At 46.9% G+C, this 72,089-nt stretch overlaps 1 protein-coding gene across 1 annotated transcript; it reads right to left on the reverse strand.

The window, feature by feature from the left end:
• Positions 1-3,260: 3,260 nt before the first annotated feature.
• Positions 3,261-27,080, reverse strand: LOC115328089. Its single transcript, XM_040214678.1, has 6 exons — positions 26,888-27,080; positions 22,321-22,397; positions 21,529-21,658; positions 13,869-13,978; positions 12,325-12,544; positions 3,261-3,430 (listed from the first exon to the last, which is right to left on the reverse strand). Exons 1-6 carry the CDS (start codon positions 27,078-27,080, stop codon positions 3,261-3,263), a joined length of 900 nt encoding a protein of 299 aa, XP_040070612.1.
• Between the last annotated feature and the right edge of the window lie 45,009 nt (positions 27,081-72,089).

Below are 72,089 nucleotides of genomic sequence, written 5' to 3' on the forward strand. Positions count from 1 at the left end.
TTATCCTGTGTATTCATTTAAACTGGTCCAAATGGTGGGGAAGCACACCAGCCTAACCAGCATGGGCAGTTCACCCAGCATGACCCAGCATTTGCCCAGCATTCACCCAGAACAACCCAGCATCCAACCAGCACAGCAAGCTGGGCATGCTGGAGCAATAACCCAGCATGAAGCTGGGATGCTGGGACGAGTTTGTGCTGGTTCTTTCAATAGGGATGGTACCTACTTAAATAAATTAACAAAGAATAATCCCAGGATAAGAGGAACAATAGGGACAAAGAACAAAGACAAAACTCCGAACGCAGTTAGGTGACTGGCGCGAGACCAAAAAAATCTGCCTGCTCCTGGTATCGAGCCATGGACCTCTCCATTAACAGTGGAGAACTCTACCAACTAAGCTAACCAGTAGTTAGACGTCTGTATAGCTCTACCGACGTCTAACTCCTGGTTAGCTCTGTTGGTAGAGCGCTCCACTGGAGGTGGAGAGGTCCCTGGTTCGTTACCAGGACCAGGGAGATTTTTTCTGTCACGCACCAATCACCTAGGTAGGGTTATAGTTTTGTGTTTGACCTTTGTCCCCTTTGTTTGCTTTTCCAAGGGAAGCCATGTCACCGTTATCGACTTCCGTCGTTGACGAGCTACCGAGTTTTGTATTTGTTTCTATGTGAGCAGGCCAGATACACATGGAACGTTGACTCGCCGCCTACGTTCAAAAACTGGAAAAAACGTCGACGGAAGTCTGCAATGATCTGCAGTCGTTTGGGCAAGAGTAGAAGATTAATTAAAACATAATTTTTATTAAATTACTTGAAGCGAATGCAAACGCGCTTCAGTCAATACATCCACGTAAATTCCAGAACAAACTGTTCAGTATACAGCGCCGAAGACCTTAGCCATTCCGCTTATATGCTGTGTTTAAGAAAACAATTCACTTGTAAGTACACTGTTTCAACACGAACATTTGTTTGTGAAACCCAGCCTTTTCAATATATTCCCCTATTCGAGTACTCTGGCGTAGATTTGAGGTGTGATTTGTGCTGTGCCTGAAATATTGCAAACATAATTCTCGCCGCTTCAAAAACTTTAGGCTACGTTAGAAGTAGCTTAGATAATGCTCTAGCGAATCTTATGTAGACTATAAAATGCTTTCCCTAAAAAGTTGAATATGTTCCCGCCACCAGTCTGGAAACCTATTGTTTCAGAGCCATGAGTAGAGAACGATAAAAACACATACTTTTTAGATTGGGAGAACGTTTAAAAATATCGACATATATACTTCATCAATGAATTGAACATAAATTGCAAAGATCCTTCAAATAAAAAATAAACAAGAGCAGCATGAGTGGTTAAGTCGCAGACCCAACATTTGCACCGCGAACACGTGCCTCAGCAAAGCCACCACCTGTATTTACGTGGCATTCGTCTAAGGACCACTTTGAAATGTGTAGTTACAGTGTCAGTTATAGTGTCGTTTCCGTAAGATTAGGGTAGGTTCGAAAAGGTTGGCATCTGGTTCTTGAAGATAGCGTTAGATTTGAGCGCAGAGTGAGCGTTCAGCGAAATGTTTATATTTACGTTAAAAAACATTACATGCGTTGCCTTTTGTTTTCTTTTTTTCTTCTTTTTTTTGGGGGGGGGGATGAGTGTGGTTGGTGCGTTTATATATCAACTGACGCATTCGAATTACTTCACGTAATAATTACTAAATAAAATTTGCTTCAAAACACGCTATCACAAATATCTAGTGGATGCATGCTAATATTTTATTTATCGCGTACTTGCATTTTCTTGTCGCGTCAATACCAGAATTCAAGATACAAGAACGAAAGACCTTTACAGTTCTCTGTCATGCCGGATTAGAGCGCAGCTGTTCAGGAGGAGGAGGGCGAGGGTTTGGAGGGGAGGGTCACTTCTGACGTCAGACGTGACGTCACATGTTATGCCACGAGGATAAACTTTTCTCTCTAAATTTGGCGCAAAATTTTGCCCTCGTGACGTGACAGGTGCCGGTACCGGTGATGTCATATGGGAAACGTCCCATAATGCAACGTGCGGTTACGGCGACTGCGACGCCGACGACGACGCCAACATCGACGGCGACGGCGACGCCGCTCATGCAGAAAACAAACGCCTAAAAGCTGCGCTCTAAAAGATAATGTCTTCCGTAAGATGTGGCAGTTTTTATCGCGCACCCAGCGGAGTGCAAATTCGACTCCTTCGTTCAGACGGGTTGCATGATGTCAGAGCGCCGAGCATTTATTAGCTGATTGAAAACAAAATAGTGGATATACCTTAAGGCATCGAGCATTGAGGTCTACCCGTTATCCTTCCAGTCAAAGCCAATCACAACTCGCTGTTTTTTTACCATCATCGAAACCCCTGCCCGAGAAGCAGACGACTTACTCTCCGCTTTGGTAGTACAGTGTGAACGAAAGATATCCCTAATGGGAGTTTTAAAGGTTAAGATGCCGATTAAACTCTGAAGCCTAAAGAATTGAGTCCCGCACATGAGTGTAAATAAGACGATAAACTACCATTTCACTCCTGTCTCTAAGGGGCGGAGTATAGAAGCGGCATCACCTGATTTTATTCTTGTTTTAAACTGGAGTTATCGTACGACTACACGCCGCTCCCTTAAAAAAATCTGTAGTTAAATTCTTTTGAATTTCTGTAGAAAATTTTCTGGAATCTTACTGAATTTATTTTTAAACTTTTTTAATTTTTTCAGAGTTTGACATCTTATTGAATTCCTAGTTAAAATTGGCCACTTACATTTTTTTAGAATTCCTTCTTACATAAATTTTATTGAATTCCTTTTGACTGAACATCATTTGAATTATTTTAACAGAATTTCTCTTGAATTCGTTTTGACGGATTTTCTGTTGAATTCCTTTTCACGGAATTTCTGTTGAATTCTTTTTGACAGAACTTCTGTTGATTTTTTTTTGACGGAACTTCTGTTGAAATATTTTAACAAAATTTCTGTTGAATTCTTTTTTAACATAATTTTTGTTTAGTTTGCAGTCTAAACTTCTCTTGAATTATTTTATGAATTTAAAAAAAAATTTTAAAAGATTTTAGAACTCTTTTAGACATATATTTTGATAATCTGGAACAAACTATTTTATGTTGCAAATTAATTAGGCTTTAGACAGTTGAAAAGCTAGCTAGCTAAAACCATCTTGCTTTACGCAGCATTGGGGTTGGTAAGGCACTAAACAGTAAATTAAATGCTCCAAATGACTTTATTTCACTTGCTTTCACACGCCCCGCGCCAGCATTGAGGAGAGGCTGTTATAGGTGAAAAAGCCTCGGTTAAATATTGTCCAACCGTTCAACTGCAGACGACACCAATGAGCAAAATCGAGCCCCAGATGAGTTTTGACATGCGGAGATAACAGCATCAATGCACAAGATGTGTCTGCTGCCCCTTCAGGAACACAAAGGCAGACTACTAGAGTGAACAATCCATACAGAACTGAAAGAACAGAGAGGAAATAGGGTGCAGTCCGAGGAGAGAAATGCTAAGATAGAGGTATACTGCGGCCACGTCGTCTGCTTCTCGCAGAGAGGGTACAGGAGATGTCAACAATGATTTCACGCCGCCGCGCTGATATGAGGATGCTAACCTGGGGAAACATAGCTCTGTTGTCTGCTGGCAGTAGTAGTGGCTGCCATGCCTTGGCTGTCCAAGATCCACCTATTCTGTATGAGCTAGGATTCATCCTTAGTAAAATGGGAGAGGAAATAGCTCCAAAGTTACTTTGGTCCAACCAAAGGGAATTGCCCTTTACACGCCCTCGCAGGGGGTTCCAAGTCGGGTCTTCGGCACAGCTGAGTCAACAACACCCAAAGTGGGGCAGGCTACGGCAGCTCTCTCCCTCGGTGGGTAAGCTGTCCCTATGTTTTCATCTGCATATTGTCACGAATTAAGGCGACGAGAAGACGAAGAGTGAACTGGGGCCCTAATCTGGACACTTGGCGGAAAAGTCGGCGAGAAATTCGGCGGCTATGATTGGCCGGCGCCAAGGTCAAGTGTGGCATTGGCCAATCGCGGCCGCCAGATTTCTAGCCGTCGTTTTCGCCAAGCGTCCAGCTTAGGGCCCCTGAAAGATAAAGGTTTAATTGGCGAACTTGTGCCAAACAAAAATAAGTAACGGAAGAGTGTTGAGGCAGCAGAAAAGCGAGCGGCGATTCGGCGGCACTACAGAGCGCTAGCGAGACTGAGACTGACTCGACAAGGTCGCGGGTAGCTGCTTATCTGCCGCGCGTCACTATCTCGAAAGTTCGGCAAAGAAAGTTCGAGCGTCGCGCGCTCGGAGCAAGGATGAACTGGAACTTTCGAGAATAACAAAGCAGAGGGAAAGTTACATCTGGTGAGAGAATGAACGGAAATCTTCTAGAAGACCGTGACCAAGCGTTGCTTTCTCGGCTCTGCAGGCGGCATTATCCCCCCCTTTTAAAAGTGCATCGCCCCGATGCAAAGCGAAAGGAAAACGGAAATGGCTAAAACATTTCCGGTGAAACAAATAAACATGCAGTGTCACAATCCCAACGCGCGTAGAACGGCTTGAGTCGAACTACGTGGACGACTTTGGGTCGTGGCTGGCGGCGTCCTGATGGTCGAGTTCCGTCGGGGAGCACCTCGTAGTTCAAGTGCCCAAGGCGGCGGATGACCATGTACGGTCCCAAGTAGCGCTTTAACAGTTTCTCGCCGAGGTCACGGCGGCGAATGGGCGTCCACACCCATACCCTCCCTCCGGGCTGGAACTCCACGTCGCGGCGGCGGAGGTTGTAGCGGCCTGCGTCGACACGTTGCTGCTTCTTTATTCGAAGACGGGCTAGCTGTCGTACTTCTGCTCGTTGGGTGACGAGCTGGGCGTCCTCGGTGCCGTCGTTCGTTGGATCGTGGGGCAGCATGGCGTCGAGCATCGTCGTCACCTTTCTGCCGCGCACCAGCTGAAAGGGTGTAACGCCGGTAGTTTCCTGAATCGCCGTGTTGTAAGGAAACGTGACGTAGGGCCGCACCAAGCACTTCATCCCACGTCTTGTGTTTCACGTCCACGTACATCGAAATCATGTCGGCGATGGTCTTGTTTAGTCGCTCCGTCAGCCCGTTGGTCTGCGGGTGGTATGCCGTGGTCCGGCGGTGGTCGGTGTGGCTCAGGCGGAGTATCTCTTGTGTCAGTTGCGACATGAACGAGTATCCTCGGTCCGTAATCAGGACTTGGGGAGCGCCGTGTTGAAGGACGATAGACTCCACGAAAAACTTGGCTACTTCCACGGCGGTCCCCGAAGGGGGTGCTTTTGTCGCGGCGTACCTGGTGAGATAATCAGTTGCCCCGATTATCCACCGGTTTCCCTGCGCCGACGGTGGGAAAGGTCCGAGAAGATCCATTCCAACCTGCTGGAATTGTGCACCCGGGGCCGCGATCGGTTGCAGGAGACCTGCCGGCTTCGTCGGTGGTTTCTTGCGTCGTTGGCATTCGTGGTACGAACGGACGTAGAGGTGGACAGTCTTCGGAAGCTTGGGCCAGTAGTATTTTTCTCGGATCCGTGCAAGAGTCCTACTGTAGCCAAGGTGACCAGATGTTGGGCCGTCGTGGCAGGCTTGGAAGATCTCTTCGCGAAGACTAGCAAGAATCACCAGCAGCCACGTCGAGTTGTTGTCCCCGAAGTTTTCTTTATAGAGAATACCTCTCCGGACGGCGAATCTTGGCAGGTCACATGAGAAGGCTCGGGTAATCGTACCCCCTCGTCCCTCCAAGTCGTCAATCAATGCCAAGAAAGTGGTCGTCGTCGTCGTCGTCTTGGGCACATCCGGTAGCTGACTCGACAGGGGCTCTGGACAGGCAGTCGGCGTCGTTGTGTTTTCGGCCTGACTTGTAGACCACGGTTACATCGTACTCTTGCAGTCGTAGGCTCCATCGAGCGAGGCGTCCCGATGGGTCCTTCAGCCTCGCTAACCAACACAGCGAATGGTGGTCGGTGACCACCCGAAAAGGAGTCCCGTACAAGTATGGGCGGAATTTCGTGATGGGCCCAGACGACGGCCAGGCATTCCTTCTCGGTCGCCGAGTAATTGCGTTCCGCGTTCGACAGCGTCCGGCTAGCGTATGCGATCACGCGCTCCGCACCGTCTTGTCGTTGGACCGATACCGCTCCGAGTCCTGTATTACTGGCGTCCGTGTAGACCTCCGCTTCGGCTGATTGGTCGAAGTGGCCGAGAATCGGTGGTGACTGGAGCTGTCGCTTTAGTTCGTCGAATGCTTGTTGTTGTTCTCCACCCCAGTCGAAGTTCACGGCGTCTTTCGTAAGGTGCGTTAGCGGCGCAGAAAGCTTGGCGAAATCCTGAACGAATCGCCGGTAGTATGCGCAAAGTCCAAGGAATCTTCGGACGGCCGTTTTGTCGGTGGGCGGTGGAAAGGCCGCTACGGCGCGAGTCTTCTAAGGGTCAGGACTTACACCTTCGTTGCTCACTACGTGGCCCAGGAAGTTCAGTTCGCCGTAGGCAAACCGGCACTTCGTCTGCTTGAGGGTGAGTCCTGCGTTCTTGATTGCCTCTAAAACGGCCCGAAGGCGTCGCAAATGCTCGTCGAAGTTGGCCGAGAATACCACGACGTCATCGAGGTAAACGAGGGAGCTCTGCCACTTGAGGCCTGCCAGGACGGTGTCGTGACACGTTGGAACGTTGCCGGCGCCATGCACTGTCCGAAGGGCATCACCTTGAACTCAAACAGTCCGTCGGGCGTGACGAAGGCAGTCTTTTCTCGGTCCCGTTCGTCGACTTCGATCTGCCAGTAGCCACTCTTAAGGTCCATCGACGAAAAGTATCGGGAGTGGCGCAGCCGGTCCAGTGTGTCGTCGATGCGGGGGAGCGGATACACGTCTTTCTTGGTGACCGCGTTGAGCCGGCGGTAGCCAACGCAGAATCGAAGCGTTCTGTCTTTCTTCTTTACCAGCACGACTAGAGAGGCCCACGGGCTGCTCGAAGGCTGAATGATGTGGTCGTTGAGCATCTCCTGTACTTGTTCATGAATAGCCTCTCGCTCCTTGGGGGAGACCCGGTACGGCGGCCGATGCACAGGGAGCGCGTCCTCGTTGGTAATGATGCGGTGTTTCGCAACTGTTGTCCGGCGCACCCTCGACGTCGTCGCAAAGCAGTCGCCGAACTCGGCGAGGAGGTCTCCGAGCTGTCGTCGTTCCGTGCCGCTGAGCTTGGGGTTAACGTCGAGCTGTGGCGGCACGGTACTCGACGGCTGACATGGCGAAGGCTCGTCGGAGATCGCGGCGATTTCGGCGTCGGCCCGGAGTTCCTCGACGTGTCCTACAGTAGTACCTTTCGTGAGATGCTGCGAGTCCGGTCGGAAGTTCGTCACGAGGACCACACAAGGTCCATCCTGCAGCTCTGCTACGCCCCTTGCGACGCCTATTCTTTTTTTTTAGAAGCAGTTAGACGTTGCCTTCCAGAAGGACTTTCCCGCTTGCAACTGCATCGGTCACGACGGGCACAAGAACACTCGACCATGGCGGCAGGTTCACGTGGCCCGCAATGACTCGGACGGCGGCTGGCGACGTTTTGGATCCCTCCGGAGGTAGCATGGGCTTTCGCAGCGTCAACTTGTTTGCTCCAAGGTCGATCACCGCACCGTACTCACAGAGGAAGTCCATGCCAAGGATGACGTCTCTCGAACCGTCTTTGAGGACGACGAATTTCATGGGGCAGATCTCTCCGTGGATGTCCACGAGCGCAGTACACCTTCGCACTGGTGTGATGAGATGTCCACCGGCGGTTCGTATTTTCGGGCCATCCCACGGAGTCATCACTTTCCGAAGGCGGCGAGAGAGCTTCCCACTTAAAACCGAATAGTCTGCTCCGGTGTCGATGAGCGTCTTCGCGTCGTGGCCGTCGATGATTACGTCGAGGTTATTGGACACCGTCGCAGAAGCTTCGCTCTGACGAGTCTCGTCGCTAGTGGGGGAGCCCTCCGACGTTTTTGGAGGATAATGGCGTCGTTCGTCCTCGGCAATACCACCTGCCGGCATTGCCGCACTCAGTTTTCCCGACGAGGGGCGAGGGGCGACAGGCTCTCACGGCGGGATCTGCGTAGAGGCGATGCTGGGCGGTGGGGTGACGGCGATCGGAAACCGCGACGGGGAGACGGTCCCGGGGATGGCGACCGGCGAGGTTTTCGTCGATATCCCGAGTTCGCTCGCCGTAGCGTGGTCGTGGGTCGTCGCGGTGGAAGCAGCGTAGCCCCAGCTGCCGGTACGGGCATCGCCGATACACGTGGTCAGCTTCCCCGCAGTAGAAACAAAGCGGGCGTCTGTCGGCTGTTCGCCACACGTCGGTTTTTCTCGGCGAGGGTCTCTCCGGTTGGACGTGCTGGAATTGTTCTTGGCGTCGAGGGTTTTGTGGCGTTGGATGGTCCCGTCGAGATGCCGCCTCGTATTGACGGGCAACAGGCGGTGGTCGGCGGGCTACAGCGGCGTAGCTCAGCGTCGGTTCCTCGGGGGCAGTTACGTCGACTGGTGGTTCAGGCTGCAAGGCCCGCTGTACCACTTCGCGTACAATTTTGGCGACTGACAGCGACGCCGGATGCTCAGCAGCTGGGAGCAGCTTTCGGAGCTCTTCTCGGACGACGTCTCGGATGATGTCGCGAAGCTCGTCGGTACCAGTGCTGAACCCGGAGCGGACCGAGGCCAAAGTTGAGACGTTGCTGAGCCGGTGGTAGTGGCGCGCTCGGGCCGTTAATGCCCGCTTGATGTTTGTTGCTTCGGCTACAATTTCGTCGACGGTCGTCGAGGGGTTGCGAATAAGACCGCCGAAGATTTCGCTTTTCACGCCTCTCATTAGGAAGCGTAACTTCTTCTCGTCGGTGGCTTGCGGGTCGGCGCGGCTGCTCAGGCGGAGGATGTCTTCAACGAAACTGGTGACCGTTTGGTTGGGGCCTTGAGTCCTTGCCTGGAGGTCTTCGGCCCGCTGCCTACGATGCTGATTCATGAACGCGCGCTTCAGCTGGGTGACGCAGGCGTCGCACGACGTGAGCGCAGCCTCGTGGTTCTCGAACCAGTGCCTCGCAGTACCTTCCAACGAAAAGTAGAGGTTCTGCAGGTACTGCTCGGCGGTCCATCCGTTATGACGTGCCACGCGCTCGTAGTGTTGGATCCAGTCCTCGACGTCCTCGTGGATCTCCCCGTGGAAAGGCGTCGGAGTCCGAGGGGCGACGGGCAGGTGAACTACGGGGGGTGCTGCTGTGGTCAGAGCCGTCGAGGAAGCCATCGTCGTTATCGCTTGCCTTGTCCTCGCCGGGAGTGGACCGAGTTCAGGAGCTCGCCCTTGATGACGGCGGCTGGCACGATGCTCCGAGTCTTCAACGGAGGGTCGTCGGGAAATGGAGCTTGCTGAACGAGTTCTTATATGGGTACGTTGCACGGGTTTCATACCCCGCACCTCCAGCAGAAATGTCACGAATTAAGGCGACGAGAAGACGAAGAGTGAACTGAAAGATAAAGGTTTAATTGGCGGACATGTGCCAAACAAAAATAAGTAACGGAGGAGCGTTGAGGCAGCAGAAAAGCGACCGGCGATTCGGCGGCGCTACGGAGCGCTAGCGAGACTGAGACTGACTCGACAAGGTCGCGGGTAGCTGCTTATCTGCCGCGCGTCACTATCTCGAAAGTTCGGCAAAGAAAGTTCGAGCGTCGCGCGCTCGGAACGAGGATGAACTGGCACTTTCGAGAATAACAAAGCAGAGGGAAAGTTACATCTGGTGCGAGAATGAACGGGAATCTTCTAGAAGACCGTGACCAAGCGTTGCTTTCTTGGCTCTGCGGGCGGCAGGGGGTTCCAAGACGGGTCTTCGGCACAGCTGAGTCAACAACACTCAAAGTGGGGCAGGCTACGGCAGCTCTCTCCCTCGGTGGGTAAGCTGTCCCTATGTTTTCATCTGCATATTAGCTTCGTGAATCCCATCACATTAAGTGAGCTGTGCAAAGAGAAGCAGCAAACGGCGGACAACTGGAGGTGTGGCGTCTGGAAACAACATGGCAGTGTGAATATTGCAGCTTGTGTTGCAGGTCGAAGCGAGGCCTACACTCAGTCGCCTCTTGTTCAATCATGTTTCTCTATCCGGCTAAGAGACAGTCGGAAAAACAGTTAGCGTGCTCAATGTGTACATGCAGTGCAAACGTATGAGGAAGCAGCGACAGAGCAGTAGGAGCATTGATCTGCACAGAAAAGTGGCACCGATCAAAGGATTCAATTGTTTCCAGCCGCCATATCTCCAGTCCCAGTCATTTACTGCTTCTCTTTGAGCTACTCATTTGACGTGAGGGGATTCCCGAAGTAATATGCAGCTAAAAACAAAGGAGTGACAACTTACCCGTGCTTAACTTAACCTTCGAGCTATTTCTTCTGTTTGATGAAGGGCGAGTCCTGGTTCATACAGAATCGGTGGACCTCTTACAGCAAGGCAGGGCAGCCACTGCTACGACCAGCAGACAACAGAGCGATGTTAACCCATGTTAGCATCCTCATATCAGTTGTAGCGTCGTGATGTCACTCTTGACACCTCTACCCTCTCCGCGAAAAGCAGACGACTTCCTCGCCGTATACAGCTCCTCTACTAATGACAAGCAAATGTAGTAGCGTCCCCTGTGCCAGGGGCTGAGGCTTTGCCGCACCGTACTTGTGCGCCCTGAGTAGTCACTGGCAGTGCGGAAATATCAGAATTAGTTCAATGAGCTCAGAAATTTGACATACCATTCAAGTTCAATCCCTAATTTCACTGTCAGAAGTTGATCGCACCAGTAGAGACCACTAGCAGGCATTATGAGGTTGCTTCCTCATAGCTGAAGTTATGCTCTGTTGCACAATATTAAAAGACATGAAGTAATCATTGATATATACATACCATATTTATTTGAACATACAGGGTGAATCAAGGAGACGCCAGGCTCTTAAAATTCACCGCACAGTTCGGTTTCTTAACCTATCGCGCTACGACTTTGTGCAGCGTTGCCCACAGACGGTGCGTTTTTTTGGGGGGGAAATTTGCAAAGAGCGAACTTATCTGAGGAAAGAGTAAATAAAGAAAAAGGGTTAGCTCCTATGGAAACGCAGCGACGCCACCGGTCTTCAAACAACACGGCACCGTTTCGCACGAGAGACAAGAGATGACGCAAGCGGTCCGACGCCAACGAACGAGCATACGACGCCGAGAGCCGGCGTCTTCGCCAGACAAGGAACTGCAGTTACTTGTTGTTACCGCGCTTGTTTTTGTTTCTGCAACTGTCGCCGCCTGCGGAACGGGCGCCGCTTTTGAGTCGAAAAGATTGTCTGCTAAAGACGCCGGCTCTCGGCGCCGTATGCTTGTTCGTTGCGCCATCTCTTGGCTCCCGTGTAAAACGGCGCCATGTTGTTTGGAGACCGGTGGCGTTGCTGCGTTTCCAAAGGAGCTAAGCCTTTTTCTTTCTTTACTTTTTCCTCAGGTAAGTTTGTTCTTTGCAAATTTTACAAAAAAAGCACCATTTGTGGGCAACGCTGCACAAAGTCGTAGCGCGATAGGTTAATAAACCAAATTTTGCGGTCGATTTAAAGAGCCTGGCGTCTCCTTAAATCACCCTGTGGGTAGACATTTTTTTTCCGGGAAATGCTACCCAAAAATACGGGTCGACTTATAATCACGGTCCGGAGCGGCTCGACTAGGTGCTTTGGGAGCGTCAATGCGATGCAGAGTAGTGCCACCTCTCCGCTAGGAAGAGAGGTCACATACAAAACTATCTGCTGCCGCACCATTTCATTCATTTGTTTTGCTTCCGTCTTCGGCAGCTGGCGCTATTTCTCAGCGGCGTTTTGCATTTGCTGTCGAGTTACGACGACGCTGGACTGGATGAGTTAGACTGTAGACATTGAGAGTCGCGTGATAGTGTTTGCTGGGGGTTTGACAACAATAAGAAGCTGAGTAGAGCATGGCAGAACCAGCGGGACGCACTTTTTACCTATTGTGAACCCCGACCCAAACACACCAGTGAACCATTGAAGGAAGAGTAATTTTCAGAATGTTCCGATTATGATGGAGCTTATGGCACAGAGTATTGAGGTTTAGCCGAGCATGCGGCTAATAATGGTGTGCCGTGTTCAATGTTTCCTCTGCTCTTCTCTTAAAAGTTTGTTTGTTATTCTCGTCAAATTCAATTTTTAGGAGTTTGTCCTTCATTCATGCTCGATCTATTTTCGAGTAAATACGGTACATATACTAGCAGGTTAGCAGACAATCCTCATAAAATAAAAATTCACGACAAGATCGAAACAGAACATACCTAGTATGGCTTTTACGATGGTCGGGTCCAGGGCTTCTTTTGCACCGATGTCCTTGTGTGCATTACTTTTACGCCCATGGAGGGCCTTTTCCTTCCATGAGTCATTAAGGAAAAGTACCTTTAAAAGGCTTCGAGCGAATTTACAGCCAGAAGACTTGGCGGCCTTGCGGAGCACTTGGAGAGTCGACGACTCCACCAGTACACCACATCCGATGTCGGTCTGGTGAAGAAGAGAGAAAGGAAATTATTAAAGTAACACATCAGCCTAGGATGACAGAGGTGCGCAAGCTTTTTACGCACATGACCCATAACAATTCTGAATGCCATCTGACATACTTTAATAGTGTCAACAAATGTCGACGCTTCATTTGTCTATTTCATTTCGGACACTGTCTTGCGTGTTTTCTACTATATTATTCTTTTGAAAAACGGGTAAGGTCAGCAGAACAGACTCTACTGACCCGCATAAATGAACTACACACTGCAGAAAGCTAAAACCCTGTGTGAATGTCACGCTAGTGCTGGTGATAGATTGCGAAAGGTTAAAGCAGCACACTACCTGGAACAAGTTAAAAAAAAGAGACAAGGCTTTCAGTTACATTTGAATATTTGGAAACTAGCGGAAGGGCATTGTGGGCTTTGCCCTTTACGACATCAGAAAATAAAATATATTAGAGTAAGAACAATCTTTGGGAAAATAGGTTATTAGAGTCTATGATTAATACTAGATACTCGAAAGAGAATATGCGTATATTAAGTCCTCTAGTTTTCACAACTTATTAAATCGATCACACGATTCCTCTGGAAGCTTCTTAAAATTATTCTGAATTAACCATGTTGAGTTTCAAAAGTCAGCCATTGCGAACCGTAATGTGCAAATATGGCTTGTATCTGTCGCAAATTCTCTATTTTGTAACCTGCTGCAAAAGTCACGCTGAACTCTGCGACTATACTTAGTGTCATGAAGCGTAGAGATTTTCCGGAGCTTTGTTCATGCACTCAAAACACGGTTTTCTTTTTGTGAACAAGCTAGTGATATAAGCTTGTTCCCAACCCCACACGTTACCTGTGGAATTGGCCAGTAAAATGCGCAATAGTGCAAGCAAATTGAAGCTAGCGCAAGAGTGACACAGCATAACACGGAGCGGAGATATTTGCTACTCAGCCACAATTTGTTTTAACGGACGGGCGTATAGTTCAATCTCCTCACCAATAGGTTGTAACTTGGGACCCTTTCTGTTTTAGCCTTTACTGTATTAGTTCTACAAACAGGAAAGGAGCATTGGCCAGGAGACGAGCGTAGCTCCCACTGCATAAATGGGAGGCTTTCGACACCACCATGTTAGACAGAAGGGTGCTGTGTGTAAGCCACATATAAGCACAACTGCACCGGCTCCAATTGCAGGGGAATTTTCGTTCGGTGGAGCCCTTTACACCAACAAGACAAGTATGAAGAGGGAACAAACATGATGTCCTGGCATGAAGAACGTGGGAACGCAGTATTTAACACTCATACTGCAAAGTTACGAGAGACTAAAGCTTACCATGGCTGCTGATACTAGAGCTGCTGAAGCTGCCTGACCAGCTTGCCGCACCTGGTCGGCTTCCTGAGCCCGCAGCATGCGATGAAGCCGCTTTACCATCCCCGTGTCATCTGAAATGATATCAGACACGACTGGAATAGGAACTCTTTAGTTCATAAATCCTAGACATAGTGCACCAATCTTATGGGCCGTGGTGCAGGATTTTGTTACGCGGGTAATGTTTGGAAGAAACACATTTTTTTTCACTTCCATGTCGCCTTTATGATGCCTTCATGTGCAGCAGACTTTGCATGTCTATCCGCATCACATTGTGAATACACTGCAAGACTGTGCAAGTAATACGTATACAGTGTGCAAATGTACCCAAAATGTGTCCTCTTGCGCACAAAAGAATGTCATGAGCACAGAAAAAAAACAAAAAAACGTCAATCAGCAAGCAACATAAAGGATGTGCAGGGAACCCCCGTGATGAAGAGCCAGAAAAGATTTGCTGCCGTCATTAATAGAGACTGTAGGGGGTGTAAGGGGGTAACTAAGAGCATTTCAGCACATTGGGGGTAACGCACAAGGTACAGAAAGAGCTAACCCGTATACAATGTGTGGTATCCTTTACTCCTGGGATTGTGAAGCTTTCAAAACCTAATAAAGATCTAAGAAGAATAAGGTAGTAAGAGCAAAACTTGTTAAAGTATATGTTATCTTCATTTGTTAAAGTGCAATTATTATCACCACCGCATCTTATTTTAAAGAAACAGTAGCAACACTGCAATTACACGAGACCGTGCGATTGAATTTTCCCAGAGGACTACATTCCAAAGCATTCCCTAGAGCTAAAATTTGAGCTCTCTGTACAGCTAACCAAATACACCAACAAAGCAAAAAAAAAGAAAAAAAAAGCATAAGAGCCTTGGGCAGCCAGTGGTCTAGGGCTGGCCAGAAGGTGACAGACGTGTTGATCCTTTTCAGGATTATATTACAGTGAGTAAGTACCCCATAGCCTATCGTTAGTGAAAGGGGAATTTCTACATCCTCCACCTTCCTGGTTTTGTCATGCTACAGACGCTAGGCCTAGAAAAGAAGGCCAAGCCGTGCCTTGGTTCTCCTACAGCAAAGGAAAGCGAACGAGTGAGATCTTGGTCATGCAACCACTCAAAATGAACTTTGATGTGCACAAAGAGCATATTCAAAGCGGTGAGGAATGCCCGTGTAACTAAGTAATTGGTCAATATTGTTTATACAGCGTAAGTTTAGTCTGCCTGGGTTTGGCAACATTGTTGAACACTGTAAATGAGCAATTTAGCCAGTGCGGTACAACTGCTAGCCTAGGGTCTTTAACATGCATCACGCAGTACTGATTACACGAACGCGTGCCGGTACGATACTCATCCAAATCCAAACAGGCAGGAGTGGCGATCGTGTAACTGGCGGAGAAAGAACAAGATGCTGCCGCACGCCAGAGTGCCACGTAAAAGAATTTTTAATGTCGTCGTCTACCACCAGCCGGTAGGCGTGCTGTTCAGTAGGTGGCAGGTCATTTCATACCACATCTCCCTTTCTTAAGGAGAGTACCGCCTAGGTTGTTTTAGACAGCGGCCACTCTTGCTGTGGGCATGCGTGGTATCTTGGCATTCGTGTGACGAGTCAGGCGACGGGTTTTGAGCGGTGTAAAAAACAAGATGGGTCCTGTTCCTCCGAACGGTGCCTTCATCCGTTTCTACGATGAAGGACCTTGGCTCCTGGGCTGGCTGCTGTACAGTACCTCTTCTCTTGAGGTCTACAACCCAAACATCGGTACCATCCACGATGTCCGCCAGGTCTCGAACTCCGTGGCGGCGATTGTATGCCTTTACTTGTTGTTCCCGACTTTCTTTCTCAAACTTCTTTAGTCGATTAATGTCGGGGCTGACGGGAAGTAACATCTTGCTAGCTGTAGGCACGCTTGTTCGAAGCCGCCTTCCCATGAGGAGTTCCGCAGGGCTATATCCGTTCTTTAGAGGTGTCGTTCGGTACGAGAGAAGTGTCTTGTAGGGGTCTCCCGTTTGTGATATCGAAGTTTTGATTATTTTAATTGCAGCCTCCGCTAACCCATTGCTTTGTGGATATCGAGGGCTGGATGTCACATGTTGAAATCCATTTTCCCTTGCAAATGTAGAAAACGCAGACGTCGCTACACGAGAAAACTGGGGTCCGTTGTCGGAAACAACGACCTCTGGTATACCGTGTTGGGAAAATATTGACTTGCAGTGTGTGACAACTGCCTGTGTAGTCAGACTTTGTAGTCGTGCGATTTCTGGGTACCGAGAAAAATAATCGGTCACAATTAAGCACCAGTGACCTTCATGGTAAAAGAGGTCCATTGCCACCCTCTGCCATGGTCTGTCGGGAAATTCAGTCGGAAGCAGAGGCATTTTCCTGTTCTTTGACTTTTCAATGCAGGGATGGCATGTTTTTACTGTCTTTTCCACATCTTTTTGTAGACCTGGCCACCATACAGAGCCTGCCGCTCTGGCTTGAGTCTTTACAATCCCGAAGTGACCTTCATGCAGAAGTCTCAGGAGTTCGGGTCGGCACTTGACTGGGATCACTACCCTTAAGGCGTAGAGAAGTAGATCTTCCTCAACAGTGAATTGATGCCGATATTGATAGTAGGGCTCCACGTCGTTGTCAAGGTCTCGCCGGCTGGGCCAAGTTCGTTGAGAGTATTTCCTCAAGGCTTGGCAGACTAGGTCTGTTTTTTGGTGGTCAATAATCCACTGAAGACATGTGTCTTTGAATTACAATGTGGACCTGATGTGTTGGACAAAAGCGCCAACGTCTCTCTCTAGGTCCAGAGGGAAAGTGTTTTTGAGAGGTGCCCTTGATAGCGTGTCTGCGGTGAGAAGTTCTTTTCCTGGTACGTATGTGATGTTGTAGTTGTACCTCATCATACGCATGCGCAAACGCTGCAGTCTTGGAGTGAGGTCGTCTAGAGCCTTGCTTGAGAAAAGCGGCACCAGAGGCTTGTGGTCGGTCTCGACGTTGAAGAACTTGCCGACTAGGTAATCACTGAACTTCTCACAAGCCCAGACGAGCGCTAGACCCTCCTTTTCGATTTGAGGGTACCTTTTTTCGGTGTCGCTCAGCAGTCTGGAAGCGTACGCGATGACTTTGTATTTGTTTCCTTGCTTTTGTCTCAATACGGCGCCGACTCCGTAAGAAGACGCATTGGCCGTCACTACAGTCTCTTTTCTAGGGTCGTACACTCCAAGGACTGGATGTGACGATAAAATCGCCTTCCACTTGTCAAACGCGTCTTGTTGAGCGGATCCCCAAACAAACTCTTGCTTAGTACTAAGCATAGGGCTGAGTGGTTGAAGGACGGCTGCTAGGTTCGGAACAAATCTAGCCAGGTACGTTGCCATTCCCAGCACCCTCTGCAGCTCTGGCTTAGAGGTAGGCGGGTCCATGGCCTTGACGGCTTCAACCTTGGAATCGTCTGGACAGATGCCATGCTCGTTGATTTTGTGGCCCAGGAATGTTAATTCTTGGACGTTGAAGAAGCAATTGTCCTCGTTGAGTGTCAGACCTGCGTTGCAGAGTCGCTGCAAAACGGTGCGGAGTCTGGTGTTATGCTCTGCGGGAGTGGAGCCCCAGATGAGAATGTCATCCAGATGGCATACGACACCACTTGCTCCCTGTAGGATGCTCGAGAGCTGTTTCTGGAGGTGCTCCGGAGCTGAAGAAATTCCGAAAGGGAGCCGGTTGAAGCAAAACCGTCCAAACGGCGAAATGAAAGTCGTAAGCTGCTTGCTGTCTCCGCTTACTGGAATTTGCCAAAAACCGGAGTTTGCATCGGGTTTTGAGAAGTACTTTGCATTCTGAAGGAGTCCTAAGGTGTGTTCGACGGACGGTATAGGGTGCCATTCTCTGAGTACGTAGTGATTGAGTTCTGTGAAATCAACGCATATTCTCACTTCACCGCTTGGCTTTGGAACAACTTCCATCGGCGCACACCAAGGAGTTGGCTCTTCGATGGGTGGTATTACTCCCATTCTCTCCATTCTTTGAAGCTCTGCTTTCGTCTTTTCGTAGAGCGGGGTCGGCACTCGCCGTGGAGAGCTGAGTGCAAACGGTTTGGCGCCGTCTTGGAGTTGCACGTGGTATGCTTCAGGGAGCTTGCCGAGCCCCTTGAAGAGCGCAGGGAACTCTGTTCTTGCGTCGATTTTAGATCCGTCAAGAATATTGGAGCTTGGGCTGATCTCGTTGACCATCGATACCAATTGCAGAGCTTGTATAGCAGGCTTCCCTAGTAATGGCGTACGGAGGTCTTCCAAGATGTAAACGACTTGCACCGAAGTGCGGTCTCTGTACGTGATGTTGAGGCGAGCTGCCCCCTGTGTTGCCAAAGGGGTTCCGTCCGGTCCGTGAAGCTGACGAGGTGGTGCTACCAGGCGCGGTCGTGGGGATAGCTTCTGGAAGATGGAGGGCGAGATTACTGTTTTGTCGGCGCCCGTGTCCAATTTAAACTTTACGGTTTCCCCTTGAAGCGTCACCGTCACTTCCCACTTGTCAGCTTGAGGATGTGCCACTCCTCCAATAAAGCCAACCTCGTCATCCTCGTCTTGAGATTGTCCAACGAAGCGGACTTTCTTGGAAAGGCAGACTCCGGAGAAATGACCTTTCTTATGGCAACTCTTACAAGTCTCGTGTCGAGCTGGACAGGACTTTCTGGGATGGCGTGCTCGTCCGCACCAAGGACATTCTTGGCTGTTCGTCTTGGACGAACCAGACTCTTTGTGTTCTAGTCTGCCTGGTAATTTGGAGATTGACCCAGAGAGGCGACTAGTTGAAGTTCTCCTTGTGCCAAGCTTGTTGACGCTGCTGCCGGCTTTGATGTCTTGATTCAGCTCGACTTGCTGGTGACGGACGTTTTCAACTTGCCTCGCGGACTCTAGGGCCTTTTGAAGTGTCAAGTCGGCGTCAAGCTGGAGTCTTGCGGAGAGCTTTTTGTCACAGATGCCAACGACTAGCCGATCTCGTACGAACTGGTCTTGCATTGGGCCGTAGTCGCAGTACTTGGACAAGGCGTGCAGTGACGTGGCAAACTCTTCGATGGACTCGCCTTCTTGTTGGGCCCGGGAGTTGAATCGAGCTCGCTCAAAGATGACGTTTCTTCGCGGTATGAAACACGCGTCGAAATGGTCCATGATGGTATCGACCTTCTTGGATTCTGCTTCGGTTAGCTGGAACGTGCTGAAGATGTCCTCGGCTTGGTCCCCCATAATATAAAGAAGAGCGTCGATTTGGTGTTCTTCAGGCTTTGTGCTGAGTCCCGAAGCAGTATGGAAGCGTTGGAAGCGCTTCTTCCATTTCGGCCATTCGTTCGGAGAAGAGAAAGAAAATGGCTCCGGCGGATGTATCACGAACGATGTGCCCGCTGCGGTGGTTGCAATTTCTTCCAGCGGAGGATCGCTTGCTTGGGTGCCTCGGAAGTTAGTGCTGGTAGCGGTTCTTGATTTCCGGCCGTGATCCCACTTCTGACACCATGTTAGGTTGGCGGAGAAAGAACAAGATGCTACCGCACGCCAGAGTGCCACGTATAAGAATCTTTAATGTCGTTTCTACCACCAGCAGGTAAGCGTGCTGCTCAGTAGGTGGCAGGTCATTTCATACCACACATAAGAGCCCTGGACAGCCAGTGGTTTAGAGCTGGCCAGAAGGTGACAGACGTGTTGATCCTTTTCAGGATTATTTTACAGTGAGTAAGTACCCCATAGCCTATCGTTAGTGAAAGGGGAATTTCCACATCCTCCACCTTCCTGGTTTTGTCATGCTTCAGACGCTAGGCCTAGAAAAGAAGACCAAGCCGGGCCTTAGTTGTCCTACAGCCAAGGAAAGCGAACGAGTGAGATCTTGGTCATGCAACCACTCAAAATGAACTTTGATGTGCACAAAGAGCACATTCAAAGCGGTGAGGAATGCCCGTGTAACTAAGTAATTGGTCAATGTTGTTTGTACAGCGTAAGTTTAGTCTGCCTGGGTTTGGCAACATTATTGAACACTGTAAATGGGCGACTTAGCCAGTGCGGTACAACTGCTAGCCTAGGGTCTTTAACATGCATCACGCAGTACTGATTGCACGAACACCTGCCGGTACGATGCTCATCCAGATCCAAACAGGCAGGAGTGGGGATCGAACCCAGGATCCCTGGGTTCTGCATCGCGAGCTTTCGCTCCAGATGCTCCAAACTGAGATGCACTAGCCCTCTCGGCCACTGTTCCCCTGAATGCCTGTGGAGAGCGCGTACAACTCGGATGAAGGACAAATCCAATGTCATCAGAAACACTTCATGTTCAGTTGCAAAGCTTCCACTCTGTAGCTGAGCCAGACAATTTGCGGCATGATTCACGCACAGGTGGCCAATAACTAAAAAAAGTCAAGCAATTGCTTTTTTTCGTATGATTGATTTTTTTGAGTGACTGGTGTGTGAATCATGTTTTACCAACTAGCTTAACCTGCAGTATTAACTAATTTATGCTTGTGGAGGCGTTGTAGGAACTAAGTTGTGATGCGCACCGTCAGCGCAATGTAAGCCCTACAAGCGGTTGGCTGAGCACTGAGTGTGACCAGGCTCTGCCAGGCTCCACCAGATAGTCACTTGAGATACTTCCGCATATAGCCACACGAGACACTTTCGTTACTTTGAGGCTCGTCAAAGGCTCATGCCATAAATTCTGCAGCTCGTGCAACAACTGAGCACGAAGCTCTAGTGACGTTAGAGGGCTCCCATCGCTCGCCGCTCGCACTAGGCCACCATATTGCAGTCACTGAATCCAGTGCCAAGAGAAGGATCTGAAGCGGACTTAGGGATTTTAGTGCACCGAGAACTTTCAGTGGCTATAATTAGATAAAAGAAAATAAAAATGAAAGACAGTTATGCTTCTCGGTAATGCGAAATTAGAGCGAGCTTTTGGGGTCTTTTGATCTTGCAATATACCATGGCAAAGGATTCGAGAGAGAAATATATATGTTTACAAATATAGACCACTCTTTTCTGAGGGTGCACAAGAGAGGAGGTTGAGGGTACGGTGGGGGCGTTATTTGGCGGCGGTAGTGATGCCAGCACCGACACCGCTATATGCGGGAATGGGCACCTGGGAGCTGTGCTATAAAAAATTAAGGAACTGGGTGTTTGGTGCAGAGATAGTGCGTATCAGTCGTCGTATGCTACAGTGCTCCCTACGTGTGCTCAGCTGGATTAGCACAGACGTAGTTAGCGTCAAAGATGCTGTGTGTGGCCCGTTGTCTGCTACTGGAGCTTACAGCACCTGTGCCAAGGTCCCCTCAACCCAGCAAGCATAATGGCGTGAAATGCCTTGTGTCAGTGTTCCCCTTCCCCTCAACAGTGGACAGCACTGTACAGAGCGGCCCACTTTTGGAGGGAACACACGACAGCATGGCTGGCACTCCACGCCATGATGGTTGCTGAGGCGAGGGGCAGCCTGGTGCAGGCACAACAAGCTCCAGTAGCAGGCAACAGGCCGCACGCAGCGCCCCTGGCATTCACTGCGTCTGCGCTGAGGAGCTGTGGGGTCTGGCAGCCGACGCTGCACGGAGTGCTGGCCACACGCTGGCTACTTGTTTGCATGTTCCTTTAACAGTGGTTCGTACTATACATACCAATAACTGCTTCTAGCTCTCGGACAGCATGCTGAAGTCTCTCGTTTTCCATCCGGAGGGCAGCATTTCCCTCCTCGAGGGTTGCGTTTCCCTTCTTGAGGGCAGCGTTGTCTGCCTGGAGCTCCTCCATCTGCACAGTGGCGACGAAGCTATTTCTTTGGGTTTGTATACCTTATTCTAAAACTACCTGCAATGCTGCCTGAATACCTTTTCTGACTGGTGTGTTTACTGTCCTACATTGCCTGCGCATCAAGTGGTCCCGAAGTTGCAACAAATCATGTCACGAGAGACTGCTGGACATTTAGTTGGACATTTCGGCCGTGGCGGTTGGTTGTTGAGATGCTGGTGAGAAAGCGAGCAGACGCCATGATTGCTGGTGCTGCAATATCTCAACTTGTGAGTGCTGTGGGGTCCACTGACTGCAGAGATAGCTACAGTAGAACAAGCGCCTGCCAGCACCACCTCTGCTGCTGCAACACCGCCAGGATTGCGGCTGGCTACTAATGCGCCATTGATAATGTCATTAAGAGGAAAACAGGAGACCACAAATAAGAATGTGGAAAACACACCAGTTGTAGACGTGCACAGACGTAATATTGACACCAAAAGCTGCACCAATGAAGGACTACTGAGGTGCAAATAAACAGTGTAAATGGCAGTAAAGGTTTACGATGATGGTCGCCAACTGCTTACAGGAAATTCAGATATTTTCTAAAACCACCCTGTCGCAACTTCTTATTTAGTCGCCCAACATAAGAAAGCAGGGCATTGCCCCAATAGAATGGAACTCACAGGCGTCCGCTGGGACGATGCAGTGTCCGCCTGGTCAGAAAGCCTGGTCCTCTTCTTTTCAAGAGAACTGTGCTGTCCTACGGGGTAAAAAGGATGACTGAATTAAATCTTGCACCAATTTGGCATGTAAAATGATTACTGCAAGCGACTTTGTTTTCGTGGGCTCAATTTTTGGTGAATCTGGCCGGATCCAGGAATATTTATTGAGCACAAAATTCCACAAATGAGAATGATATGCAATGTACTGGTATCGAAAGGGCGACATATTCCCCTCTCCCATTTGTTGCAATATTGCTCAAGTCATGAAATTGGCAAAAAGTAGGTCCTCACGAAACTTGAGTCGTTTAGAGTATGTATGCACAAAGACATGTCAGTGACCAAAATGCGAATTTTATGCTTGCTATAAAGGAGTTGCCTGCACTGGTACAAATGACTTCCTTTTGTCATTATCCCCAGTTAATAAAGTGGCGGGAAATGGTTTCACCACGAAGCGAGCTTTCACATATCTACTACACATGCTCTACAGGGAACCAACCCTATCCTTGAGGGGCTAGGGCATCCCAGTGCGCTGTTGGTTCAATACTGGGCAGTTTGATAAATGGTGAATTTGTACTTTGTACCAGCACCCGAAGGCAGAAATTTAATCGGCCATCCTGTAGATTCCACTTTAAAAAGCTGGGAGTGCAGATAAAAGCTCTGCTTCCACACCGATTGCAAAACGGGTCGGTTCCAATAGCCCAGCTCCCAAAGCACAACCACGCTTGACGCGCTGCATGCGAGAGTTTTACTGCTCCAGTTGTCATTCTGCTGCTAGAGCTCGTATGGCCGGTGACTGTAGTCATGGCAAAAAGAAATAGGAACGTACAGAGTGTCTGCTGTATGGAACCTCCAGCACCTTCTAGCAGCATTTCTAGCAGCATTTCTAGCAGCTTCAGCAAAACAATCGGTGCTTTGGGCCATGTTATGAACCCCGCCTCTGGTTTAATCTGGGCAATGCTACATTTACCTCCTCGGTAAATGGTGAGACTTCATAATTTTTGTTCCTCATAAACAAAAGCAACCATGTTTCTAATGATTTTGTGGGAAAAGAAGCATAAAATACTATTGTCATTCGCAGTACAGTGTGCCCTATGCTAGCATGTGGTCGCTTTATTAAGATCTGACTGCATAACTGAAGATAGTGTTATTTTGATTCGTACAATACAAGCCGCAGTACCAGCGGATTAATACATGATGATGCCCCTTTCTAGATAGAATTAGGATGAAGTCAATCAAGTGACCTGGCAAAATTTAACAATAAAATTTGCAGCTCCAACAGCTGCAGATGTCGCTTCAAACAAACAACAAACTTTTCGCTTCAAATTAACAATGGCCTCCAATATGAGGGTGGACAAGCTAGCTTCTTTTATATCTAGTACAAGCTTGTACAAGTCACGACAACACAAATAAAGGCCACAACAAGTTTCTTTTCTCTGCGCATGTGCACACTCTCGTCTTCATTCCCATTGGCGCGACTCACGCTCAGGTAATGGCAATCAAAGATTGTAGCCTGTTCACCCCCATATTAAAATAGACTGTAAAGGTAGAACCTTAGGTAGTTCAGTTGCAGCTCCCTTGTCCCTAATTATTTTTACCATGACTGTATCTCTACTTGTTCAAGTTTTACGTGTAGGCTTTTAACAACTATACATGGCTTGCACGCGACGTCAATCCACCCTCCTTTCTGGTGGTGAAATGTGTCTTGTTAGCGCAGAGGAAGCTATGCTCTCAAGCACCCTTCTTCCCCTTCCCTTCCCCTCCCCTCCGCCCCCCCCCTTGAGTACCCCAAGGCCCTCCTTTCTGATGTCAAGATTAACACGGTAGAGGCTATGCTCTCACGAGCCCTTTTCCTCATTGTGTCTGGCCAACTGATGTACATGCAAGCCATGTATAGAAAGGACTGACAGTCAAAACTTAAGAGAATCAAAACATCACAACAAAAAGGCAAAACATATATCATGACTAAACAAAAGAGAAAGGATAGCTCACTTTGTAAGACAAAAGTTTTCCTCGTCCGTTTTTTTTATATTTCCCCATCTCAGGGTCTACAAGGTGTCGATTTATTACCAGCTCGTCTGCAATCTGTCAATGCTAACCAAGATTAAGTTTAAAACCTGCATACCCTTAGGAAGCAGAGTCACTGATCTCTATGACCATTGCTGGATTGTGCTTCCCGCTCCCGCGAGTGAAGCCACCGGACGGCCATTTTGCTCGTAAACAAATTGTGTTGCAAAGCTGGCGGCAGCGTGCTGAAGACACGTTGTCTACTTGTTCATCATGTTTCGCCGAAGAAGGTTTTTAAGACCCTGTGTATGCGTTGAGACTTGCTGTTGAGAACATGTGAAAAATTTTACGAAAGCGCAGTGCCGCAGGAAAACGGCAGAACTTGTAGAAAGCAAGTTTCGCCAGCTTTGCGGCAGGATCAAAGCTTCCTTGGCACGCCCAAACACTGCATCTCTGTGCCTTCACACGCTTGGATACCAATTAAGAATCAGTGCCGCGGCAAAGCTCTGAAAATGTGTCGCACGTAAATGTCTTTGTATCATATATCAGCCGTAGAGTTCTGGATTGCCCAGCTGTTCCGGCGATTTGTTATCAATAAAGGGGGGGAAACAATCTGTATGGTTGCTCTTATGCACTATTAACCATGGCTATGTTCCAAATCTACTCTAATGGATCACATGGCGGCACAAATAGAGCAGTGCTGTAGAGCAAGGATGGTTTTTGGTGGCAAGAGTACAAGACGACGAGACTGAAAATCTTTGAGGCGAGGTAATCGGTTAACCAATCAAATTTAGGTGAGCCGTGCTCAAACTTGATGTCCCAAGCAATTGTTGATAATAAGCCAGACCACTGATCAGTGATGAGGAGCTGTGTGCGCGGTATTCTGTAAACCGTCTCACGACCTAAAGAAAGACGTACTATGCCCCACCTCGCCCCCTTTTCCGTCGCCACTAGACACTAGATCAAGCTCATTTCTCGACCGCGAGTGCCGTAAGCTAGAAATACAGTTGCCAGAGTAAAGTAAAACGCTGCTTCAGAGGCACATACAGCTCCACCCACATTGAACTCACAAAACACATCCACACGGCGTCGATTCTTGATTGGTATCCAAGCGAGCGAAGGCGCAGAGACGCAGCACTTCTGCGTGCAAAGGAAGCTTTGATGACGCTGCGAGACCGGCAAAACTTGCTTACGGCGAGTTGAGCCTCTTTCCTGCGGCACTGCGCTTTTGTAAATATTTCCACGTGTCCTCAACTCCAAGTCTCAACGCTTACACAGGGCCTTAAAAAGTTCTTCAGTGAATGACGACGAACGAGTAGAAAACGTGTCTTTAGCACGCTGCTGCCAGCCTCTGCAACGCTTGCAAAACCGCAATTTGCCTATGAGCAAGATGGTGGTCCAGTGGCTTCACTCGCGCTGCAGCGACCAAGTGGGGCAGAGGCGTATATGCAGAAAGTTTGGCCATTCGTTGAGAAGTGTAAGAGACAATCGAGCAGGTGCCATTGGCCGAAAGAGGGCTGGGCGTGTTCCAGGACGTCTTCACAAAGTCGATTGTGGCCATCCAGAAGCCAGAAAAAAAAAATCTGGCGGTGGTAGCAAGAAACTAACTTAATAAGTGCATCGGAGTAACTCTTGGCGACTGAAAATATGGCACATGTGGTGTTTCAATTACGGTCTTCAAAAATTATGGTGGAAGAGCGTGACTAGCGGAACGATCGACATAATCCGTACGTCAGGCGCCGAGGGCCGGGAATCCGCCATCCGAGTGGACACACTGTCCCAGCAAAACAGAGTTGAGCGGCACATTTATTTCTTACATCTTTCTGCATGATCATGATCGAAACATCACGTGCACCCTATTTTCAACCATGAAGAGTTACTAAATTTCACACTTAAGCGCTTATTAAAACTATATGAACCTTTGATTAAAACAGTTTCTCGCTACCACCGCCAGCCAGGGGATTCTTTTAGGCTTCTGGTTGGCCAAGAGAGCACGTCAAGCCCACTTGCTACGTCTGGCACACGCCCTGACTGCCCGCGCCTCCCATTGACGAAACTCTCTATACAGTGCTCTGAAGCGGGGAAGCGCGATCCAGCAATTGTCATAGATATCACTGGGCAGCATGGACAAAGGACTTCTACCAAGTCATCCAAATTAGGGTACAGAAACACCACATGACTCTGAAGAAGCAAGGTCAGCGGAGCCCAGAGTAGCCACGCACCGAAACCTGCGGCGCCAGAAAGACAGCGTACCGAAACGTCCGGTTCCCGTCACTTGTATGATTTGAAAGCAGGAAATGAGAACGCGATCTTGGAGAAATGTTATTGATGGCGAGGGACAACCCTTGTCGAACTTTCTTGCCGCGGACCTCGAAACGAAGGTTCTCCGAGCAATGGTGTTCGTGTCATTCAACACCGGCGACAGATAATGCAGTTTTGGGATAAGATAATATTAGGCGGTGCACAAAATATTAGAGACATTAGCGACGTAAGAGGAAAACCACGTGCATGTTGATTCACTTACCTGCTTCAATCAACATCGCCTCTGCAGGCGGCTCTTCCGCGCTCCATCTCACCAAGACAACAGAACCCCGCAGGTCCTTGATGGCGCTGGGCTCCGCCTTCAGACGTAGCCCTAGCTCTGTGTCCACAAGGACACGTGTAGGGTACACATCCCATTTCTCCTCCGACAGCCATCTGACTAAAATATGGGACATGTCTTCTCCAAGGTATTTCCAAGCCTGCACGCCTGCACGCCTGCCTAACAGCCTGCACGCCTGCACTACGAGACTACGAATAACACGTTGACTTGAAAACAGAACACATTGTTGCCAACAGAGGCATAGACATTCGCTGTTTTACAGGATGGGGAATTAGATTTCCATATATGTTTCGGTTTATTAAAATAAGTTTTACATATTAAGCATAAAAGAATTGTAAGTAATTAAATATGCCGAACTGTAAAGTTTACCAATTATTGTGCAAGCCAGTGAGTAGGTAGTTAAAGGGCCCATGAAACGAATTTCGGACTGGAATAGATCAATTTATATTGTGATTTTATTAATGGCGCATCGTTCAGTCGGCCAAAAGAACAAAGGTAGAAAGTCAGAAGCCCAACTTTTGGTACGAAAATTTTGAAAACACAGCGGACTATTTCGTACATCCTTGCCTTCGTAAGCTCTCTGCCTTTTCACTGTGATACATCCGCGGACCCTGCAGCGCGTCACCGGGCACCCACAGCGCGTCATCGGGCCCAAAAGCACGTGCACGGCACCGGACCTCACTTAATCCCTTCACCCCTAAGCTGACATTGTGGTGGAAGCTAAGCGCTTGCCGGACCAAACAGCCGCTTCCCTTTCATCACCTGACCTTATTCTCTGCGGGTCGGTATGCGCGAGAGGGCGTGATCAAGTGGCAAAAGTGTGGCCGGGCTTAACGAGCACGTAGCTTCCACAGCACTGTCAGCTTTGGGGTGAACAGGGTGGGGAAAGCAACTTGTCTGAAGTTTGAGCGACAGTCTAATCTTCTAGGGGGACAATGGCTGCGTCCGGCTACACAAGCGAGATTCCCAGCAAGAGGGGACTCCCCCTTCCATCTTCTTGAACTGTTTGGTACGATGCGCGATTTATGAGTTGAAAAGGAAAGCTAAACAGGAAAAAGTTGGAAAAGCGTTTCATGACTCCTTTAATATCCAATCCAGTCCCCGAGCGCGATTGCGTGCGCTTCGATCCGGTTCGGTCGGTTGGTGGTCCCATGGGGTGGTCCACTGCGGTTTGGTGTTCGTGTGCGATACCGCTCAATATTCGGGTTTGATCGTTTTGACTATAGCGTAGTGGCGTAGTGTTGGTACATCAGTGTTACATCCCTATCTTCTGTTTTTGATCGTGGACGCCTCTGTATGAGGTTGAGCGCAGCATGGGGAAAAGATGGCCGTATAAGCAGTACCTGTGGGACCCTTCTTCCGAACTACCGACCCGCACGAAGCATCGACTTCGGAAAGAAGCAGAAAATAGGAAACGGGAAGCGCTTGTGCTAACATCCAGTGGCAGCGAACTGTCCGACTCGTAGCTGAGTCCTGGCATTCCACAAGTGGACAGTCCGGGGAGCGCATCGATGACCGTTCTGGACGAAGAAAATGCAAGTGTAGCCTCAACGTCTGGTCAAAGAAGCGTAGCAAATGAACGTTTCACGGGAGATCCGGTGTCTGACTCGCCCTCGTCCGAAGGCGAAGACGACCCCCTGAGTTCAGAAGAGGCAGGGGCCAAAAGGGAAACGGTAATATACCTCGCTTTTCACATTGAGTAGAGCTGTACGCATTACGTCGTGCACCCCGGCTGGAAAGAGCTATACGCACTACCCGAAACTCGTATAACAAGAATGGTTACAACAAACAATCGACGCGGTGGCGTGGCTTAGTGGTAAGGCGTCTGTTTCGTAAGCAGCGGTGCCCTATTCGATGGGGGTCGAAACCCTGTGTAAACTTCCTCTTTTTTTTCTTCTAGGACGTTTATGTTTGTTAAGCAATTGGCAATATTTACGACATTTCTTTTTTATAATTAACACTGAAAAAAAAAAACGTTGAAGAAATTTTGCTGAATTAAATGGTATAGGACTCCCTTTCCAGAGGTACGATCGGGGACAGCGGGGCTCGGGTTGCTCGCTGAACGCCGCGCAGTGTCGTGTATGGGGGGGGAGGGGCATGTGGGTTAATAGTTTTGTAATCAGCAGCCGCACGTTGTCGCCGCGAAGCGGCGTGAACACAGGCAGGGGGCTGGCTTAACACGTCTCCCGTTGATACACGCGCCGCCCGGAAAGAGTGACCCAAATGGCGTGAGCTCTTCGCGTAGTGAGTATAACCATTTCTGGTCGAGGTGCACTATGTAGTGCGTATAGCTTTACTCTTTTCATGTTGGGTAATGCTATACGAACTATGTCGTGCAGCCTTAACTCTGTGTACAGAAATCTTGATGTGAAATGTAGCCATGCTTCAGGTCTCAAACCATAACATAAGGGGCAAAACCTGGAATTTGGATTTAAAAAATACAATGCAGGAAATGTAGGCGGGACACTACAATCCCTACAACGCTACTCATAAGGCTATATCCCAAATGGACGGCCGTATTTTTCGAAAAAGAGGTCGCGATTGAGCGAGGCCGATGAGCCGCGTGACATCAAGATATCTCGTTTCCTCCTCTCTTCGCTTCGCCCCCTCAAGGCGGCGAGGCGAAGAAGATGCGAGGCCGTTCCGTCTCCTTCTCGGAGAAACAAGACGTAAACATATCTGTCAAGTGCGCCTCCTTTCTTTTTGAAAAATACGGTCATCCATTTGAGATATCGCTGAATGAGTGATGTTTTGATGTTTGTAGCATCCTGCTGCACGCTTTTGCCGCTGTGTTTTGTGGGATTCAGATTTCGGTCCAGCATCCCTTTAACTCGAAATGAACAACACTACAGTGTTCTTGGTCCTGCAAAGAACTTGCTTTTGTTTTCAGCCCTAAACTCAGAAGTACACAATTTTTGTAGATTGATGTCTTTCTAATTCATCTACACAATTCACGGGATGAACCACTGTATCAAGGAGCCAAGCTGACGAGAGCGGAAAGCCTCATAATGGTGATGAGCCACAGCCTGCGGTACGACTCTTCGAAGGAATCAGCCGAGAGCCTTCTGAAGCTTGTGGACTCCTATCTTCCGGAGGGAACAATTTTTTCCAGGTCGAAATTTTTATTTTTTTAAGGATTTTGCTGGGGACGAAGCCAGTAAGGCAATGTATTTATACTGCCCCCAATGCGTATGTAATCTGGGGAAGGTGACTGCATCTCTCTTAGAAGTATCATGCTCACTGTGTAGTACTGTTTATAGAGCAGATGATCTTGTGTCGAAGGGCGCTTATTTTGTTTTTTTGGACCTTAAGTCTCAGGTTCGGGACATTTTGTTGAATGGGAGCCTGAGCACTCCAGGGACGTTGGAGTATGATGTGCAGGACATCAAACAAAGCTCTGTCTACCACAGCCTTCCGCTGAAAGAGGGGGATCTCAGCGTAACATGGAATACCGATGGTGTTCCACTTTTCGAGTATTCGAATTACAGCATTTGGCCTTTGCTTCTGCAAGTAAATGAGCTGCCATTTCACGAACGCGTGCAGAACCTGCTGCTAGCAGGTTTGTGGTTTGGCCCTAAAAAGCCAGACGTGAACTGCTTCTTGGAGCCATTTGTGGAGGTTATGAATGAGCTGTCTTCCGTGGGTGTTCATTGGACTGACGCTTCTGGCACACAAAAAGTATCTAGAGTGTTTCGAGGGCCATGTACAGTAGATACTGTTGCACGCTGTATGCTCATGAACATGACTAAGTTTAATGGGGCATTTGGGTGCGCATGGTGTGAGGCCGAAGGAGAGGTCGGGGAGAAAGGTCGAGGCCATGTAAGAGTGTACCCTGCAGTCGTTGGCACAACACGGTCTCATGAGTCATTTCTCCATCATTCTGAGAAGACGGAGAAGCAAGGTGCACCAAGCCATGGTGTTAAGGGTGCAAGCATTCTTTTCGGATTGGAATTTTTCAACTTTGCCCCAAGTTTCGTTGTTGATTACATGCACGCCGTGTGCTCCGGGTTTGTGAGATCCACGGCCTTTATGTGGTTCAAACGTCGGAGTGGGCAGCACTACCACCTCGGTAGTTTCATGTCTGAAATAGACATGAAACTAAAAGCGCTGCAGCCAATCTGGGAGATCTCCCGACTTCCCAGATCTCTGAAGGATATAAAGTTCTGGAAGTCATCGGAATAGCGCAGCTGGATGCTTTTTTATTCTCCTGTGGTCCTGGAGGGGTTCCTCCCAAAAAAGCACTTCGACAACTGGCTGATGTTTGTGCGTATCATGCACTTCTTATTGAGTCGCTCAGTTCCACTTGACAGCCTTCCACAGGTGAAAAGGGCAATGACCGCATTCCTCAAAGAGTTTGAGGAACTCTATGGCCAAGTCAACATGACTTATAGCACACACTTGATAGATAGTGTGACACTGTGGGGACCCCTCTGGGGGTACTCCGCATATCCCTTCGAGTCAATGAATGGGAAACTTGTACGACTTGTAAATGGAACAAGATATGTTCAGTGTCAAATTATTGATAAGTTTTCAATAATCCGAAGCCTTCCGAAACTGTGGGCAGTCGCCTCCAACCGCAGTGCCGATGACCAGATCGCGGTACTGCTCAGGTCACTGATGAAAGGCTACAACTTGAGGAAGCATGTGGTAAAGAATGGTGCCGTAATCTTCCAAGGGAAGGGTACACCCGTAGGAGACAAAGTCCTTTTCAAAAAGGTTAGAATTGGTGCGTTCACATACTGTGTCAAAGCACTGGACAAGTCCCGTAGAAAGAATTCCTACGTGTTTGTAAGGGGCATATTTGGGCAGCTAGTTGCCATTGTTGCTTGGTGCAAGCGGGGGCACACGTCATGTAGCTGTGTCAAAAATGTGACCCTGCGTTTAGAACAACTGAAAGTAAAGGACTTTGTGCTCAGCTCTTTTGGAGCTCTTTCTCTAGTGCAGTTTGTTGAAGTGCAACACACTAACGCAATAGTCGAAAAGGACGCTGCATCTGTTCAGTAGTGCATAGTTCTTTACAATTCTTCTCGCACCTGTCTATGCGTTGTGAATGATACCTACGTGCTTAAGACTGTCTGAAAGCTTGCAGTTAGGAAGGAGCATAAAAACAAAAGTCTCAAGGTGCACCTAAGTACTTCTTATGAGTTGTGAATGCGAAAGCACGTACGCCGCTCTTCGTTCCCTTCTTCTGTCTCCGGCGTACAGCGCGCTGACCGTGGGCGTGGAGCGGTGGAGCCGCTGCCTCGCGGACACGCAGCGCCATTAGGTGAGCGATTGTTTAAACTGACACGCAGCGGCCAATGGGAGCCTCGTCAACGCGCGTCAGCCAATGGACTGAAGGCAAAAATACATCAGGTTTACTTCGCTCATTTGGTATAGGGGAACTAGGTGCCTTGTCTATGCTTTTCGCATGGTTTCATAGCTGGTAGCTGGCTTTACTTTGAGAAAGGATTTAATGTGCCGTTTTCGCGCTTGAAACTGAAGACGTCGGCTCTCTCCATGAGGCAGTTAAGGCTTTTGCACTAAAACTTACCTTTAGTGCTCCTTCCTTAAAATGTGAATCTCATTGCCGATGCACCTGTCCTGTTTTTAAAGGGGCCATTACATGAAAATTAGTTAAGTCGGGTGACTCTTGATATAAAACCCTGATAGGTTGCTCGATATACATACCAGCTTTCAGAATTTTTAGGGCTTTACTATTTCAAGAAATGAATTTTTTAATGTTACTCATTTACATCTGGAGACCAGGCAACATTGTCACAATTCTGACGTAGCTGGCCCACAGCAGCGGCATTATGGCGCCCAAGAACCACGTGGTTCATGGTTTATGGGTGCCATGGTTCGTGCAGCGTGGGTGCACCGGTTAAATCCTCTCTAATTCCAGGCATCCGTTTGTTGCTTTGGCAGGGGCGATCACGACACCGTGTCTGGTAGAAAGATCTCGATGGAATTTCCTTCGGGCAGCAGTAGAATACGAAGCCGAAAAGAAAAGAGCACCACGTCAAATTCTACCAGAAAACAGAGATGTACTAAACCACGCCAAACAGGAAGCTTTCTCCCGACAATTACAGCCGATTCCTTGTGCACAGGTGTGTAAAATTCAGAGTGAACGCCCGCCCCTAAAGTAAACTACTGAAACACTGCCAAAACAAAGCACGGAACTGAACACCACAGAAATCACAGAGCTACTATACGACTCCTCTCTTAAGACAGTTTCACATGCAGCGACTGTGCAAAAAAAAAAAAAAAAAAAATTGGTGCGACAGCCGACGCAGCGAGTGCGATCGCAATGTTTGGTTTCACATGCTCCAACAACCGTGCGATTTCTGTCGGAGCGGCTGGCGCTTCGGACACGGACGCGACGCGTTTCACTTTGTCTAAAATACAACAAAAACGTCTTAATAAGCATACATGTTTTAGGCATGCAATATGTAACAAGAAATTTATAATAACGAAGCATTAAATCCGAAGCTTTTATGTGCCTACATTTATTTTCGCGGATGAAAGCTGGCTAATGAACGCCTGATTGACGAGAAAGCGATCGCACCGGCTCTGCGGCAAAATACCAACTTGGTGGAAACCAGTTGCAGAGCCGCTGCGACAATGCGACTGCGATTTTAATCGCACATATACTAGAAATCGCACCGACTTCCGGGAGAATCAGAGCATGTGAAAGAGCCTTCGCATATCTACTATGTACTTTTTTTTCCCCCGACCTTCAAACGTTTCAGGGTAAAATACGTCAGCGCTATGGAATCCAGAACTTGTAAAAATTCAAAATTAGCATATTTCAGAGCAAAGTACTGCTTACCTTTGTAACAGCAGGTCGAAGTGCGTAGCAAGGCGTGGACGATACTCATCCTGGGCGCCGCCATGCACATCGCAGCCGACGGAGCGACGGAGTATTTGGAAACCCCTCGCGGCGAAAAGTCGAGACCGCGAAACCGAAACCAGAAAATGTATTTCCTAAGATACGTTAAACATTTTGCATGAGTATTGCTTTGGGTCCCAAAAACACTATTTTTATATTGAATGTGTCCTGAAAATACACAAACATTTTTTAAAGTACCTAAAAGGATTAATGAAAATAAAAACGAAAGGAAAACTTTAGTGTTGCTAGAAGTGCTGGGAATCGTCGGCGGCGTCTGTGCACACTGGGCAATTTGCCCCGCCAGCGAGCTGCTAAGCGCAAAGGAAAAAATGGTCGTGGGAGAAAAGGTAAGGATTAAGTATATTTCTTTGTTTCTTTTTGTGCTTGCTGCATTACCATGTGGGGATTTCGCGTTATTAGTGCTGCTGAGACACTTGTAGCTTTATTTTCAGTGAACGATTCGAGCCTGAATGTATAGCTTTACAGAAGAAAAATTTCCGGGCGGCTATCAGTTCGAAAGTCTTTGTTACCCAGCATTGCTAGCCGGCAAGCATATTCTAGAGTTGTCATTTGGACACCAGTTTGAGTTGTCTTCACCACTTGTGGGATCTCTCTGTAATAATCGCCCTGCGATCGGCATGTGCTTCGCTCGTCTCCCAGGGAGTGACACAATAAAACGAGAAGATTGCGAATCGGTTTACTATACTTCCCAGTTGTCCGTCTTTGAGAGCCGGCACTGCGGCCCGCCGAGCCGGGTTGTCGCCCGTCATTCAGAGCTCGCAGTCGCTGTCCGTGTCCAGGCCTGCGGATCGTCCTCCCCACGCCAGCGCTGCGTAAGCAAGCTGTTCCGGGCTATCACAGCCCGATTCTCGCTGCGGAACCACTCCGGGATAGTCATGGCCTAGGTCGGTGTGGCCAGGGCTTGCCGTTTCCGCCGGTCCTGATCTGCACCTCGCTGGCGGAACGCTCCAGGAGTCGCCATGAGCCAGACCAGCCAGAACGGCTCCATCGTTCCTGCGCTGCCCCAGCCTGGTGCGGCACGTTCTTCCTGTTTCCTCGCGCTCGCCCCCGGCTAGAAAATGTGAGTAATTAGAAACATACTGTGCAAGCTAGAGAACAGTATGCGCGTTACAATGGCTGTACCGTGATATGCAAGCCTGGTGTGAAAAGGTGACAGGCAACAAAGTGCACATGTGAGAAGGATATTTACGCTTCACTTGAGCTATTTCTAAAGAAAAACTTGCGCATCCTGTTTTCTGCATGCCGTCACATTTGTTACCAGATTCAGCGTTAAATTTTGTTGCCGACACGAACAAAGCTTTATGTGCTGCGAAAATATACTATTTGAGAACTCGCAGGTTTGAAAGGTTTTGGTTACGACCGCGCGTGTGCCGAACGGCTATGCGCACATACAGCTATGACTGCCGGGACGGGCCTCTCGCTTCTTGAAGGCCTGATCGCCTGATTCTGGACGTCACAGCGAAGCAACAATCGGCCCAATTGTTCCTAATGTATTTCCCTATGTGGTGTCTATAGTCTGTTGCAACCTAAGAACGAAGGGCGAGGGTAAGACGGGCCGGGGAGGAGGAAGCAGGCGGAACGCTAAAGAGAGAAGGAGGTTTTCCCCTCTCTTCTCCAGCGTTCCGTCTTTTTTCTAATTCCCCGACCCGTCTTACCCTCGCCCTTCGTTCTTAGGTTGCAAGGGACTATAGTGACTCGTAGAACAACTTGTATAAAATTGTTATTTTGCTGAGTAGTCTGCAAAACAAGTTCGTCAGACCACTTTCCAAGCCTGCACATCTATTTTCGTTCACTTCAACAGCAACAATTACTGTAGAATTTACTTACCTGATGCATCACACTGCAGTGACCCACTTCTGTTGCCGTGTCACTTCCGAAGATCTCGAGGGGGAGGGGTGTAGTTTGACGCTTGAGTGGCCTTCGTGACTGTGACAGTCTTTCACGCAGCAGTAGCGACATTTATATTTTTGGGGAACCCTATCGAACCCCAGCGGGTTCCTGTAGCATCTCACCTACTCCTATAGGAGTAGGCAAGATGCTACAGAAACCCGCTGGGTTCATGGAGATGTGAAGCCGGGACTTATTTTTAAGAAGAATGGTTCCCAAAAAGGCTGATGCCGATCCAAAATGCCACATTCACACTTGGTTTCTAAATGCACCCGCCTGCAGTCCTTGCGATCCGGGCTGTCCTGGCCTACCCGGTCTTTTATTTTGCAGCCGCTAGATGGCGCAATACGTAGTGACAAATTGCATTGCCGGTTAATATTTGGGTCACTTAAAGTGAGGGGAGTGGGTGGAGTGGAATGGCGGGGAGAGATTGTATTATCGAGATTCTGCTGAGTCGTTGCCCAAGACGCCTCCGACTGTACGTTGCAAATCTTAAATTGTTTTTCATCTGTATAAAAGCAGATATTAATTTACTGACGGGATGACAGTGCTGGTGGGCCCAAATCTAATTATGTATTTGCAATTTGAACTGCTGATAATGTAGTCGCAGTTAGTGACAATCTCAATTTAGTGGAGCAAGTCAATTGATTGTTCAGGAGAGGCTCTGCTCAGTACTGTTATTCACATGCTTCAGGCCCTTCTACCGTTAAGAAAATAGTGTTTCACCCTCTTTGCACACAGGAGCAGAGGGATCATAAGTCGCTTTTTTAGGGGCAGGACAACACTGTCATACTACTATAGCCCGACTTTTAACTCAACAAATGGTTGATGACTGAACAGGAAGACATCATTTCATGACTTCTTTATGCAGCGTAGCACGATACAGTCATTGCTTACCTGACATGGCGAGTAGTTGTAATAACGAGAGTTGGTAAGGTTGCCAGTATCCCACATAATTAAATACTATCTTAAAGGCGTGATTTCAAAAGGTAGTGTTCATTTATTTAGTGCATAAAGCAGCTTGGCTGTGGCAACATCATAAGCAACAATACCACCTTAATGGTAGTGACCACAGCCCTTGTGTCACCTTACTAAAAGTACCGCAAGAAAGAGCTGACGTTAACTGTACAGGTTTGCATCGTCATAAATCAAGTTAAAGCGATTTGCTAATGGTCTGAAAATCCTAAAACAAGTGAAAGTGATTTACTGGTGGAGTGAAATTACGAAACATCTTGAGGGCATGCATTGCTAAAATCTCACCCTATTAGCAACTGTAGCATACATTTTGTTTGGGAATATGCATGCTTCCTGCTATTACTACAACAAAGAAATGGGGTTCAATGTTTTGACTAACATAGCTCCTGAGCATAGGGCTAGATTGACGTTGTGAAGGAATATTGTGCTTTATTTATACTGCATTGCACGTCATATTGAATATGTTGTGCGGCTATCTTTTTCTTTATTACAGCTACAGTATGTCCTAGCGTGTAAACAAATCAAGACCTTGATGTTACTCGTCGCTCTAACCTTTAATTTGCTATCCTAGGTGCTGCAGTGGCTGCTCCACCTGGTGAGGCCGTGGCCTCCTCTTGGCCACCTCTCTTTGCTGTCCAAGATGGTGAGGTACGTATCTGGGCCTGCAAGACATTTTGGCTATTGTTTTCACTTCATTGACTTGTTCAGGAGAACAGACTAATGGCAGAAAAAACAAGGACACAAACAGGCAGGCACACAAAAAGGCAAACACAGGTACTGACTTAAAGGTGCACTAAAGATGTTTCTCAGATTGTCTGTTCTTGGTGATAACTCATTCGACAGGCTCTAAGCATCCTAAATATCCAAAAAATTATGCTCGTTCCATTCCTATTTTCCTTTTAAAAATAAATAAAAGAACACACTTAAGTCTTGCCATAGAACGAGCAGGTGAACTATCATTGAAAAAGTGTACATGCGGATGACAGTGACATCAGTGCTATCTGATAGCCGTGTCCCACAAATTACAGTTTAGCAGTGCCAATAATACCTATCGAGGGGTTAGTAAGCTAGCCCGCTTCACTAGTATAGACTAGCAAAGAAGACAGAGTATGGATGGATGGTAAGGGCTATACCCTTCGTAACGGGCAGCAGCTTGTGCCACCTAGCCTTACATTTCGTCATCCCTTCTTTTTTTTTCTTAATTGTATAAATTTTGTTCTAACACAACCCCACCCCCCTTTTTAAAGTGATTATATTGCTTATTTATATCATTTTGTTTATCCTTCCCTAGATCTTTTCAACCAATCTTCCAATCTCCTCTTAGGTATCGCAATTCTTTCTCTATCCATTTGTCCATCCATGTCCGGAAAACCCAGTGCCCCCTCCAAATCCGTAGTTATCCGCTCAAGAGGGTGGGACGAAGCCCCATGCGCCTTAAAATTACGTGTTCTATAGTTTCCCTTTCGCGGTTACGTACGTCGTACAGAGCGTCCACTTCCTGCAATTTAGCCCTTTACGTTCTCGTTCGTAGCACCCCCGTTCTAACTTCAAACAACAAAGAGCTCCCCACTGAATTATCATACAGCTGTTCCTTCTTTATTTTTTTGTTTTTATGCCCTGTATATTGTTAAAGCTAATTTCCCCTGCATTCTCTCTTCCCACAATTTCCTTTCTGTTTCCTTTACTCCCTTTTCTTCTGATATGCTCTGATCGGCTCCATCTCGTTGAATGTACTTAAATATCAGCTTGCGGGTTCGGTTTGTCCACTTAGTGTTTAGACTTTGTGTCAATGTGTCCTCTATCTCAAGGGGTTCCCCCTTCTGGTCTTTATAACCGACTGCGATTATACCCGACTTATTCCTACATAATTTTAGTCTTAAATTGTCCCCTTCTCTGCTGCAAATCCTGATGAGTTCCCGTATTGTGTCACGACTTTCTGATACTAGTTCAATGTCGTCTGAAATAACCGTGGCAATATTTGATTTACTTTATGTCCTTCCTTCATGTTAGTCAGATCAAAACCTAGGTTGCACTGTTCTAACTTTTTCCCATCTCACTGAGGTATATCATAAAGACCAGGGGAGACAATGGCCAAACATGTCTCAAATATCGTTTTATTGCTGCTGGTGTAGTTTCGGCTGCCCATGTTATAATCACCCCTATTTTCCGTATAAACCTATTCTAGAAACTTAAACATGGTTCCCTCTAGCCCATATCCCTTCAATTGGTTCCAGAGTTTTCCCTGATTCACATTGTCATGTGCCGCTTTGATGTTTAAAAATGCTACCCATAATGGCCTTTGACTTGTCATTGCTATCTCTATGCACTGAGTGATTATGAATAAATCTTCATCCAGTCGTCTACCATTCCTGAAACCATTTTGAAGCTCCCCCAGACTCTGTTTTCTCTTTGCCCATTCTTCCATTCTTCTTTTTACAATTTGCATAGCTAGTCTGTGTATTTCTGAAGTTACTGTGATTGGTCGGTATGATTTGACACTGTCTTTTTCTCTCTTGCCCTTATATAATAATCTCATCCTGCTGAATTTCCAGTCCACTGGGTACCTCCCTCCCATAAGTATCTGGTCAATCACCTGCCTTAGTTTCAATTTGCTTGTTTTGCCTAGAACTTTTATCAATCTCATTGGTATGCCGTCTGGACCTGTTTCAGTGCCAGCCAGAACCTTTCCTTCTACTTTTTTTCCATTCCTCTGTGATCCTTTCCTCCTCCTCACTATGATCCTCCGCATGTGTTGTGTAGACGCTACCATTCCCTACGACCTGATTTGATTCTAACTCCGAAAATACTGCTTCGATTGTATGTCTAATGTATTCTCCTGCCTCATCCCCTTCTACCTTTGTCCCTTCCTGTGTTGTTAGTGCCTGCTGGTACGCCTCTTTCATTTTTCCCTGTGCACTGATGTGTTCCCAGAATCTTTTTGCCGCATTCCTATCCTTTTGGCTTATCTCTATCATCCACTGGAGCCCTGCTCTCCCAATTTTGGCCTGTATTAATGCTAAAGTCTCCAGCTTTCTTTCCTGAAATTCCTCCCATTTTGTCGCTACTTCGGCTAGTGTGGCCCCCTTTTTCTTTGCCCGAAAGACGAAAGTGGAGAGTAAATTTGTGTTGCCTGTATTTCTCCACTTTTTGTGCATTTTCTTGACAGTGTTACTCACTGCAGATTCATCTTGGACCTGGCATCAAAATGAGAGATGCAGCATTTACACATGCCGTGGAAAAGGCTGCCACTCCTGGCCGCTCTCTCAGAATGGTCATCCGATCACTGTGGGAGCCTGCGGAGCTCTTTGACAAGGGTGTGTCAGGGAAGCCTGCAGGCGTCTCCTCTAGGAGGGTGTGATGGGAAAACAGCCCCTACCACACCAGGTGGGTATTTCTGATCAACCTGGAAGGGCACAGCACCTGTTGTGGCTGTGGTGCTTAGCTCTGAACAAAAAAAAATTGGTTATGGGGATATTTATACAGCGTGTAGTTGGTCTGCCATTAAAGTTGCGACGAGTCACACGCTGTAGATGAGCAGCGTGTGACTCGTCGCAACTTTAATGGCAGACATAATGTTTGTATAGTGTGAGTTATGATTTACTATGATTTGGGATTTTTATAAACCTATTGTTGATTTTGCCTTGTGCAGCACACATGTGCAGTGAGAGGCACTAAGAGGTCAGACAAGCTGAATGTGGACAGAGCAGGAGAAATGCCACTTGGGGTGCAGCGCTTTCTTTGCTCACTGGGAGCGAGGCCACGATGTTCGATCTGCAGTCAAACCTGATATTATCGAACCCGGTTAATTTAAACTATTTGTAAATGGACTGGTAGCTGCAATAAAAATGTATAGCGAAAAATGCAATTACATCGAACGAAAATTGCAGCGTCTCCCCATGGACCGATCTGCCAAGAGCGCTGTTTAGCTCTGCAAGCTGGCTTTCCCCCCGCTGAGAATCATCCTTGGGGGATTGCCAGCTTGGAGAGAAAGCTGGCTTTTTTTCTTTTCAGCAGCCGCGTCGGCCGCCCAGGAATAAAAAAAAGTCTTGTGGGGGGAGAGTGTGAGCCGGTAAACGAAGAAGCGGCCACTATTTAACTGCAGTCGGCGTCCCTCATGATGTACAGATGCCCCTTCGAGCGTGAACAACTTTTCTAAATGTGGCGTGCTTGTTCGTTGTCAAATTCATTAAAACTTCTATAGAGAATTGCCCGCTATGTCAAAGTGGTAGACGGTTTTTTGAGAGTTTGATATAGCCAGGTTTGACTGTATTATGTTACCCACAGGTAGGCGAAATCAGATAGAACGTGGGAGGGCGGGCCGAGTGATAAATTGACTGATTATCAGGCTCGACACGACATAACCTTTTGTTTACTGTTGTAGTTGTGATTTTATTATTTTAAGGTTTTTCTTATGAACAACTGCTCGTACGCACGTACGTACGTACAGTACGCATCTTTGACTTATTAACCTTTCCCGGTCCATTGTTTTTATATTTACCTTACTTTACCTATATATATATATATATATGTGTATATATTGTTGTAGTTTTTTGTGGTTAGACGAGATGGTGGTTGTGTTCGTGCTCTTACGTTCTTTTTTTATATAATGCGATGCGCCCTCATGTGATGCGTGCTTAAAGAACGCCCTCTTTCACGAATGGAATAAGTGAGACGACAGGATATCATATGTGCATATAATTTTTATCTTACTCCTTCTTTTATTATGTAAACATACTTCTAGCCTTCTTTTGGGGGTTGCGGCTTGAGGGGTTAAGGAAGTTATTTGCAAAGAAAGTTATAAAGAAGACTGCAGACAGACGATAATATTATCAGCAGAAATATACATAAAAATGCCACAATAATCCTTTACACGATCAACTTCTCAACCGTCGACAGATAAATTTACAGATATCAAACTTACACGTGCTCCAAAACTGTATTATCTATCTCAAGGGCACCGAGGAAAAACAAGAATTTAATTGTGACTTCGACACCGAAAGGGAAGAAGAGCGCTGTTATAAAGACTTCTCTAGGCACAAAAAAGAAGAGGTGATAAGTACTGTGAGATGTCCGTGTTAAATATATTGTTTAACATACAGTATAACAAATGTCTGGTTCTACGACGCCTAGTTAATAATAAATCAATTTGAGTGATTCCGTAAAGTTATTATAAATACTCGTTTATGTTTTCTATATTATATTTCACACTTAATGGGACACACGCGACACAAACCACCTTTTCTACTTTGTCAATGAGCTAGTCGCTGGGTGCGGATCTCAAACTATGGAAGCACATTTGAAGTCTGCTTTTACCAGAATTTTGTATGCTGTCAGCTTTATTTCAAAGAAAAAGTGCTTGAAAATATGCTTTAAGTACCACATTTTTCGTAAACTTTTGCAAGGAAGATACTTTATGTGTTCATTCCGCTTTAAATCAGCCTGAAATAACTAATACGTATTCGCAGATAACTATTATTCACATAGTATGACAAGCTAAGTGGCGAAACCTTTCTACAGAAGGACATCTCTATGCATTTGTTTTTACTATAAAGTGACAAGTGCGTGGCCAAACAAAGCTCGGACAGCCCTTTTAGGGAACGGTTAAGTAATCACTGATCGCTTACTGTTTTCACTTCTTAAAAAAAATACAGTCATAAACTTAAAATATCATGTCGGGGCCAAGGAAACTTTGAACGTCATTATAAAGGAAAGAAATAAAAGAGGTCCCACGGCAGAGCCCTGGAGACTCTCGAGTACACGGCAGCCCGATCAGAACATGCCCCACCCAGAAAAACCAAACAAAATCGACAAGCCGGTAAGTAATCTTAAATCCATGAAGTAATATTTGGTTTATTTATAATATATCCAAGTTTCGACAATAACTTAGGGTGAGAAACCCAGTCGAGCACTTTCGTGTAATCGATAAATATATTAACAACTTGTCCTTCATGCTCTAGAGTGTATGGCAATATCATGCGTTGTTTAAACCAGCTGCATAATTGTTGAACGGCCGTGACGGAGACCATGTTGGGTATGGCACAAATTCTCGGTTTAAAAAAAATAATATATACTTGAACACAATGGTTTTCAAGAGGCTTTGCGCATGGCAATAGCGACGGCATAGGCCTTATTTGTTCAGTGATAACGCATCCCCCAAGTTGTAGGCAAGGAGAACCTTGGGAGCTTTCCACTGACCGGGAACATCTGCATCTGACATGTATCGCTTAAATAAAACAAAAATAAACCTGAACGTTATTGGGCGTATCGTTTTAAGAACGCCTCAGTAATTATGTTATCGCCCTGACACTTTTCTATTATCAAGGCTCAAAAAATATAAAAAAATGACATTGTTGGATACTGCAACGTAAGGAAGGCAGTAACCAGTGAATAGCGGAACAACAAGACAAGCACCACTGTCTTCGGTGAAAGCGGAGTAAGAATGGCAAACGAAACACAATGCCATTTTAAGAATATCGAACATAATCTTGTGATCTGCCTTAAGTTAAGTAATATGTGCACCTTTCGGTGATAAGCGTGTCCAAACTTTTGACGGATCGGACTGCAACTGAAGCTTAAATCTCACACTACATGCAACTGCAGAAATGAGTATACTGGTAATACTGTACGACTGCGTATACTGGTCCACTCCAAGCAGTTAAACCAGTTTAACTGGTAATATTGACAACACAGGTCGTAAACGGATAAAATTCACTTTATTTCCACAAAAAAATACACATACTTCAGACCGCAAAAATAAACATAAAAACATATTTACAAATCAAAAAAAAATATTGTCATGATATTATTTATTAGTCCCAGCCGGTCGGCGAGATTTTCCACATCTTCTGGAGTGTCGGGCTTCCGGTGGTGGGCAACATAGTGCCCCAAGGCATCTGAAATAAGAATAAACATCAGTGATTAGAGCCATGACAGATTTATTTGCACCCATCTGTTCTAAAACGGTATGTAACTATTCCCACGAATAAAAAATATGCACTATCATATACAGTATGAGAGGGAATATGGAAGCGTGCGCCAAACGTACATGTTGTGCCAGTCTAGCGGCAATTAAGTATAAACCACATGTAAGGGATTTGGCGAGCGACGAGACAAGCGACGACGATCCGCTTCGCTGTTGCTCGATAACTCACGCGACGAGACAAACCGCATGGAAGCGAGAGGAGCAAGCGACCAAGGCGATGAGCGACGATTTCTAGAAATCCAAAAACGGAGCGACGCGACGACCGACCGTGGCAAATCTCCGTCGCTCGTCGCTGACTGTCGTCACTGTCACCGTCGTTCGCTTAATCGCTTACATGCGGTTCAGCCTTTAAGCAAAGCAACGCCCAGGAGTGAAAGGATCCTGCTGTTGTTACCCCCTTCCTGCCTCCCCAGTCTCTCGTCCGCTACGCAACTCGCAACCACTGTGGTAGAATATCTCCGAGGCTGCATACACACTGGCGGTTGTATTACTAGCATAGCTGTTCCAAATCGGGTTGCTGAAACCTTCAGTTTCACATGCACCTGATTATGAAAATGAATCCAAATAGTCGAGCCTGGTTACCTCGCTCGCTGGCGCGGAGACAGAGGCAGCCATTGCCCACGCCGCAATGAGGACGGAGCGAATTCCGAACACGCCGTTCTGGGACGCAGCCATTTCGCCCGCGAGCGAGTGGAACTCAGGTGGAGGACGTCGTCAGCCACAGGAACCATCGGCAGAGGCAGCACTCAAGGCTCCAGCAAACTATCTTATACAAACACAGCTTCGAGAAAACTTGTAGCCTCCCCAAGCAAAACAGCGGCCCCAACAATAGAGACCGAACCGCCCCAACCGCCCAACGGCCCAAGCCAAACCATAGAGTAATATACACAAGGTAAAGAGCGGACAAAACCATAGGCACAGCGGCCCAGATAGACGAGTTACAGCCAGCGCTCCTAGCGGGCGGCATTAAACAGAATCTAGTTCCGGTTCCAGTCAAATTAGTTTCGGTTTCGGTTTGGGCGTTTTTGCTCCGGTTTCCTGGTACTCTTCTCCTTCTCTTTCTCCCCATCTTTCCTTCTTGCGTCGCTCCTCGCTATGCTCTCGGGAGCTCTTCAACTCCCAGAGCCGCTGTTTTTTTCTTCCTTTTTTTTAATGTTGATGCAGTTTTATTTTAATTTTTACTATATAATCCGTGCAAAGTGTGAAAACCAAAATTTCTACTTCACAAAACCGATACGTATATCTTGTTTGTTTGTTTTTTCTATTGTAAAACATCGAAGTTACACAACCTTCAGATTAACTCCTGATTGGTGGAGTATTTCAGGGTCAACAACAGTAAGTGGTTCGAAAATATTTTATTGGACCACATTCGTATATACATGATTTACTTCGGACGCTCTGTATGTTTTATAAGAAACAGATACTAATAATCACAAAAATAAATGAATCTGAAGGATTTCGGCATATCGTACACTTCGTAATAAATTTTTAGCGGAACCAAGTTAACAAAAAGTTTCCACAGGGAACATGCTGAATGGTCCATTCGCTTTCACGCCGACGCGGGCTCGGGAAGTAAGTCCAGAAATAAATAAGACATCACTATCATTACCAGTCACAAGAGTAAAATAAGAGTGCAAAGCACACAGCGAAGAGTACGAATTACCAAATTCCGGCCATTATAAAACATACGAATTGGCATAGCCTGAAACACACTGTGGGCGAGCCAATGCCGAACACTGAGAACTCTATTCGGAATCTGACAATATTCAACGCTCCTAAACATTCCTCAAAATATATTTGATCAGAAAGAAAGTATGGCTCAAAAGAGCGGCTAAAAAAACTATAGACAGTGGACACAAAAGTGGATACATTTTCTTTCTAATATCTATAGCATCTATACACTTTTTTGCATAGAAAATCTGTAGAAAGTGGATAAATACTTTTGCAACAGGGTCGTGATACACATTTGCTGGAAATAAGGGAAACAAATATTTCGAGTGCAAGCTGCACCGCTCAATTAATACGCACTTTCTGTTTCTGATCTGGCAACCACCTCCACTAATACACTATTAACAGTTAAACTTGTCTAGTTGCTTTACAGCAACTGAAGAGTGTAACGATACTTTGTCCAGGTTCCGGTTAAGAAATCGAACATGCCAACAAAAGCGTACTTAGCAAAACATTTTTAAAAAACATTTGTGGCACTCTGAGCCACGCCAAAACTACCCAGACCTGAAAGTATGCGATACAAGACAGCGCACACTCCTCAAACATGCGCCACGCTCTCTATTACGGCAAGAAAGCGATTTTCTAGTTGCTGAATGAAATTAAAGGCAGCCTGGGATGGTATTGTAGCGCGTTCGATGTTGAGGACGGAATAGATGACGTGACCGACTCCGAGCTTAGATGAAAACGTTCTGTTTAATCCCCGTGCCGTTGGGCTCGCACCAAGGAGTTGATTCGTTGTCTTTCTTGGTGGCGACGCTGGACGTATTGACTGCTACAGTATATTAGATTCCCGAAGAGCTTTCCAGGCACGTGATATGCTTTAAGCACGAGTAAATACTGGTGAGGCCTGGCCAAGCTGTCAGACTCTTTCATCAGTGACTGAGAACAGCCACAGCTGTGGGTTGTCAGTTCAAGGGAATGCTTGATCAAATAGCCCTTAATGTAACAAGTGGATGAGTCATCAAATATGTTAGACCTGATGTCTGATGTCAGCTCAGAAATATCCTCGAGTGGCGGGAAGTTATCAATTGGAAGACCTTCCACATTGTCTGCAATTGAACTTTCATGATGCAAAAATATTGGCAACTCCTTCAAGAGGTCAGCTTGTCATCCACTATGTTTCCATAGTTCGACAGTTTGAACAGTTCCTTTATCCCTATCTGTTTCAACCCTGACGTGAAGTGATATAGCTCCAAGAATGTTCTCAAGTGGGTCTTGCTGCAGGCGTCGCGTAAGTAAGAACTTAGTCATGGCTATTTGAAAGTACCTCCCAGAGCATGAGGACACTCTTTATAGCAACGTGCCACCCTATGATGGTTTGTGACTGCATCCTACTTTCGAACTTCCATGCTGAAATCGATCCGAGTTGCAGGTGAATAAAATCAAATACCCCAGATTCTCCTTTCAGAACGGCATGACGCAACTTCTGCCCCGTCATTTTGAAGTGTGAGCTGTTTAGAAAGCTGTTCCTTCTATCGCAGAAATAGGCTGTAGCCATGGCTGCCTCAGGAAGCTCCTTGGCATAAACAATGAATAGAATTGCATTGCAAGTCAGACTGAGGCACTCATTACCCGTGCGGCACGTTTTAATTTCATGTTATTTTAAGGGTTTCGGAGAATGTGTCTCTCAGTAAGTTTCGGAGCCAATCGCAACCTCATCTCATGGGTAGAACAATACATTTTAACAATATGGGACCTCCCAATGACCTAATTTCCAATGCAAAATTTGTGTGCTCGGAGATTATTTCTGGTCGTTTTGATAAGGTGCGGAACATCAAAGATAAAGTAAACATATTCGTTATCAACTTAAAAAAAAAAAACAAAAAAAAACACGGCTTATTCACATACACACCAAGTTGGTTGGCCAAGCTTACGTTTGAAGCCCCCTGATCACAGACCAGAGCCTTTGCTTTGAAGCCTGTCTTAAGCTCTTGCAATGAGAGAAATGAGGAGACTGCGGATAACAGAAAACGGTGTTGAAGTGTGCACAACATTGTATGCAAGAAGCTGAACCCACCTCCTGGAAATTCCAGAGAGCACAACACAACAACCGAGCATCTATCTGAAACACCGTTCAACACCGTCATCTGTAAATCCACGTACAATGTCGTTCGCAGAGTCATAAGTCAAGTCCGTTTTCAAAGAAATCTCATCGAAAATTAAGGTGCACACACGATTGCAGCCCGACGGAACAACAGCGCGAGACGCTCAAGCCGCTCGACTCCACAAACTCCCGCCGAGCATGCGACCACGCGGGCAGTCATGCGTCACCTTGTTTGATGCAAAGCCGACCGAACACGCTGCAGCAGAAAGCACAAACGGACGGCACACACGGCACGGACGAACGACGCACGGACGAGCAGAGGCCATGCAGAATGATGCAGAGGCAACGGCGTGCAGGCAAGCAGGCACACGGCAGGCCGTGGCAGGCGCCATTCCTCGCGTGATTTTTGTGACGCATTAAATTAAAACTATTTAGTCGTTTTAAGTACTTTACACAATTTTAAAGCATCACAATTTCAAAAATGAATACTTCTCGCGGAAGGAGCTCTGACTAATTTTAACCAAATTACACAAAAAAACGCCACGTAGCGGAGGGCATTAAACGCACTATCTGGGCCGCGAATCGGCTTCTGTGTCCTCCTCTTTACGTTTACTATATTACTCTATGGCGCAACTGTCGCACCAGCACCGTTTCTTTTTTTTTTTTTTTTTTCGGTTGCCGGAGCTGCCGTCGACGCCGACTGGCGCTTCGAGCGGGCGCGAGGGCGGCGCTGATTGGTCCGCGCGCTCCCTGTCCTGGCACGTGAGCACCTCTCCCCTTTCAAGGCATCCGCGCTGCCTGATCTCCGGTTCCAGGGTACCGGCACATTCCAGGCGCCTGGCTCATAGGCGCACTGCCACAACCCTATCTACCATAAGACGGGAGTCTTAGGGTAGATACGAGTCCGGTGATTGCATTCGTATGCCTGATGACGTGAGTCTGACGACAATGGCCATGATGGGTCGCAGTGAGCGCTGGTATTAGCTGGGTTCGTCACGTGAGCTCCCGGGTCATCTTAGTGGGCGAGGAGACTCCCGCTTCGCAACTACTGCGTGGGGCTCAGGGTCATAGGTCGGCATTTTAAGCTGTCCTCACTCAAACTCACGATCACCATTTTTTCCTCAATCAGAACTCACGCCCACTCACGATCACAATTTATTCAAAATAGGGTCATCCATCACCCTGACTCACCCTCACGATTCAAAAAAAAACCAAAACTCTCTCGCCGTCATCATCACGGTCGTCACGCTTAAAGATCATCACGATCATCAGACTCACAGGCCATCACGAATCATCAGACTCACAGGTCATCAGACTCACAGGTCATCACACTCAGAGGTCCTCACGGTCCTCACACTCACTGGTCATCACGGTCCTCGCACTCAGAGGTCCTCACACTCACAGCTCTTCATGGCCTTCACACTCACAGGTCCTCACTGTCCTCACACTCCCAGGTCATCACAGTCCTCGCACTCACTCGTCCTCACACCCACCGCTCCTCAGGCTCCTCACACTCAAAGGTCCTCACGGTCCTCACACTCCCACACAGGTCCTCACCGTCCTCACACTCACAGATCATCACGCTCCTCGCACTCACAGGTCCTCACATATAGAGCTGCTCACGGTCCTCATACTCACAGGCCCTCACGGTCGTCAGACTCACACAGGACTTCACGCTCATCTTACCCGCAGGTCCTCACACTCACAGGTCATCACGCTTACAGGTTGCTTTCTTTGTTTTTCTTTTGTTCCTCGCAAGCTGTTGGTTTGTCTCCGGGTGAGTCATGCGGCGGGAAAGCTACCCTAAAACAGTGAACTTCTGACCCGCTTATCCAATTTGAAAGAATTGCACTATGTTTATGTTTATGCTCCGCACATTTCTACCAAATTTGTTCACCCGGATTAATTACGAAAGTAACTAAATGCAAGCTGCCGAAATTGGGTGTGTTGAACTTTCGCCTGCTGACAAGGGCAGCGGAAAAACACAAACCCGCCTTCCGACAGGTTACACAGACAACGTCGCAGTGATTAGAGCATCACCTCGCTGTGCATACCTTTCTCATTTGTACACAAATGACCGATTAATACGTATATCATCCCCGTTTCTTTTTTTGGACCACCCACACGTACTTCTACGGAAGTTTAATGCATATAAACATATGAATTGGCCAAAGTGTTTTTCTCTTTTTATTTATTTATTTATTTTTTTTTTTGGGAGGGGGTGGTAATATTAGGTAGGGTGACGTATGTACCTCTGGTTTGAAATCTCACCACAATCCCTCTTAGGTGTGTTGGGTGAGGAGTTCCGCAGTTCTGTGGTGTCCGTCAGTCGTATGCTATTCTATGAGCAGAGACCCGTTAGAGGCCGAGTTTTCCTTCTCACTCGAGTTGTTTCTGCTTTTGTTGATCGACCGTGCTTGCCGGGGTAGGCTGCGGTTTAAGGAATCATCAGCCGGCATTGTTTTTCAGTCATCTCGGCCTTTATAAAATACTGTCAGCATTTAGTATCTTGATACGTGCAGCCGTCCTTGGATTGGTTTCATTTGTATTGGTTTGGCATGGCTTTGCTTAATTTGGTTTGGAGTGGGTTGGGGGTTTGGGGTCGTCTCCGTGTGTCTCTTTGTCGCGCTCTCGATCACGTACGGTGCGTCACTTTTCATGTGGAAAGCCGGGTCATTCTTGGCGCGCAGTTCATCGAACAAGGTTTCATAAACAGATCGTTTCATTGGCAGGTCGTTTCTTCGACATTCGATGCTCGATAGGGTGTGCTACATTTCGTCGACACATCTTTTTTTTTTTTAACTTGGACGTCTAGACGAAATTTCTTTTTCTCTCTCTTTCATCGACGCGGCGTTGGCTTCTTGGCGTCTCGCGTTCTTCGCATGTTCGCAGCGCACTACGGTGGTGTCCGCTTCGGGCAGGGCGCAGGTGGCGCAAGCGCAAATGCTCCTCACTCTTTGTACGCAGTGCGCTGTGCGCTTACGTTGCTGGAGTGGTGCGTGCGGCGTGGCGGCCTTTTGGATACGTTTGGCTGTACGGGCGCGTGCTCGGCCTGTCTATACTCCGCGACAACTTTTCTTGGCAATGCAGTGGAAGGTACAGGCCCGCGTCCCCTCTCCCATTTTGAGTGTACGCAGGCTCTCCTCCTCCCCCATTTCCGGGGGGAGGAGGAGAGCCTGCGTACACTCAAAATGGGAGAGGGGACGCGGGCCTGTACCTTCCACTGCATTGCCAAGAAAAGTTGTTGCGGAGTATTCGCCTCGAGATCGAACCGTGCCGCCACCGTGCGGCTGAAATTGGAAACGCGCGAAAGCGGGGATACCGCCGTGTGTCGTCTGCTACGGGCGCACGCTCAGAAGCATGGATCTCGACGACGCAAGCCCGTTTCTGGCTGAGCTTGACATTCTTATTTAACGTTTTATGTTCTTGTTGCCGTTTCTTCTTACTAAAGGTTGTGTTGTATCGTTTCCCATGCGTAGAAATTCAGCAAAGCGATTATTATTATGTCGGAAGCTTCCATAATCTTAATGTGTTGTTTTTTAAACAATCGCTGGTCCCACGTATTTTTGCTATCTCGCACAAACCGTGGCTTTCATAAAGCATTGAATGTTGAGTGGGTCTGTGGTTTGATTAGAAAATTAACCCGACTGATCGCTATCCTTCAATAGACTAAGCAATCAATTAATCCGTATGTTGATTTTTCACCAGTCATATTGCGTGAAAGACGTTAAAACTATATATTTTTTTACTGTTTTACTATGTCATAAATGGCATATTGCATCCCCATTCTAAACTTCACGTTGTGAGTCCTACATAAATATGAACACGGAAGCCTTTTAAAATGAAGTATATTTAAGTTATTATTTAAACAGTATAATCACCCTCGGCGAAATGACAAGCACGCTGAAGTGGTTTGACGTGCAGGCCTGTGTCACAAAAGAAGTAAAGACGCCAAAAATATTAAAGCAGGCATATTTTACTCCTTGATGACTTTCTCCAGCACAAGACTCCACCGGCAAAAAAAATTGCAATTAAAGCATTACTCGAATAATCTGAAAGTTAATCGATGAACTGCCGTGTGTCGTGGTGCGCGTCGTTTGCTTGTGTTATAAAGTCTACCGTGCTTGAATACAAGATTATTTAGCCAGAAATTTATAGTATTAGCCTCTTGACATCCGCGGCCCTCACCGAGAAAATTGAAGCGGGTGAACCCGCACTACCGAGAAAAGCATCTAATAATAGAAACATTGTTGCGTTGCTCGGTTACACTCGTTTATTACAGTCACGGCAGATATATTAGAACAGTTTGCTTCACTTGTTTCAGTTGTGCTGCCAACGTGCAGTTTGCAGATTTTAACTAGAAGAGACACTCTCTCCTCATCGCAACGCAGTAGATTTGATCAGACTCCAAAAACCTTACCCACACTATGGCACAGTAAAAGGGCCGGGGAACTCAAGAGCATGGTAATTTTCAATACAGCGCTAACTTATCTTCATTCTAAATATTTATATTACTGCAAAAGCTAAACGTTAAAAAAAAAAAAAGCCCAGATGCTGCGATTTCACAGCCCACAGTAGCAGTATTATGTTAGCTGGATTGGAATTTATTATTTTTTTTAATTCCCACGTTGATGAACCGATACATCCATTCTAAAAGAAACAAATATTTAACATAAATATTCCAGTTTAGCCGCGGACAGGCATCAGTCGTGGTGATCCATGCTTTCCAACGTCTGCCTAGAGCAGACGACGCACCCACAGAAGCGATTATATAAATTTGGGCCGCACGCTGGCAACACGATTCGATCTTCACTGAAGCACCGAAAAGTACTGCATCCTTTTCCGCTAGAATTGTTTTCCCACCGATAGTATGCGACAAAATAAACACAAGAATCTACGCCGTCTCGCGCGCGACAGTGGAGAGCCTATGGGGCGGCCGTTTTCCTATCCCCGCTTTGATGATGATGATAGCGCGACCGCAGCGCCACCTCTAAGTCAATCTCGAGGCCAGTAGCGGCTATTTGTTTACGTAAGGAGCGTGCCCTATGAGCTGAGGCTCGGCGCTCGGCAGCCAGACGGCCGGACGTAATTGTTGCTTTCTGTCGTGCTTTTGGCTGCGTGCACACTCGAAGCTCGCGAGATGCATAATCATTCCAAACTTTTTTTAAAGGGGTGTTTCTCAACGCGGTGGTAACCTCGTATACCGTTTATTTTTTTTATTTATTATTTTTTTTTTTTGTAGAATCATGTGAGGCTTATTTTGTGCCCAGTGATGCACGCGAAATACCAAAACTGACGTTTTGCATTGTCATCTTGCAAGTGTTCCGAAAAAGGTAGTGACGTAGAGGTTAACCTGTCGGTTTTGGTAGTCTTTAAGAGTCGATGAACGAGGTATTTACATTGTTGTAGCTTGTAGAGTCGGAGCTGGCGGAGATCTATCGTCTACGTCGTCTTCTTTGCCATTGGGCAGCTGACCGATTATACGTGCTCGAGCTCTCGCTGGAAGCGTAATCCTATTTATATAGTACTCAACTGTGCTCATCCGTGTGTACTGTAGTGAACATTTCAGGCCGACATATCAATAGTTTCTTGTTATCAACCAGGAAAACGTAATATCTGTAAACACCTTTCGACAAAAAATGAAAACCTGAGCTTGCCGTTCGCTTTGGCCAATAGACCTATCTCACACACTCTCACGGCTGCCACATTGACAATTGTGGTAACCGTGAAACGCGAACTTAATCGCGCCGCCGCTTCGCGGTGACGCGACAGGCCTTTGCGAGTCATATGAATCTGAACGAGACACAACTACTATCTAGATTGCGCGCGTCGCTGTTTCCTATGAGCTATGATCTGCCAACGCTCTACATTTCCTCTCCAACTTTTCCCTCACATACGATGATTGATTGGCACCCTTCCGCATATTTGCGACCAACTATTTTTAACAAACCCCTCTCACATCTTTCTTTCCCCCTTCCCCGTTACCTATGCGGGTCTTCCCCCTTCCTGGGCCGGTTTTCTCGAAGCGATGGTAAACCCATTTTAGTAAACCACGGTACCTAGGAAGGAAAAAGTACCTAGGTACTGTAAGAAACGGCTGGATATAAAACCACAATAATTATTTTTGATTGGGCAGTAAGATGCGTCATCTATCGGTGAAACAAGCCAGTCAGTTTGTTTATTCTCTCTTTCCGCTGGTTGTTATCGCTCAACGAGGTGAGGGGCTTAGAGTGATAAACCGGAAGTTCGGAAGTGGCACCCCCCCGGTTGCCGCCATATTTTACGCAAATGTGACCACTCGTCACATGACCTCCCAAGAGCCGTGACGTCACAGGTAAGATGGCAGCGCCCAGAGCTGGCGGTTGCGAGTTTGTTCGGTGCGCGGTAGCCGTGATCTGCAGCTGCTTTCCGACGACTTCGGGCTTCTTCGTGCTCGCTGACGCAGGTATAATGTGAAAATATGAAGGAATGATACTTTATACCGTTTTTGCGCAAGATCGCTCTGGATCATCTGGATATTAACGCCTGTGAGACAGCATCAGCTCTGCATCGTCGTACCGGTGCTCGGATTCCGGGATGTGTCCGAGGATCGATAGAACTTTGAGTGCTTTTAACATGAAATTTTCGCATTCTCTTAGCTTTGTTTGAACGTTGAAATATCTGAGAATCTACGGGAAATGTATACGTCACGTTAGGGCCTAAGGGAAGTTGTTTCAGCCCTCCGTCACCGAACAACCATAGGAACTTTTAGCGAGGAAGCTCATGCAATTTTAACCTTTTGTGCTAATCCACGATTCTACATTCGATCGCTTTTCTTCCTTTTTTTTGTGTGTGTGAGTGCGAAGTGCACCCTTATTTTCAGCTACGAGGATGGCGTTTTATTGAGTATGAGGAAGAATAAATCGTTGCAGGCACCTGCTTCAAAGCTATTCGACTTGTTATAAGAACAACTGTTTTGGTGCATGCATAGATTAACTGCGCATTTTTTCTGTTTTGTAGAATTTATTGTAGCTATACTCTTTTCCATCAAGAGTGCATTGTATTAGTCGGTCAATTATTTAATTGTTCTAATTACCTGGATAAGATGATTCATATTTTTGTTCATCCCTTGCCTTGCCTACCATTCCTTTCGGTCTCTTCAATAGACTCTTTTTAAAAGTGTGGGCTGTCTATACTTCGCATCACCGTAACTTGGAAAAGGCCAACCGCCACAGCCCCCTCGAGCCAATCAGAGAGACCGAGCGAAGGTGTGTGACAAACCTGTGCAGACGAGCACTCTGGTGATATGTTGTCATGTGCCTCTGTCCAATGTGTGTATTGACTCACCGAGACTGTAGCCTTTGCCGTCTGCCAAATTCTGATGAAACAAATGACAGTAGCTACTACTGTAATTACCCCAGGCTTTCATACTTTGGGTATTTGTTCGACAAGGATGTTATGTCCGCCATCTTTGTGAATTCGGCTCAGCACCTATTGGACTCGAATGCTGCATTAGCGTTCAACCTGAACTGGGGCCCATTCGTGTGCTTTACGCCGAAAAAAATTATGACAGTTGTGTTGCTTGATAAGGTTCTGCAAAGGGTCTATTGTGTCATACATATAGGAAGTGTCATGCTATATAACAATACATCAACACATACTATTAAACTATATGCTCAGAGTTGTGTTTGTTTTTCCAATTAACAAGTTACAGCAGTGTGCTTTAATGCTATTATCATGTGTGTAGTTTTAAGTATCCTCTCTGCAATGCCTACGAAGGCCCCTGGAAGGAATAAATTAATAAATAACATTTTCACATCACTGGAGTTGGTTTTCGGATGCACCACATGTTCAGGAAAGGTTGAACGAGTGCAGCCCCTTGCAAGAAGTCTGCCAGTCTGGTATGACCCCTTAATTAATATTGAAGGGTCAGAGATGCGAGTATCCTCGTAAGGTCCAGAGCGTGCAGTGGACAATTCTCGGTGAGTAGACTCTCAAGGCATGAAGGCAAGCGGAAATATGTTTATCTGTTTAGTGTATCAAATATGTTTATTTCCACTTGATTACATAATTATTGATTCTTAGTAAATGGTTAAATAACGAGTTCTTTCTGCGACAGTCTCGTGTCAGGCGTTCAGTCGTAGTACCTGTGGACCTTGTTGTCGGATGACGCTCCTGGCACGTCGGTGTTCAGTTTGGTCGAGTGGCAACTTTGACCGACTGATGCTGTCTTGTAATCATACGTCATGTGCGGCAACTGACGTCTGATGCAGTGAAGCTGCAGGGCTGGCTTCTAATTCGAAAATTTTCCTGGTAGTTTTCGGCATCAATGCAGCAAGCTCGGGCATGTATTGCTTACGTGGCTGTGCCTTTTGCTGTACCGTTGACTTGATAGCTGGCAACAATTTTTGTTTGCTATCCAAGTCTGGTGATGCTTGCAGTTCACTCTTGAGAGCAACCAACCATTCTATTCCTTCAAGTCACTCAGGGGCATTTTCCCTCAAAGTTGGAAATTGTGTGCTTCATTGCATGGACACAGATGAATGGTGTCGGCAAATTATTAGGTATTGTCCTTGGACGACAACTAACACCAAATCAACTGTCACTGCATCGCCGCTCACCTGCTTTGTCGTGCTTACCTCTTGTTGAGGTGATGGACATGAGGAGCTACGGGGTAATCAGGGATTCAGAATCTTCGATTCAGCACCTGCGGCATCAGGGACAAAGGTCACCGAAGGTAATCCTTAATCTCCCGTGGTCCCTCCTCGAGACGTAATCGAGGGTCATTTGGCACGAACCCTCGCAGACCAATTCATTGGTACGGGCTGCTTTGGTAGACATGGTCGGCTTCATGCAGTGGTAGCAAAGTGGTTTTCGGTCGCACATTCGCATCACCTACGTTTTCCTCGGTGTACTTTGTTGAGCACAGACCTACACACGATGTCGGGAATGCTTCGGCGTTAGAGTGTCTCATTTAATTGGCATTGAATACTAAGGGGCAGCCGGTGGCGGTCGTCGTGCCATTGTGGCGTAAGTTGCCCTCGGTTTGTCAGACGCCGCTTCGCTCGCAGAAGTCTCGGTTGAAATACCTGTCAAACTTGTTCCGAAACAATCTTGGCAATCAAAATAAAAGCCGGGCAACTGATGGCAGGAAGTAGCTTCCTGATCTCCTCCCAGACAACGTCGTGGATGATGTCGTGGATGTCTGGGAGGCTGGCGTCGAAGTAGAAGCTGGACAACTCGAGTGTCGAGACGCCGGGAAGTTGTTCATAGTGGCAGGCTCGGGCATGCAGTGCACATTCCATGTTGGAAGCCTCGGTGATATGAACACTTCGACTGTTGTTGGAGGGTTGCGGACAAGGCTGCCGAAGGTGTTGTCCCTCACGTGAGGGGCATGGGATTCTTAGGTTCTTGTCTTCTGTAGCATCAAGGTCGGCGTGGGCGTAGGCGTGGGCGCTCGATCAAGCGCAAAACATCCTCTACGAGTGCGGTGGCGCTCTCGTTGGGGCAGTGTCCTGGACAGCATCAAGAATGCGGCTCTCTCTCGTTGATGTTGGCTGACGAATGCGCGCTTCAGCTCGATCTTGCAAACTTCCCATGACGTTAAGGAGGATTTATGGTTCTCAGACCAGCGCCGGCAGTTTCTTCCACGAGAAGTAAGGTTCTGCAGGAGCTGGTTGTCTTTCCACCCAATGTGGCGGGCGACACTGTCATATTGTTCAATCCAGTCCTTGACGTCTTCATACAGCTTGCGTGAAAAAGCGTCGGAGTGTGATTTGCGACGGGCATGCAAACAATGGTGGGAGGGGACACGGTTCGCTGCTACAGGTTTGTCATTGTTGGCTTAGTAAGCTTCGGATTTTCAGACAGGAGACCGAATTCCGGTGGTTTTTCCTGGTAGCAGCAACTGGCTCGGATTTCAGGTGCTTTGTGGTGTATTTCCGAGGTTACTCTTTGTGGTACTCGGTCGTCTTGAGGTTGTTCTGCCAGGCTCGGGTCAGGACTTTGCTTACGGCTCAACGGGGGTATAAGACGCAAAATAGTCCGCCAGCCGTGTCCCATTATCGGGTAACTCGGCTGACACACAGAGTGAAGGGCTATGGGTAAAGTGCCCAGCACCTCCACCAGAACATACGATTACAGCTGAGCATAACCTGCAGTGTCCCAGAATAGCGAATATTGATAGAAGATAGGACTAGAACAAGGATCCGTGACAGTATAACAAAACTCGCAGAAGAGAATCTATCCTGACCACTGAAGAAGCTGCATTGCTTTAGTGGCATTCTGTCCGAATAAATCCTCTCCTTCGGGGTTTGGCGACTGCCGTGGACGAACTGAACTGAAATGGATGTGGGACCACTTTTCTGGTAATGAGCCACTGCAGACTGTTGCCACAAAGCGGCGTGAGCTGGGTACGTAACACGCTCGATGAAATGTCCGGACAGCTTGCAATTCGCGTAACGAGTGTGAATGAAACGTTTGTGTTGACGAAACGTGCGACAGACCAGCGGGACCAATACCAACTGCAACACCTGTGCTCCGTGAAAGTGCACGTCTACGCCGGAACAATTTCGGAAGCAGCACAGCATCACCTAAAGCATGGCACAGGAACTATCAGCTTAAAGGCAGCTCTTCGGTGCGCCGCACACCTGTGCTCCGTGAAAGTGTACTTCTACGCCGGAACAATTTGTAAGCAGCACAGCATCATTCAGCACGGCACGGGAACTACCAGCTTCAAGGCAGCCTTCCGGTGCGCCAGACAACCGAAGTGAGCCCTCGGTCATTTGATCAAAGCTGCACCGCGATTGCACACCGCCAAGCACGACTCACGCAATTTCCGTCGCTAAACTGTGTATCCAAATATATTGCACACGCTTCACTGCAAACCTCGAAGATTCCGATGGTCAACGAGAGCACAGAAACGTCGCCTTAAATTTTATCCTAGCGGTATCCGATTCAATCCGAGGTCCGAGCAACGTAGGTCAGATTGTCTCTTCCGTGGCAATATCCCGGTCGGTCACCAGCGAAATGCACACCGTTCCTCCGTATTTTCACGTTATACCTACGTCAAACACCACGCTGAACTCCGAACTCGCTTTCGACCGGCCTCATATGACGGCTTCCGCGTCTGAAATCAACTCGCCGAGACGAACGACAACCAACAAAGCATCCGACAAGCTCCGGCCCAGCTGGGGCCAGCCGCTGCATGGGCGCTGCCATCTTTCCAGTGGCGTCACGTATTTGGTTTGGTCATGTGACGTGTGGTCAAATTTGCGTACAATGGCAGCCTCCTTATGGGGGTCACTTTCGAGTGCAGACCGGAACCCCGGTTTATCGCTCTAAGCCCCTCTACCTCGTTGTTATCGCTCTAGTATGGTATTTTAAGTCAAAATATAGTAATGTTGTACTTCAAAACCAATTTATTTGCTTCAGATGCTACGAAGAAATTTTAGCTACCATGCTAGAGTTTGTCGACGAATATTTGAAAACGTAAGAAACGTTTTCTTCAATATGTTTCGCCATAAACAACGCCTAACTTTCCCCTGTCCCCTCCAGTCTGGCAACGTCGCTGCTGTAGTCTCGTTTTTGTTCCCTGCGACGCACGTTTCTACGATTCCTGCTGATCTCAACTGTTTGCCCACTCTTCCGTTTGCCTAACCGATCCACTGATTAGCCCACCGACCGACTGCGGACTTACCAACAACTGATTTGCGGACCTATTTGTACTTTGATAACGGAAACGATGTCGACCGGGACGAGGCGTCGACGTCGACGAGACCGCGCGTACGCGCAGTACGCTGTCGTCATGCTGGGACGACAACGTGTGTTCCGGGACCGCCTCGATCCGCTGGAAGAATTCGACGAGGATGTGCTGCTGCAACGATTCCGGTTTGGTCGCACGGGAATTATGTTTCTCGCGGAGACGCTGCGCCCGGACTTGGAGCGGTCGACGCGTCGCAGCTGCGCCCTGTCTGCTGAGCAGCAGGTGATCGTCGCTCTGCAATTCTACGCCACTGGCAACTTCCTCATCACTGCAGGCGACTACGTCCACGTGCAAGTCTCTAGTGCTTCACGGTCCGTGAGGCAGGTCACCGTAGCTCTGGCACGCCGTGCAAGGGACTTCATACGGTAAGACTTCATACGCTAAAGAGTTCCTGAGCGTTCCGAGTCAAAAAAAAAAAGTCAGATTGTGTTGAGTTTGTTTATAAGTAAAGATATACGCACTCCGTCGTGCACCCCGGCCGGAAAGGGTTATACGCACTACGCGAAACTGCCCTCCAGAGAAAAGGGAAAGGAGGAGCTACCCTCTTATCAGGATCCTCCTTTGTGCCTCCAGGGTTTGCACAGGCGTTGCTATTCTCCTGCCAGATGATTAGAGAAGATTAACCCGTTACTCAACATTCGTAGAAAGGCAGTTTCCCTCTCCTCCTTTTACTTGGTGTTCAAAAGTATGCGATGCGACGTCAGTGCAAGGAGCCTATTACACGAATGATTACAACGTGTTTTATAAGCGGTGGCATAGCATAGGGGCATACACCGTGCATAGGGGGGTAAGGTGTCTGCTTTATACATAAGTGGACACGGGTTCGATCCGCGGAGTGGGCCCACTTTTTTTTTCTCTAACATTTTGTTTTGTCGAGGCATTTGGCGATATTTACGACATTTCTTTTTTACGATGAACACTGAAAACAGAAAAAAAAAGAATGTTGTCGGCTAAACTTTGCAGAAATGTACATGCTAGGGTATTGTGCTGTAAATTAACTTGTGAATGTATTGGCAATGCAGATGGCCTGACGTTGCAGAGAGTGCTGCCTTGCAGGAGCAGTTCTTTGACGTGGGCGGGTTCCCTTGTGTCGTGGGTGCGGTTGATGGCACCCACATTCGAATCCAGGGACCGCGCGTGCACGAGGAGGTGTATGTGAACCGCCACCTGTACCATTCCATCAACGTACAGGTGGTAGTTGACGCATCCTGCCGCATACGCAATGTGGTTGCGAGATGGCCAGGAAGCACGCACGACTCCCGGATTTTCACCAAGAGCACACTATCAGTCAAGCTGGCCGATGGCGTCTACGATGGCCTATTGCTCGGCGACAGCGGCTACACCTGCCAGCCGTGGCTGATGACGCCCTTCCTGTCGCCATCATCAGCAGCAGGAGTGAGGTACAACACGGCACACACCACGACAAGGAGTATTGTTGAAAGGTAAGACAAGGTCACACATCGTGGTGGGTTACTGGGCTGCTATATTGAAAAGAATGCCACTAGACAACGTAACGTTTTGTTGTCATAGCACAGATGACACTGTTAATTGTAACGCCCCTACATACAGTGTTGTGTTCTCTAGACCAAGCAGAAAACAGTGGTTGCACGGAACCTAAAGAGAGAAGAAAGAAAATACTATCCCAAGAATATATATTTATTTCTTGTACTTTTCCAGTGCCCCTATACAGCCCGAGGGCCTGCGTAAGGGTGCACCGTAGACACATATATGCACTGTTGCATAAAAAGTAGATACGCAAAACGCATGCATAGTATGAAGAAACAAAAAACGCGAAATATTCTCCAACATATTTTTTGGAGAACATATTACATTGTTCGTTCGTTAGGGGCAGGATTTGTTACATACGTGTGAAAGGCAATATTTTGGTTCAACCTGGATACAGAAGAGCAAAAAGATACAAATGCAAAGCCGTGTTTTTTTTTTCCGGCCCCACCTTTTCAAAAATTACACACCTACTTGTCATACATTCTAAAATACTCGACACTGCTGGGACTCGCCGTAAAAATCTGACAAATTGCACCGGGCTCGGGTTGCTATTGGGAAGTCGTTGACAGTCATCTTCGGAAATGTTAACGACTGTTTGTATGAAACTGTGTTTCGCTTACACTCGGCTATGAGGAAAATTTGTCGAGGGAAGTTTAATATGGTGTACATGTAAACATACTGTTATATATCTGGGCAATGATAAGAAATGGTTGCCGGGTTTTCGGTAGGCTACAGCATTCAGAAAGTATGAAATAGTCTCAGCCCTAATATATTAGTGTAATTTAGATAAATAAGACTCATTCTGTCCATATGATGCACGCAGGACAATAGGCCAGCTGAAGCGCAGGTTCCACTGCCTGCACGCCGAGCTGCGCATGGAGCCAAGCAGATGCTGCGACATCATCGTGGCATGCTGCGTGCTCCACAATCTCGCCAAGAGATACCCCTGCGCGATGCCAAGGACTGCCATCCCGCCTGAGGCTCCTGTGGAGCCCTTGGCAGCCGGCCGTGGAGAAAGCAACGAGGCCCGGCGTGCCCTTGTCGACCAGTTCTGTTGAGCGTAGGTATGTGGGTATGTGGTCCTTTCAATTCAAACTGATTTTCTTGAATGCGAGAAACATACTGAGATATTGTCCTCTCTGTGTGTTTACCAGGCTCCGTAAATGGATAGCCATAATAACAAGTTGAATGTGGCATGCGATTTCATATAATAAATTTTCTTGAATGCTTCGTGGCATCTTTTGACTGTGGGTTTACCAGCAGCTAATATAAGGGGCTTAACCAACCCCAACATATTCCTTGGAGAACATAGATATTTTAAATCTTTATTAAGCACTCTTCATGTATGGTTTCAATACGATGGTAAACAGGCTTTGCGGAATTCCCTCGTTGCAAAAGAATGGAAGCGTTGGCAGATATTAGAGCAAGCAGATGTTGTGCTTCGACTGCTATCTACCTTTATTTGCAAAAACGTTGCTTGGAGACGATGCAGCGCCCGTCGTATGCCGCTCAGGCGTCCACGCTCATATTGGAGACGTCTGTTCCCTTTCCTGATTCCGAACATTGTAGCAGAAAGAGTGCCTCAAGCATTGCAAACCATATTGTCTCGCAAACCCTCTTCATTGCAGCATGTTTTTTGTTGGTTGCAACAATGACATGCACTTAAGATGTAATGTGGCGGTGTCCAAACAAGGTAACTCTTCTGAACAGCATTGAAGGCATGGATCAGAATCATTCTTGCCTCATCCAGTTTCGATATGTAGTAACAAATTCCCAAAGATTGATTGACATATCTTGCAGCGTACCTCATTGTAAAAGGTTAGAGTTGGTCAAGCAGCATAATTGTAACTGCGTTTAACAGTGAAATTGCCGCATAACCCATGGAACCACATACGCAAAAGTCCTGTAGTATATTGCTGTTGTGTGCCTCGGTCAACAGTGCGTGCGGCTTTTGTGCGAAAAGCTTCGGTCCACTTCTGCGTGTTGGTCATCGTGCTTGTCTTCGTACTACAGGCTACGCGAACATCATCGTGCTTGTCTTCGTACTACAGGCTACGCGAACATCAATACCCTCAGTGCGAGTAATTATAGGGGTGAGCGAAATAATAGCCCTAAAAATAATACCATTTCATTTTCTTGCTCCTCTGTCCTATAAGTTGGTACCATTATTACCATATTGAAAAGAATTCTACAGGTGAGAGGAGTCAACCTGTATGCGTTACAGTAGTGGTCTGATTATAACAGCCACTAATGGGTCATGTACATAAGAGGAATATTTCTGTCATTGGTTATTTCACTTAGTAAAAGAGTAAAGGGTGTATAAAATCACTGTCGAACAACGTTGAAGTATGGTAATGCCTGTTTACTTCGGGAAGTGAACAAAGAGAGTACAGAATTCCTGAACGGTGTGAATTCCGCGACACACTCTCCTCGAACAAATCAGGCACACCGAGTGGTCACACCAGTAACCATGCATTTAAACGCATAATCACTGCTTGCGCCGTGCAGCCACTTCCTAGGTTATTTGCTTACTTGCTGTTTTGTTTTGTGCAGGGTCGAATTGTTAAGCTTCTTTCCTTAGTGCCCAACAATGATGTTTTTGACGTGTCGACAGGCTTGCGCACATGTATGGAAACTCAGCTGGTTAGATTGTCGCTGGTGTCGGATACCAATGTGGTACTCTGGAATACTGGGGAGGCGATAAAAATATTTCATTATTCGTTAAAATTACTTGCACCATCTTACTGGCTGTCGCATAGGGTCGAGTGTCTTCCTCCAGGGACGACTACCCCATAACATACTGAGGTTTTCACAAATCCTTGCATTTCAAAATGTACTTTATTATTTCACATCCGCCCTTGCTTCGTCAATCTAAAAAAAAAATATTTAGAACTTAATGCCCCCCCCCCTTGGTCTGCTCTGATTACTCCTTTCCCAATTGTTTTTTCAAAAGCTCAATTTGAAGTTCATCCTGCAAGGTTTGTAGCCTTAGCATTTCAGTGTAATACTGTTTAGCAGCATCTGCTGCAGCGATTTGCGCATCGGAGGCATCTATGGCTCTTTTTGTTGCCTCCCTATCCAACAGGAGGTTCTCCGCCTCCATCCGCTGCTGGTCCTCAGCTTGCTGCTGGTACCTCTGCGCAGCTTCCCGGCACCAACGTCTCGTCTGCAAGACACGGGGAGCTGCTGCCCACTCTTCTGCTGCTGCCACCCTTTGGCCGCTCCCTGACGCCCGAGGCTGCGGCGCTGCCGTTTGCCTCAAGCTATCGCTGTGACAAATGGATATGCAGGAAGTGATTTGCTGTAGTTATTAGAAGTGTGCAGGCAGCATACGTATAACATGCAGTGTTTGTAACCCCGACATGTTGCTGGAATTTTGCCACAGTGTACTTAACTGTAGAACAGAAACTCTCTGATGCTTCAAGCATCTCCGAGTGGACCACACACATGGTGCTCATGCAGAAATCCATGCTCACCGTAATATCCCGAGAAATTGCTCACCCAAAACTGAGAGCACATTAGGTAAAAATAAGGGGTAGGCTAACATTCGGTGTTCACAAGGTAGCTCAACTTGAGCCATTGAAAGATAGAAAGTCCTGCTACAAATCAGGATGGGCTATCTGTTGGGGATGGGTCGTCTCTGGGGATATTACAATAATATTCCTTGTACCGGTTGCAACTTTCAGTATTTCATTGCCTTTAGCTTTCTTATAAATTTCTTAACCTTGCCGTTTATTTCACCTAAGGATGTTGTGAAACCAAACATTCAAGTCTCGTTGTTTACGAAATCCACGATGCTACAAAAGAGTCTTCGCTTGGCTTTCGATCCTCCTGTTAAACCGATAACTGATGCCATCAACGCTACCTCTTTCCTTTTTTCGTTCCGCACTAGTTCATCACAACATAAACAATGAGTTTGTTCACTCATTCAACAACTCATCAAATATCATGCGTAAAAACAGGGGTGTACCTCCTTTTTTTTTTTTTTTCAAAAGGAAGCATATTGTCTTACATGTTGCACCTGTTGGTTAAGCGGTTAGAACTAAATATCACCTTGGATTCCTTCAACCATCAAAAAGTGTACTACAACTCTTCTTTGTTCGGATATCTGGCTTTGGTACATCGGTAGTTCTGTTGTCTGGTTGTTAGCTGTGTTAGTAATAAGCAGATTTTGCTGCATACCTTTCTGTGTGTGTTTTTTTGCAGGTTGTTTGTAGAGCAATTATGCAGCCGTATGAGTAAAATGAAGAGAAAATCACGATTACATGCTTGTCATAAGTGACCCAAAGGCAGTGCAGTATGTCCGCTAGCCTGGGCTCCCTATCCCTAACCTGCATCACGCAGAAGTCATACATGAACGTGCGCTGATTTCCAATTAGATATTGTGTGTATGGCATTATGACAATTTTTACAATCTCCCTGTTCTCACATCAGTTTCTTAGGGTCCCACCATTAATAACAGAGCTGTTCTGCATGCCCTGCACCCAGTGCTGTTGACTTGTCATACAGACTGATGTAAGAGTAATCCACACACTCTTCCGTGTCACCCTCAATAACATCAAGCCCACGCAGGTTCGGCGAGTCGACGCCGATCACGTCGAGAACTGCCTGAATTAGGGGCGTCAGTTCATGGGCGTTCGGGCCGGCACCTACCAAATGAATGCACATTATTTTCATTCCGTAGTCTCCCGGGCCCCAGAGGCATTGCAGAGTGGAGGGGGATCAATAACCAACTACCAAGCTAGAATATTAAACAGAAGAAATCCAACGGCATTATGAAACATCAAATGAAAGCATAGTAATTTATACTGTGTGACAGAAATGTAACTTCTTAACATTGCAGTGGAGTGATCTCGCAACCGTGACCTTCCAACATGCACATTGCTGCGTGCAATTGTGCTGCAGTCAACGTTGTACATAGTGCTTTCTGTGTGCCTTGAAGAGGCAGTAGTGTAGGGTATTCAGCTACGTGTGCGATGAACAACTATGCCCTAAGTTTTAGGACTGTTTTCTTAAAAACAACAGAAAAGGCACAGTTTAGGTGGTGTGCTTTCAACATTTTGTTCTCCTCTGTCTCAGGTCTACCACACTTTTTGCTGTTTCATGTGTGTCTCGGTTACTAAAACACGGTTAAAGGAAATTTGAATAAATTGTTTTAAATTGTTGCCTCTTGATTTTATTACTGTTTTCGAACAGGGACAGGAATGTAGTGGAAAGTTACACGTCAACACTCACTTTTATATCTGTCATCAGTTATGCCATAAAAAAAATTAAATGCTAACACGGTATTATAATCCATGGCAGAAAATGTTCTGTTTATTTTTTTAGTACCTGCCCCCCCTCCCCCCCCCCCACCTGTCTTTAAAGCGAACAATTGTAAACTAGTTTGTTTTTCGAAATATGCAAATTCCTCCGACTCACCTGTGCGCCCTTCATGCTTCTTGTAGGCGCTGTAGACCTTTCTGCATTTTTTCAGGAGGTTTTGCCACGCCTCCTTCAGCTGCTTTGCGGTCCTCTGAGCTCCCTGCTCATTCATTGCATCGGCAATGTCGAGCCACGCCTGCTGTCTCGTGTGTGCAGTTACTGCAGGACCGAATTTTCCCATAATTTGTTCCCTTCTTGCCCCAACTTCCCGAATTAACTTCAATCTCTCGTCTAATGTCATAATTTTTTGCCTCTGTTCGCAAGCCCTCGATACTGACGCCTGGTTCATTTTCAACCGACGTTTGCGGACAGGACACTATCGTCTGCTACCTTGGTTTCTCTACCCGCACACCTACGTTTTGCTATATATCGCAATAAGACGCAAGATAATTCTAATATCACTTTTAAAAGCGAAAAAGAAAAGCGAAAGGCTGATCTCGTCAACTTTCTTTGTGGTAAGTGTTTGTTTATTTCTTGTTTCTGTGACCTCTGCAGATGACATCGGCAAGGTTGATTCGTATACCGCGCTTGTACTATCTTTTCCATTGGTGGATGCATCGACCGACCGTCGCGGTCAGAACCAGACGCAGCGGCACTGCTTCAGCGTAAAGCTAAGGTTCTCGTCACCGTTGAATTGCTGGCCACCGGGGATATGTAGAAACCTCGATGCTGTCGGCATACTGTCGGCGCACTGCGAACAAAAAAAAAAATGGTACAATGTCTCAGCTGTTCACTCGGAACGAAGACTTTATCGACGATAACCCCCTTTCTCCGCAAAGTAATCGCTGCTCGCGAGTTGGCGTGCATTGTCTAACAAATTAAACCTGTTCGTATACCAACGCTTGTTCGCAAAACATTTTTTACTCACCATAAAAACACTTGCAAGGCTGATGTACCGTCATATGTCCTGGGTCCCGCGCTGGTGAAGAGTGCTGCGTTCGCGGAATGCTGCCGTCTGTTAGCTTAGTTGTCCCTCTGAACTACCGCTTTGCTTGACGTGCTAATAGGTTGATGGTGCGTCATTAATATAACAGCCGGATCGAAATGAATGTGAGGCAGAACCAAGCAGAACTATTAGCCCTCATTAAGCGACGTCGCGGCCATTTTGCTTGTAGGTACTGCTTCTCCCTCGGCGCCCCTGCTCGTCCAGTCACGTGACCTAAAATTCCCCGTTCTAGGGACAATAGTTAACTTTAAACCACGGTTTGCGTTCGAGAAAACGGGCCCTGGAGGATAACAATCTACATAGGCATTAAACCCCTTTTCCCGTTTTATACACCCCCCCCCCCCTCAACAACCGTGTGGAGTGTGCGTGACGCAGCCATAGTCGTACTTCACAGAAGGAAGCGGTAGTGCACGAGATGGCGGCCCGGGATCGACACGCACAAGCCTACAGCGGCGTTGACCCTCGTGCGGAAAGGCTACACTTCCCACACTGCATTGCGCCCGAGGAGGCGTAGCGAAACTGGCGGTAGGTCGGTCTATTACCTCAAGCCCGGTTCACACATCTGCGTTCCGAGCGACAGAAACAACACGAACAACGTGACACCGGGACGATTCTATTCGCATTACAGAACGTGACAGAGATGGCAAAGAGCAGCTTTATCAAGCAATCATGTGTCTCGGTTGTCCCGGTGTCATGTTGTTCATGTCGCTTCTGTCGTTCCTGTAGCTCGGGACGCAGATATGTGAACCGGCCTTTACGAGCCTACTCTGATGTAACGCTTGAACATCACGGAAAATAGGTCTTCCCGCCTTTTCGAGCCGTCGCCACGGGTACAAATTCTAGCGGGGTCTATTTAAGTCATTTGTTCGACACACAAGCGTCAGTACAGGTTATGACTAGGAATGCAGCGAACTTCCTTCGAACCAAAGATTCGATGATCGAATCAAGCGGTTCGAAAGATTCAAAAGATTTCGAATTTTTGAACCTTCCATATCGAGAAATTCGACGGAACTCGAATTTTCGAACTTGTTAAACTAAGAAGTTCGACGCTTTCAGAAATTTCGACCTTTACACGTTCAAAAACACAATGTTTTTCAAACCTTCGAACTTATTATGCTAAAATGTTCGATCCGTTCGAGCTTATTACGCTGTGACATTCGATGCTTGTTAAACTTTCGAATTTGATAGGCTAAAAAATCGATGATTTTTTTTAATTTCTTCCAATAAAATTCTTGAAGATTTTCGAACTTTCAAAGTTATTTATCTAGAGAATTCGAAAATTTTCAAACTTGCGAAACCTGAAAAGTTAAACGTTCGAGGAACTTCGAACATTTAGGGTAAAAGATCCAAGTTCGTCGAACTTCGAAAGACGGGCGGGAGGTTTCATTTGTATTCAAGCCGTGATGTACATTCGTAATTTTTTTCTAGAATTTCGACATGCGGTGCCGCATTCCTTGCGAAAGACAATGCCGTTTATTTCAATCTTCTGGCATGCTTAGTTTTAATGAAATAAATTCTCGAAGGAGCAAGAAAAGACGACGGGTTTCTGACAATTGTCGTTCGTGCCTTATTTGAAGCGCGCTATAGCCGAAGCTATGTATGGTAGAGATGTTACACTTTTTAAGACTTATCAATGTATAGCCTAGGTAAGTGTCATCTTAAGATATGAATATTGCTGTTCAAGATGAGTTTCAAAGAAATGTCCAGACATGTATCTACGGGCAATTATGCCCTAAACTTGGTATCTTTTTTCGTCTAAATTGTTAGAGGTATCGCATTTAGATTAACACCACAGACAGTACATGTTATTGCCATCTGCAGAATACAAAATGATGTATTTATTGTTTTTTCACGTTGAGGAATAAATTGACTCATGGGGGCAGATTTCTAATATTGTTCAAGTTCACACGTCATTAAAAAAAATCATTTTCAGGTTTTTTTGTTTTTTTTGTTTTACGTTTTTGGAACGTGTTTCTTTTAGCAAATACCATGTAAGCCAATACTGGCAACTCCCACGAATCGCGGCGGAAACGTGATCGCAGCGCCCCTGGCGAGCTCGGAGTCTCCGCTAGCAGACGAATTCTCCACAATGCAATGGTTTTGCCTATCTCCGTGCGAGGTGAGCAATGAAAAAAAATTGTTACGGGTATTCGCTACTTTGAATGTTAAAAAGTAGGTTGTACCTCATGAGTCAAGAACATTTTCTTCGGGAGGGGAAAATGTCACAGCTTGTAGGGTGCAATTTTCGGGCTCTCCCGAAGAAAACATTCCGTCAGAAGACTCAGAACTTATGTCTGCCAGGCAAGACACGAATGTACCTTCGCCCTGTTTCTTTGGAAAGGGTAATGTAAAAAAATGTTTAGAACATTGCCATGTTTCAACTTTACTGTGCATATCGATCAGTTCTTTTTGTTGCTGCAATATAAATTTCTCATGATTGAATTGCTTAAAACCGTTTCGTCGAATAGGCGAGATGGCTATATCCCGATCGTCTCTGGATGAAGAAGCAACAGGCAATTTAGAACCACGTACGTTTCTGCGATGTCAGTATGCTCTCAAAAAAGACAATTGTGCACATGCAAATCTGACGCTATTACTGAAACTAATAAAAGCGGAGTTACAAAGAAGAACACCCAATGCACGGTCGTGCACCTCCTTCCCTTTTTCAAAGTCTACTTTCTTTTTATGTTTGAGGCGACGCTACGAAGCTTTGTCTTTCTTCCTCCTGCGTTTATGTTTTTTGTTTGTTTTCTTCTTTCTTGTGCTTACTTGACGTTCGAATTATCGCGTATCTTGCTTTGCCTTGTTTGGCTTAGTTTTGACTTTCTTTCCTTCGCTTCGTCGCTTACTACCACGGGTTCGTCTGCTACGCTATGCCTAGACATTTGGAGGAACGTCTGCAACTTTGTTGTTGTTGTTTTTCCGCTGTCGTCTATGATAATATCATATGTTCGCCTTCGATTGAGTTTCTTATCCGAAATCTTCATATGTACTTTTTGATACTTAATAAATATATTAAGAAGTGTAAGCTTGTTATACATTTCTATTTGGATTTTATTTGAGTAGGCGGTCACGCCTGCTATGAGTCATCGTTGGTTGATCAACCGGCCGCCTTCGGGCATACACGAGCACATACTTGGAGATGGAAGGCATGCCATGACCCTGCCATCTCCACTGCGAAAACAAGTTTTTCTGATGTGGTGGAAAATCCTTCTTCCGCTTCCCGAAGATCGAACAAACGTGAGTAATTAAGTTACTTCAAATTAAACTGGAACAGCTATCCAAGTCTGGCTTCAAAATCGCCACTGACGCCTCAACATAGGAATATTTCACCAAACAAGAGTTCAGCTGAAAACACACTTGAGGCCGCTGATCGACACTCAAAGCAAAGACACGATGTGCAAGGATTGCCTCGACATGTACGGCAACAAGTACTGGAATGTACTTTTGAACTGCTGCACCAAGCGAGCAAACAAACAACCTGCCAAAATCACTGGGAAAAGAAAAGCGAAAGCGAAAAAGGTCACACACTGCTAGCACGTAGCAGATTGCCAGCTCTTTTCTTAGTTCCTACCAACGCCGCGATAGCAAATAAACAAACGTTTAACGTGCAGCTGAAAAAAAAAAGGAGTGAACCTCTTTTTTTAATAGTCTCGTCGTGTTGCTTCCGCTTTGTTTGTTGTGGACTCAACACCGAGGGCGTCACCACCTGGTAATTTTCAACCGACGCCCCGTGCGATCGTCGTCGTTGAATGAAGTCTTTGCTGGCTGATTTGTATTTTTGTATCGTCTGCTGACTTCGTGGCAATCGCCGGCCGCTGTGCGCAACTGTTCTCCATTTCTTTTTATTTTCGTCTGGGATGGGGACCCCATCTTTTCTGCAAAGTTGGGAAAGTGTTCGCACGGTCATTTTTCTCGTTACTTTTTGTTTTTGTAATGCTGCAGAGGCTGGTGCGCTTGCTCTGGTAAATTTAACATATTGTTTGCGTACGTTTTATTAATCACCTATTCAGGTAAGAAATTGTGACAACAGAGTTTTTAACGGGTAAACAGTAACTTCTTACGACGTAGTTCGAGCGGTTAAACGCCTTTTTTCCACTTCCCAGATGCGCTTCAAACACGTCTGATCCCCCTGAGTGGCGTTTGAGATCTCTAAATAAACTGCCCTATCTTCGTCTATGCGCGCGTTGTTATTTGTTTGTCGTTGCAGTTGCAATCAGTGGATTCCACTTTGGAAACGGGTTGACCGTAATGAATTGTTTCAGCTGTTGGGGCGAAGAAACGGGACTCGAAAAGCTCGAGGACGTCGCGGAGCCTATACTTTTCCATTGCGTCGTCTGCTTCCGTAGACTCCGAGTCAGCTAGAGGCGCCACCGTCACGTTCGCCGCCGCTCCCATTGGCTTTCGGAGGAGTTCCAGTATTGGCGAAGCGATATCATATTTGCTTTTAGCCTGTACACAGTTTGGTAGGAGAAACTTGTTTCGTAGTTCTTGGCCTCTGAATCTGCAAGAATACAACACTTCTGGCGGATTCTTGATAGTTTTTTTTTCTCGACAGCTTTTATTTTTGCATTTGTTGTTATGTTTCATTTTTTCTATTATTATTGGCAGAGTTATTTAGGTTGCAAAGACATAGCTTTGAATTTCCGAACCACTAAGCATGTGACGAGTAGTGTCCTCTGACAACGAGTTTCTAATAATGACCACCTACGCAATCTTTTATGCTGTAATGAGCGACAAAAACATATGCATAAATAATTTCGGTTTAAAAGAAGCTCGACCTTTCCCCGTATTGTTTTCTTTAACAGTCTAAAATCCCCCTCCCCCCCTTTTTTTTTTGTCCCCAGTTTTTCCTCTTCCAACGCCACTGGTATGGTAGAACGCTCCTCGACCGCGAGTTGTGTTGGGTTCTGTGCTGTTTGCTCGGCGTTCCTTCCGTCCCAGCAAATAAACCTCCAGAACAATTACAAACCAAAAATTGTCAAGGTGCAGGCGAG

This window comes from Ixodes scapularis, unplaced genomic scaffold, assembly GCF_016920785.2.
Source record: "Ixodes scapularis isolate PalLabHiFi unplaced genomic scaffold, ASM1692078v2 PGA_scaffold4__175_contigs__length_147842914, whole genome shotgun sequence".
Classification (NCBI taxonomy): Eukaryota; Metazoa; Arthropoda; class Arachnida; order Ixodida; family Ixodidae; genus Ixodes; species Ixodes scapularis.

Excerpts from the sequence above, each read along its gene's own strand:
- LOC115328089 (XM_040214678.1), bottom strand. The coding sequence starts at position 27,080 with ATGTCCCATATTTTAGTCAGATGGCTGTCGGAGGAGAAATGGGATGTG. Across the intron at positions 13,979-21,528 it reads AGAGCTAGAAGCAGTTATTG|ATGACACGGGGATGGTAAAG; the intron begins GTATGTATAGTA and ends ATATCATTTCAG. Across the intron at positions 12,545-13,868 it reads CTCTAGTATCAGCAGCCATG|ACCGACATCGGATGTGGTGT; the intron begins GTAAGCTTTAGT and ends CTTCTTCACCAG.